At 45.7% G+C, this 53,170-nt stretch overlaps 4 protein-coding genes and 2 long non-coding RNA genes across 6 annotated transcripts; 4 read left to right on the top strand and 2 right to left on the bottom strand.

The window, feature by feature from the left end:
- The first annotated feature begins 521 nt into the window (after nucleotides 1-521).
- On the top strand, nucleotides 522-3,316 carry LOC126055951 (zinc finger protein 668). The gene is made up of 2 exons (XM_049846913.2): nucleotides 522-626; nucleotides 2,465-3,316. Exons 1-2 carry the CDS (start codon nucleotides 522-524, stop codon nucleotides 3,314-3,316), a joined length of 957 nt encoding a protein of 318 aa, XP_049702870.2.
- LOC110377951 (small ribosomal subunit protein eS4) lies at nucleotides 3,314-6,837 on the bottom strand. The gene is made up of 6 exons (XM_021337009.3): nucleotides 6,795-6,837; nucleotides 6,163-6,421; nucleotides 5,548-5,645; nucleotides 4,892-5,063; nucleotides 4,550-4,679; nucleotides 3,314-3,469 (listed from the first exon to the last, which is right to left on the bottom strand). Exons 1-6 carry the CDS (start codon nucleotides 6,795-6,797, stop codon nucleotides 3,340-3,342), a joined length of 792 nt encoding a protein of 263 aa, XP_021192684.1. The 5' UTR covers nucleotides 6,798-6,837; the 3' UTR covers nucleotides 3,314-3,339.
- Nucleotides 6,838-6,932: 95 nt separating this feature from the next.
- LOC135116693 (uncharacterized) lies at nucleotides 6,933-9,391 on the top strand. The gene is made up of 3 exons (XR_010276376.1): nucleotides 6,933-7,355; nucleotides 7,459-7,599; nucleotides 8,053-9,391. It is a non-coding gene; the product is annotated as an uncharacterized LOC135116693 (long non-coding RNA).
- Nucleotides 9,392-15,111: 5,720 nt separating this feature from the next.
- On the top strand, nucleotides 15,112-17,216 carry LOC110377948 (uncharacterized). Its single transcript, XM_021337005.3, has 2 exons — nucleotides 15,112-15,325; nucleotides 15,517-17,216. The coding sequence occupies exons 1-2, from the start codon at nucleotides 15,255-15,257 to the stop codon at nucleotides 17,192-17,194; spliced, it is 1,749 nt and encodes a 582-aa protein (XP_021192680.3). The 5' UTR covers nucleotides 15,112-15,254; the 3' UTR covers nucleotides 17,195-17,216.
- Nucleotides 17,217-18,734: 1,518 nt separating this feature from the next.
- LOC110377945 (glycogen debranching enzyme) lies at nucleotides 18,735-32,813 on the top strand. Its single transcript, XM_049847226.2, has 13 exons — nucleotides 18,735-19,867; nucleotides 22,921-23,114; nucleotides 23,182-23,276; nucleotides 24,097-24,301; nucleotides 24,368-24,716; nucleotides 24,782-25,233; nucleotides 25,857-26,000; nucleotides 26,067-26,463; nucleotides 26,532-26,664; nucleotides 28,318-28,933; nucleotides 30,311-31,364; nucleotides 31,443-31,592; nucleotides 31,675-32,813. Exons 2-13 carry the CDS (start codon nucleotides 22,927-22,929, stop codon nucleotides 32,662-32,664), a joined length of 4,773 nt encoding a protein of 1,590 aa, XP_049703183.2. The 5' UTR covers nucleotides 18,735-19,867; nucleotides 22,921-22,926; the 3' UTR covers nucleotides 32,665-32,813.
- A 1,768-nt stretch (nucleotides 32,814-34,581) lies between these two features.
- LOC135116838 (uncharacterized) lies at nucleotides 34,582-35,376 on the bottom strand. Its single transcript, XR_010276414.1, has 2 exons — nucleotides 35,076-35,376; nucleotides 34,582-35,011 (listed from the first exon to the last, which is right to left on the bottom strand). It is a non-coding gene; the product is annotated as an uncharacterized LOC135116838 (long non-coding RNA).
- Nucleotides 35,377-53,170: the final 17,794 nt, after the last annotated feature.

Here is a 53,170-nt window from a genome sequence, read left to right as displayed (position 1 = left end):
AGTGGACTGCTATAGGCTGATGATGATGATGATGATATCTTTTAAGAGTTTATTCCTTGGATTAAGGTGTTCTTTATATGTAGGTACTCAGGTAGATACCTACCATTGTGCTTAAACGGCTAAAAGCATAAAGATTTCACAGGTAAAACATTGAATCGTTCGAGATGTCATTTCACATTGAGGTAGGTTATTTTCATTACGGTATGTTTGTATGTGTGCGCTACAAGTCTAATTTAAAAAGGATAGGTTAGATAGGTACCTACATAAGTTTTTTACATAATGTAACGAATGCCTCGGCAACTTGGCTGAACTCCATTTCATTTTGAGTGTGCGCCGAGGTTCAATATATCCGTGCAGCTGCATACAGTGACAAAAGTAACCGCAGTAACAATTAGTTTGATCGGCGAGCGATTAGCGGAGGGCGTTACGGAGATTAGCAAGAGGGCTGCCGACAGGTCCCTCCCCGGGGCCGGCGCGTATATAGCGCGGCGCGAGGCGGCGCGCACGCAGCTCGCGCGGAGATGTCGCAGGTGTCGTGTCGGCGCGGAGTGCCGCGCGGGGCGCACTCGCGCGACTTCAGCTGCGACGACCTGCTCGAAGCTCTCAAGACACCGCCCACTCAGCACGTAAGTAGCGCCTCTTTTTTATTCACCGATTTACAAGACTACAAAATTCAATTACACAAGAAAAAAACTATACCAACTGTCCCGTGTAGACGAACCCTTACTTAGCCACCGACTGATGGAGCCATGTCAAAAGTTTTAATTTGTGCTTTAAGTGTTTTGTAAAGTCGGTTTCAATTATTTCCCAAAAGCAGACGATGCTTTCTGCAGCGGAGGTAATTATTCGGCGTGCACAGTCGAATCAGCTAATGATGTAGCTTCCGTTGTAAGTGCCTTTCCTTTTCAATTTACCATAAAACTTATCTGGCCCTACTTGCCTCCCTTTTTATTTTATTTTATTTGGGAAACAAACAGATATAATATAAAAATAATTACAATCTAAATTCCGGTTATCTATGTCCTTCCTAGACATCCTTGCTTAGAAGGAACTTAGTATTCGGGAAGGACTCCTGTAAAGAAAACGCAAGAATGCTTTTTGCACTTTTTCTAAAAGGAGTGCATACTGTGCTTCGTGCGGATTCTGTGCAGAAGAATTGACTACTAGTTTAGTTAGTACAAATGCGCTGTACAGGAGCATTACAACCTGCCTGCTGTTGAATTCACGAGCAATGCGGAGTAAGGGCGCAGCCAGAAATGGGCACAGGGTGGGGCAAAAATAATAGTATTTTAACGTCAGTTTAAGACTTCTCTAAAAAAATGTCAAATTATGACGTTGACATATGGTTCATTTTGCAGCCACAATTTTTTTAGACAAGTGTAAAACAGGTGTTAAAGTTTTTGTAGTAAGGCCATATTAGTTCGAGGACTTAATAGGTACAAAGTAAACATAAACAAAGAGATGGAGAAAAAAGCACCAGGTACTATTATATAGGTAACTAGATTTCCACCCGCGTCGAGTTCGATTATATCGCGTTTCCAAGAGAACTCTTCAAAAGTCCGGGATAAAAACTATCCTGTTCTTTCTCAAGGTCAACTGTATCTCTCTACAATGTAGTCTATACCTACGGTAGTTTGCTCTACAATCATATTGCAATCTTAAATCATTTGCAGACCAAGTGATTCATTTTTAAATGACAGAAAAGGATAAAACGTTTATTTCAAAGAAAAAATAGCGGAATGCCACATATGCTTCAATCGTAATCGAGTCGTGATTGGATCGCAGTCGAATGTGAATCGTATGTCGCTTAAGAAAAATTAGGAGAATCGGGCCCCAGGCTTCTCAGCGAGATCTTTCTCTCTCGTACGCATTTTGTTCGATTGCTATCCGACTAAGATTCAATGACGAGTCAATTACGATTGAAGCGTACCTATATGGGCTTTCCGCATTTTTTTTTTATTTTAAATAATTACCCTTTAATTATAAATTAAAATTTAATTTACCCCTTTCTGTGATACAATAATGAATCATATTGTCTGCAAATGATTTACGATTGCAATATGATTATAGAACGGACTACCCTGTAGAAGTGTAGACCAATCAAATGTCATTGGAATACGATCGTTCTTATATTAGTAGTAGAATGCCCGAAAGGGTCAATTCCCACTGAAAGAGCAGCGGCCGGCAGCGGCCGTAAGAGCACGGAAAATGTAAGAGCGCGGCGCGGTGCGGCGCCGCGCGGCTCGCCGCGCTCGCGCTCAATCCCTTGCAATTACGGCCGCTGCTCTTTCAGTGGGAATTGACCCTAAAACTGCTTTTGAGACTACATTGCTACATTAATACTCCAGCAGAATCAGGCCCCAGTACATTCATGTTTTTTTTATTTTAAGACTTTTTTTCCCACCTTTGCTTCCCGTTGTGTATCTGTCCCTATGGACTTATGCTGAAATGTTTAAAACTGTAGGTGTATGTAGAGCTGGACAGCGGCGGGCACGTGACGTGCGCGGGCGGCGGCGGCGCGGCGCGGCTGTGCGTGCGCGCGGGGCTCGCTCCGCGCGGAGCCGCGGCCGGCGCGCTACTGCAGGCCGGCGCACTGCTCCACGCGGGCCGCCGCCTGCGCCTGCGCGCTGCAGCCGACCTGGCGCCGCACGCCGACGTGCTGCTGTGGTTCGCGCCCGACGCGCTGGCGGCGCTCGACATGCCGCAGCTCACGCCGCAGCACGTCCGCCACGCGCACTACGCCTGCCCGCGCTGCGCCCAGGCCTTCCGCGACCCCAACCCGCTCAAGGTGCATCTGTTCCTCGCGTGCGCGGACTACGAGCCGGCGCGCTTCTGGCGCGAGGCGGCCGAGCGCTTGCGGGCGGCCGCCCGGCGCCCGACGCCGCCCGCCCCACCTCTGGGGCCCGCAGTCCCGGCGGCTCTGCTCCCGGTACCGGAGTTGGCACCGGCGCAGCTCGAAGCGTTGGCCACGGAATGGGGAAGATCGCGCGGCGGCCACGTGTGCGTGTACTGCGGCAAGCTGTACTCGCGGCGCTACGGGCTAAAGATTCACCTGCGCACGCACACGGGCTACCGGCCGCTGCGCTGCCGCCACTGTCTGCGAGCCTTCGGCGACCCCAGCAACCTCAACAAGCACGAGCGACTGCACGCCGCGCGCGGGGCCCCGGCCGCGGGGCGCGGGGGCCCGGGCGGGCGCTGCGGGGGCCCGGGCGCGGGGCCCCACACGTGCCCGGTGTGCGGACGGGCGCTGGCGCGGCGGCGGGACCTGGAGCGGCACGTGCGGACTCACGGGGGGAGCAATGAGACACGGGTGTAGAGTAAGGAGTTTATTGTCTTAGTCTACTGGCCGGCCACCTTGGCGGCGATGCGCTTGTCGCGTTCCTCGGCGATGGTGAGGCGGACACCGCGGCCGCGTGGCAGCGAGATGTACGCCTTCGTGCCCTTGCCGATGATGAACACGTTGTTTAATCTGAAAACGACATCACGTCAGCCATGTGGATAAACTACCAAAACAATGTACTATTTGTTTTATAAATCTTAACTCATTAATTGCGATCTTAAACCCTGCTCGAGATCATTAAGTATTTGTTCTTAGCGACACAAGTTTGTATGTATAAATAGTGTAAATATTTAATAAAGAAATGTATGATAACGTTTGAACGTAAAAATGTATTTTCTGAAATTGTTATTTATTGTAAAAAATATTTAAATTTATGTAAATGTAATAAAAAATTATAAATAAAATGGTGTTAGTAACTGCCACGTGGGGACTCTGGGTTCAAAACAACGTGTCACTTTCGAAGTCATACAGCGATATTTTATTTTGCATTAAAACGCTGACATTCATTCTGTTGTGCTTATAGTAAGCTTAACGATCGGCACAAAAGAATGAGATGACATCAGCACTCTTTGGCTTGTTAATGATTACTCGAAGGTTTTGTCATATTTATGGATGATGAACGAAAAACAAGTAGGTAGAACTAGAAATTATAAGGAGTGGGTGATCAACGGGAAACACGTATGGAATTTCGACAGTTTTATCACTGGGCTATAAGCTAGTATACAACTGCGACAAGCGACGATTTAACAACCGGCCGTGTTCATAAAATAATATATGCTATACATAATTATCTGTCATGCATTGCCAATGTATCAAATAGTAGAGTGTTTCAATACTTGTGGTGTGATGTGAAGACTGGACTGATGCATTTTTTTCGTTTACAGGGAATGTATATTTTTTTGAGTTTCTCGAGTATTATCGCGCTGGTGACCAGATATGTGCCTATGATGAAATTACTAAGTGTGAAAATGCAAATTGGCATTTCACACGTAGCATTAACCGTGAAGCCCGCCTTAAACTTGTGTCCGGGGTACATCTGGCAACTGTGCCGCCACAACATGCTCGCGGGCACTGAACAAAGCATACGCCAGATATGGAGGCAATCTTACGATCATTTTACAAATGTAAAACCCCTTAGTAAGTTGACTGATCATCTCTAATTAAACCATAAAGTAATGAGTGTATGTGAAGTCGGGCGTGAGGGAATACCTGGTAGCGAAGGTGTGTCCCGTGGTGTCCTTGATGTGCACGATGTCGAAGGAGCCGGGATGTCGCTCGCGGGACACGATGGTGCCCACTCGCCCCAAGTTCCTGCCGCCCGTGATCATGCACAGGTTGCCTGCCAACACACTTCTGCTATTACATCATGTTAACTTGTTATTAGGCGTAATTTTATCAATCGCGGTAACCTATTGCACATTTGAAAATCAGTCCTGTGCAAGGAATAATGCAGATGGCCCTCCTCATTATTATGTATCGTAATGTCTAAGTATTGGGCAAAGTGGGCTCAGTAATGATACTAGGGTCCAGCTGTAAGTGAAGCTTGCATACCGGACTCGAACTTGATGAAGTCCATGATCTTGGAGGAGGCGATGTCGAGCTGCACGGAGTCGTTGACCTTGATGAGCGGGTCGGGGTAGCGGATGGTGCGGCCGTCGTGGGTGACGAGGAAGGGCACGTTCTTGGGGCCCGTCGACACGCGCTTCACTTTGCACAGCTTGTACTGTAATCGCACAGTAATAAATACCATTTATGTCACAATATATATTTCTATACTGTCAACACTATTGTTCTACTTTTTTTTTCGTTTGTACTTAAAAGCGCCAAAACGGCTGAACTGAATTGAAAACTTCTTTCACTGTTGGAAAGCACACATCCTCAAGTAACATAGGCTATATTTTATCCAGGTACTGGCAGTAGTTCTCTCAGGACACTATGCAATGAAACCGTGGAAAAACAGCTATTTACTACAGCAGTACCTGATGAAAAGGGAATGATGTAAACAATCAATATAAAATTTGCTAAAGAGAGGTATATTTGCTGGCCCCCATCATTCACTGGAGGCATACCAATATTATGCATTTTTTTTTTTAAATTGTTAGATTTCTGTAAAATACTCAGGGGATGGGGAAAAAAAACAATATATTTGTTGTATGGGAGCCTGCTCAAAGACATATTTTATACCAGTAAAGAACGTAACTACTGACCTTGGCCTCTTCAGGAGTAATGCGATGAACTGTGAAGCGTCCTTTCACATCATAAATGAGACGGAATAATTCATTAGTCTTCTCAATAGAAACAACATCTGGAAAAAATAAGTAACATGAGTAACTGGAAGAAATAACAGGTGTTACTGCAGAGTGCCTAGTGCGAGTTTTGCAAGTTAAATTTTTCGATGGAAGATTGTTACACCATTGAATTATGTAGCACTTATCTTTAAATTGTTTATTTAATAAAGACTGTCATCGGTACTTGGTTGTATTACAGTTGCGGCTCACTTTTGCGAGTGTAAACATTATTAACCAGCAAAATGAATGAAGTTATAACTAAATCATGTGACGCAGCATACAACTCTTTTATTTCAATAGAGTTATAATTATATATTATTATAAACTCGGAATCAGCACTCAGTTCTTGCTATCCAATCAACTACTTCACCAATCACTTTTGTTTATTAAATATTTCTATATATTGAAAGTGTTGTGTCTCAATAGTGTCAGTAGAGCAATTGTAATTATTTCTGTTATATAGTTTCTATTTCTATGAACCATATATACAATATTGTTTAATAAAATAAAAGTATTAGATTAGACTGGACTCACCCATGAAGCCGGCGGGGTAGGTGGGGTCGGTGCGCACCTTGCCGTCCACCTTGATGAGGCGCTGCTTCACGATCTTGAGCACCTCGTTGCCCGTGAGCGCGTACTTGAGCCGGTTGCGCAGGAAGATGACCAGCGGCAGGCACTCGCGCAGCTTGTGCGGCCCGGTGGACGGCCGAGGCGCGTACACGCCGCCCAATTTGTCCAACATCCATGCTTTGGGAGCGTTTAAACGCTTCAAATGCTTTTTAGGTCCGCGAGCCTAAAATCACACAACAAAAGCGTGAACATCGATGGAAGCTAACCTGTCACAAACACACGTCTTGCAAATACTACTGATGGGCTTCTTCCTGTACCAGTACAATTCATACAATAATAATGAGAATCACTATGATATACAACATACATTTGTTTGGTACACTGTATATTTTAGTATTTTATTTTTGAAACTTTCGGATTAACACTAAATATATCGGCTTGACTTTAATCACAACATAAGTCTTGTAGATGAAAAATATTGTATGAAGAAGTCTTAGGAAGCGGTACACTCTGGTAGCACAGAAAAAACAAATCAAAAATATTTAGTAAATTCAAGATTATATCGGATTTTTGTTAAAATTACACCACGAACTCACCATGTTGGACACAAATTTTAACAAGAAAGAAACATGAAGCGAAACGTCAGATGATTTTGAAGTTAAGAGCGAAGTTCTGTCAAAATGAGAACAGATTAATTTTTTTTTTTTTTTTGGGAATTTTATGACCTGGTAACTAAGACCTTTAAGTCAAGTCTTATTTTACACGTTAAAACTTTATCACTTCACTTCACGACACTTTTAAATTGTTTTGATAGTATTTTTAATGTATTTATATATGGCTTTATAAGTGTTTTTGTCTTTTAATAACTGTTCAAGTGGCGGCGGGCGGGATGAAGAATCAAACTTAATTTTCAGTTCACACAGTTCACTAGCCAACACTAATCTGTCAAGTAAGAAGGTTTGACAGTTAAAAATAAGATGCTCCATCATGCTCCATGGTTCCTTCTTGTGATTCACAATGGGGGCACGTATTACTTGTAATAATCCCAAGTCTAGCAAGGTGTGACGGTGCAGTATTATGGCCAAAGCGCAATCTATTTAACGTAGTGATAAAGTCTCGGCTGGCTTCTTTCAGTCTATTGTACCAGGGTCTAACAGGTAATCTTTCTTGAATACTTCCATACCACTTCCCTTTGATGTTTTGGTCTTTCTTCCACATTTCTAACCATAAATTATGTACATTTTCATTAATACATTGCAGGAAATCAGTCATCGGGATTTCCATTGCATTTCTAACATCAACAGCATTATTACCATCATATGCGGTTTTATCAACTATTTCATTGCCAGAGATGCCTCGGTGAGATGGTACCCACAGGAACGCAATTTCGATATGCTTAAGGTAATACTGATAAATTATTTCTTTAATAAAATACAAAATATAATTAGACTTAAATGAAATTGAAAGGTTAGTTAAGGATTTTATCAAGCTTAGTGAATCAGAAACAATCAAAAAGTATTTACAATGATCAAGCTGACGAATATATAATAATGCCCTATAAACCGCATATGCCTCTGCAGTGAATATATTACAAGTATTGTGCAGAACAAAGCTTCGAGAGAATTTTGAATGTGAATCGTATATAGCAGCATGCACATAATCGTTCCCCTTACTGCCATCAGTATAAATAACATAATAATTCTTATTTTCTGCCAAAAACTGCAACATTTCAAAATTATTATTAATTGAATTTTGCATTACTTTAATAGGATGTGTAATACTCTGATAAGAGAAGGAGTAACATGGCCATGGGCACTGTTTTCTAACACCAGTAAAACTATTCTCTGTTTCCAGCAATATTTTGGATAATGTTGGGGAATTGCCACTCAAGAGATCCTCTCCTGTTGTTAGTCTACCAGAATTAGTATTTACAAAAGGTACAATTTTATTTTTTATTTTCTTGTTATTTGCAGCAATTAGCTTAAGACAGAATCTCCCTGCAAGTAGAATACGTCTCAAAATTAAGGGCATCAATTTAGTCTCTACTTCCATGGCCCTTATGGGAGTAGAGCACATTGCACCAGAAATTGTTCTCAAAGCTCTGTTCTGCAAGAGATCTAATTTATTTACATGAGTACTATTTATATACACTAGAGAACTATAATCGAAATGACTCCTAACTATACTTTTGTACAAAATTGACAATATTTTCGGGTCTGCCCCCCATGAAACACCTGCGAGACATTTCATTATGTTTAAGCCTTTTAGAGCATTCTTTGATATGTATTTAATATGTTCCTCGAAAGTTAATTTTCTGTCGATTACTATGCCTAAAAATTTCTTTGAATTTACTGTGTTTATAATTTCTCCATTATAAATTACTTTTGAATTTGTATTTTCATTTCCAAATATCATGACACTGCTTTTGGAGGGGTTAATTTTTAAATGCAATACATCATTATAGTAGTGGAATAGTTCAGACAGGGCTTTGTTAATATTGTCAATCGCAATTTCTACATTATAATTACTAGTGTACAGAACAATATCATCTGCAAACTGCAGAATTTCTACATTACTATTTACAAATTTACATATTTCACTTGTGTATATATTATATAGCAAAGGAGACAGTGTAGCACCCTGCATAGTACCTCTAGATGTAGATTTTGGACCATACAATGTATTATTGTGCCTTACATAGACTGTTCTATTTTTTAAGAAGTTAAATATCCATTTACACAGCTGACCAGGCACGCCCAACCTAGACATAACTTCTACAAGTATAGTCGGATCTAAACTGTCAAATGCACCTTGAACATCTAGAAATACACAAACAGTGTTTAACTTTCTATCTTTTGCATGTTTCAGGTCAAAGATTAAAGAAGTGAAGCTGTCAGCACAACTTCGTCCTCGACGAAATCCATATTGAACATGTGGAATGATGCTGTTAGATTCCATATACCAATCTAAACGATTTTTGATCATGTTTTCAAATATTTTTCCTAGACATGAGGAGAGTGATATTGGTCTATAAGAGCTGGCCAACTTTGCTGGTTTATCTGGTTTGAGTATTGGAATGACACATTGTGTTTTCCATGACTGTGGAATACGTTTACAATGCCAAAGGAGATTAAGAACATTAAGAAATATTTTTTGCGCAGATTCATCTAAATTTTAATAATACAATATGGAAAATCATCTAAACCAGGTGTAGTGTCTCTCGAGATATCAAACTCATGTTAAATTCTGACCATGTAAAAGGATGTAATAAAAATTTTGAATTTAGATTGTCATTGTTTAATTCAAAAATACTGCCTAAATTATCAGAATCTTTTAAATTACTATTATCTGATAATTTATCTAGAAATGGAGAAACAAACTCATCACTGTATGATTTGTTGCCAGTTCTTATACCTTTAAACATTTTAAGATGATTCCAAATCTTACTTATAGGTGTAGTTCTATTAAAAGTGTTACATAAGTTATCCCAACCTATTCCTCTTTGTTCCGATATAGTTCTTTTCTTAAGTGCATCTTTTCTTTTGTAATCTAAATAATTCTCCATAGTAGGCTCACTTCTATAAAGTTTTAATGCATTATAAGAGGCAATTACACTTTTTTCACAAATGTCATTCCACCAAGGAGCTGGAGGCCTGCTTTTAAAATTATTTAATTTAGTGAGTTTAGGAATTGTCATCTCTTTTAAAGTATCTAATCGAGAACAAAAATCATTATAGGTTGAAATAGGATCATACAATTTTAGGGCTAAATCATTGAATATTGTTTTGGAAATAGTTTTATACTTTATCCAATCTGCTTTTTTATATATAAATCTATCAACTGGGGGATTAATTTGATATTTATCTATTTGTAGAGTAATCTCTGTTATTGTTGGATAGTGATAACTACCCATGGCATCATCATGAACAGACCACTCGCATATTGATGCGAGGTTAGCACTAACAAAGCTAACATCAATTGCAGATGGATTTCGTCTCGGGTTATTAACAGTTGTAAAACTACCATCATTCAATATACATAAATCCAAGTCATCAATGATATTAAATAAATCCTGACCTCTGCTCTTAGTGGATAGACAACCAAATGCAATGTGATGCGCATTAAAATCACCGCTGATAAAGATGGGCTTTGGAAGATCATTAATTATATTACGCAGTCTGTTGATTCGTAGGTGTCCACTAGAAGGAGGACAGTATACACAAAGAATAGTTAAGCTACCATGCACAGTAGATAAGGACAAAGCAACAGTTTGTATGTCTTCATAAAATCTAGTGTTTAAAACTGTGTACTTTAAGTATGGCTTAATTAGTATTGCTACACCATTATGAGCGTTATTGGAATTTTGATTGTAAATATTATATCCAGGTATTCTAAAATTATGATCTTTAAACCATGTTTCGTTAAGTAAGCAAATGTCAATATTTTGTTTTTCTAAGAATTGAATTAATAAGGGTTTCTTACTATTGGCACTCTGTATGTTATACTGAGCAATACGTAGCTTAGATATTGTGTGACTTGGATCCATTACTTTAGATTTTTAAGTAAAGTTTCTTTAATACTGTTTATGGTAGTAGGCGTATTATCTCCCTTATTACCTAGTTCCACCAATGTTTGCACCAGGGCCATGAGTACATCATTGCTGGCAACTATTTGTGCTTTGATGTCCACTTTAGGGACTTCCTTAGGTTTATTTACATTATGTACAGTATTATTTACAACAGGCTTATTTACAGAAGTATGTACAGACTTATTTACAGATGTATGTACAGACTTATTTACAGTTTTATTTACATTATCAACTAGTTTCATTTTTGGAGGTGAAAGAGGTGGAAATTGTGAAATATCAGTCATTTGTTGTTTTGTCATTGTTGCACTTGCGTAAGTTATTTTATTTTTCTTTTCTAAAATTTTGTTTAATTTAATTGGACACAATCTAGATATTGCCAGATGAGGCCCACTGCAATTGACACAGCAGATCTCTGTTGGTTTGTCACATACTTTATATAAATGCTCACCTCCACAAATGGAACATCTTTGTTTACCATTGCAAATTCTAGCAGAATGGTTAAATTTGAAGCAACGGAAACATTGCTGCAATGGGGGGACATATTCAAATACTCGGTATGAAAATAAATCATATTGTACATTGTCTGGAAGAATATTTGATAGAAAAGTTATGCTAACTGTTTGTAGTGGTACTCGCTCTTGTCCAACTTTCTTTGTGAATCTTCTTACAGCTATTATTTCATAGATTGAAGACAGTTTTGTATATAATTCTTTGTTAGAGATGTTTGCTGGTACAAATCTGATTATACCTGTTTTTTCTATTTGCGCAGCCGGAATAAATGCTTTCAAATCATGTTTGTTAAGAAAGGCAGTATTATTAATAAAATTATTAGCAGTGTTATATTGCTTGAATATTACCGCTATTTTATTCGCATTAATACGCTGTATGGCCGTCACCCCTTTTATTTCGCTAGAAAATATGTGGTTAAGGTAGATAGGGCTCTTATTTCCTATTCTATCCTTATTGTTGGTGGCTTCAATGAACACTTTAAAGTCCACATAAGGTGCATTTTCTGGATATAGTCTTTTATAATCTGGTTTGAAATATGGTGTATAGTCAGTACGCTCACCGCCGCCGCCATCACCACAGCAGTCCATCGCAGTCCCTTCGCCTCCGGCCTCAGACCGGGGACGTTTATGTGAGGTGGGCGGGTTATCCCCGCCCCCCTCATTTCCCACCATTTTCACAGTTTTCCACACCTAGCACTTTTGTTTTAATTACTTTTACATAAAAAAACTAGCAAATGTTTAATAAAAACAAATTTTGAAAAAATCCTGAACCGCGCTTATTTAAAGTTCCCGCCAGAATCTCAGAACAGATTAAAAATGTTGTCTACATAGTCTGTGGATTATAAAATAAACACAATCGATATAATGCATATTAGAGTCTGTCTACTCAAAGTAGAGACTGGAAGAACGCGGGAGAAAAATTAAGCATGACCACCCCAATAATACTTGGAAAAACTTAATTTGATCCTTGAAATATTTTTTTTATTAATTATTTTTTTTATTTTGCTCCAAATCCGTAAGTTTTTCAACTGTATTTACTATTTCACCCACTCCTGCCACATTCTCCAGATTTACTGAAGTTAGAGAAAAAAACATAATACCTACTGTTTTCATTTATTTATTCTTGAACATATTAATTACATTTTTAAATATTAAATATAAAAATAAAAGACATTTAAAAATATAAAAAATAGGTTGCCACCGATAACGGGCACAGGGTCCAAGGTACCTGTGGTTAGGGTCCCAGAGACAGAAACCTCCTCACAATACGCGCCGTATTAAGGAGTACTGCCTTCTGAATCAGTCCCTTGATCCAGCCGCCCAACGAGAGCCTCCTGAGGTGTTGGTCGAGGCTCATGGCTATTAGACCATTGGCCGAAACGACAATCGGCACAATAACAGCCGTGTCGACATCCCACATGGCGACAACCTCGTGCGCTAAGTCAAAATACTTTATTTGTTTCTCTTTTTCAGCTTTCACGAGGTTCTCGTCATGGGGAACGGCGACATCGATTATCATCGCGCGGCGCGCTAATCGATCTATCACCACAATATCAGGCTTATTGGCTGCAATAGTCCTGCCGGTGATGATAGCTCGATCCGAACGTGATATGGTCCTTTTCGAGAACTGGGCGGGCGCATACTTGTAGTACGGTACCTCAAGATCTACAAGTTTGTATTGTAGAGCAAGCTGCTGGTGGATGATCTTGGCCACTTTGACTTTTTGCAAATATTCACCGTTAGCCAAACGAGAACAACCAGGGGCCCGATTCTCCTAAGTTAATAATGTCAAAATCGAATAGAAATCGAATCGCAATATGATTGCAATAGCAGTTTTAACCATTTCGGGCATTCTTCTACTAATAAAAGACCAATCGTATTCGATTGACATTTGATAGGTGTGCGATTGGTCTGCTATTTTGGTGATTTTGGTCTATAAGGTAGTTAGCTGTACAATTATTTTGCAATTGTAAATCATTTGCAGACAAAATAATTCATTATTGAATGACAGAAAAGGATAAAAACGTTTATTTCAAAGAAAAAATAGCGGAATGCCACATACGCTTCAATCGTAATCGAGTCGGGATTGGATCTCAGTCGAATCGAGTCGAACGTGAATCGTATGTTGCTTACGTAAAATTAGAAGAATCGGGCCCCAGATATAATATGTCTGATAGACTCACCCGGATGGTGACATGCCCGACATATGTCAACCGTCCCGTCTTTCATAATATACCTCCGGTAGTTATTCGTCAGGATAACTTCGTCCATAATTGCACATACAAACCCTTCGGTATCTCCAAATAGGTCACCGAAGCGTAGCCAAGCTACGGACGCATTGAAGTCTACATCGGGGCCATGAAGAGCCCCGAAGAAGCGTCCGTGTAGCTGTTTGCTCTGCCATACCTCCTTGCGATCATGGGTAGTTAGTACCACAGGTCTGCGCCAGTTCTCATTTGCCAACGATAGCGGGGTGAGTCCTCTGTCCACTGCTGCCATATCACGGTGCATACCCACGTCGCTTTTGAGAAGATATTCTCTGAGACTGCACACCTCACGGTTGTGGAGTATCTTTGTATTTAAAAAGCCTCGACCTCCACATTTCCGTGGGATGTACAGTCTCATCACCGACGATCGCGGGTGATGCATTCGTTCTGCGGTCAGCAGTGTGCGGACTCTCCTACCCAAGGCATCCAATTCAGTTTGAGTCCATTTGAGTATGCCGAAGGAGCAGGACTGGCATGACCCAACCATTATAGGCGCGAACCTTGTTGCCGCCTGATAAGGAACTTTTTAGAACTTTATTCAGGCGGCCAAAGATATTGACATGTTTCATGACAGCCACATTGATGCCACATATTTTTTGTATTAAATCAATTTAAACAATTAAAATGGTGAAAAAGTGTTGCTTTTATACTTGTGAAAGTGAATCCTATGGTGGTTGCAATATATCGTTCACACAGGTAAGGTAATAATAAAATTTTCGTAAATCAAACAACTAGGGTGCCCATGAATTCTTGTAATGAGTCAAAATATGGGTGATGGATTTTAAAACTGTTGTACTATTGTTATAGCTTCCCAAAAAATGAAGAAAGGCGACATAAACAGTCTATATGTGAAGCAAAAATACAAAAAAAACAGTCTTCACTTCGAATCTCCCTGCTTTTATACTGCTAATTCCCGCTAATTATTAAAAGCCTATATTAGTATTTTAAGGTCACAAACTGCGTAAGTTAAAATTTCAATACCTTTTGTCTCACAAAGCTTAATCTCATAGTCACCCTATTAGAAAGGGACAAACGGCCTCGGTACTAACTGTTTCACTCGGCTCGTTTTTTGGGTAAAAGTGCGCAGTCCTGTTTACTGATATTATGTCTATGCGAACAATTGACTTTGACATTTGTCGAACGTTTGACAGATATTGAGTATTGCCATGCGAAAAGTTTGTAAATAATGCCAGTGTCTACTTTCATTAGCCAGACTCTAGAATAAAATGTCAATGATAAACCATGTCCGTTTACACGCTCGTGAACGTGAATGTTGAGTTGAACGCGCGCGTGTGAACGTAGCATGAAATTATAATCTTTACCGACTTGTTTTACTACATTGTCCAAGTCTTTGAAGATATTATATAAAATTGCTAATTAATGTGATTAACTTTGTGTCAATTATCGCTTTATCTAAATTGAGTAGACATTATAAATAATAGCTAGATAATATATAAAATATCCATTGAGCTTAGAATTATAAAAATATCCAGATTTATTAGTACTCTTCTGGCTGTAACATATATACGTCTATGGGAGCTATAGTAATATTAGTAATCTGTGGAGATTTTTGAGGTTATATTCATAGCTGCAGGGATTAGGTTATGTTATCATATAAAATTATGCTTCAACAAACATTGAGGAAATTATGAATAGATTATACTATTATTTTTAAAAGTAAGACTGCCTTTGATGGATTCTTCATCAGAAAATAGTTTTGCATGGACAGATACTTCAAGTGACAGCTTCAATAGTGCCTCAATGTGAGTTTATAAAGTTTCTCTTAATAGTTAATTCTACCTCTAACTAAACTAACATGCGGTATAGTGAATCATTTCATCCGTTTAGTAATAGTTTTGTTATGTTGTGAGGGGGAAAATAGCTACATAAGTGTACCTATTTGGTATCGTACATTTAATAAATTATAAACTTGATATTATGTCGTTGTTTCCAGGGCTGGCGAAAACGAGAATGTCGAGGGTACAAATATCGAAAATAGAAAGAAGAAATCCAGAAAGTCGTCTCTTACAAATGACTTGGAGTTACAGTCGAAAGTTGAGATCAAGGAAGAAACAGAGTATTGCGTAAACAAGAGCAATGGTAAGGACAAGAAGAAAAAAATTAAGATTGAACCAGACAGTGAAAATGAAAAAGGTGAAGGTAAAAAGAAATCTACCCAGTTAGAACATAATGGACACTCTCATGAAACGTCATCATACGACGAGGCTTACCTTGATATGAAAGTGAAACAAGAAGAAGTATCATCTTCTAGCAAACATAAAAAGAAAAAAAAGAAGCGAACATCAAGTATAGATTCAACAAGTTTACCAAAGTCGAACGATAACAGTCATATAAATTCTAGTAGTGAAACATGTACTGATAATATTGCTTTGAAACAGGAAAGTGACTCAGAAATCAGCAAGTCTAAGAAAAAGAAGAAAAAATCTAAGAAAAGATATGATAGTGATAATGATGATGTTCAACAAAATATGGACATTGATGAAAGTGACAATAGAAAGGAAAAAACATATAGTAAACACAATGAAACATACACTTCAGCAGTTGATAATGATACATTACACAATGAAAGTGATGAAAGTGGCTGTGATGAGATATCTGCCATTAAATGTGATGATAGTCATTCTCTTCACACTATTTCATTCATTAACAAGAGCATAGACGACGAAATCACAGAGATTAATCATAACAGCAGCTTGATCTCTAAACTGGATAAGAAAAGTAACCCAGAGCCAGAATCCAATAAAACGTCAGTAGTAAATAAGCGAACACAGAGCATATCTGATAGAATACGCTTTGAAGATGACGAGGACACAAATATTGAGTCTAGTCAGCTGGTGCATGACGACTCTTTCAATAATAAGAAACCATCAAAACTTAAACAATTCCTTAAAGCAAATCCTAACTTAAAACTGATCACTGAAACATTCAATAATAATAAAAATCTCACCCAAGATGATGAAATCTGGATTTTAAAGTGTCCAAAAAATATTAATATAGTTGATTTTCAAGATACAACTTTAAATATCTTTGGAAAATGCAAAATTAAAGTTGGTGGCCAAGCTTATGAAGGCAGTGCAGAAGAACAATCAGGCACATTATCGCTGCTCACAATGGAACACAGCAGTTCCAAAATAAAAAATGTGCCACTTAGCGGGATCATCAATATGCGCAAGAGGATCCCTAAAGCACACTTCCAAGATGACAGCATCATGATCAACAATCAGACAAATTTTATACCATTACCAGACACAAAATGCCGTCACCCTCTTTTTGGGTCTAATTATAAGAAAGCCTTAAAAATACCTGCTGCAATAGCAGAGCGTTTAAGTGTGCAACAAAGTGAAAAATCTAGGACTGAAAAGAAGAAGAAGAAAAACAAAAAAGATAAAAGCTTATCAGAACATGTAAGTCCAGAAGAGCAGAGTGACGTTATAATGAAGCCAGACCCAGACAACTCGTTAACTAAATTGGAAAAGAAAAAAAAGAAACGAAAAATAACAGATGATGAGGACCCTGTGCCAAAAAAAATAAAACGAGTTAAACATGACCCTGAATCAGCTGAAGCATGGGAGTCTGAGAAAGCGATTGAGGAGAATCTTTTTAATTTTTGATAAATGTACATATTAAAATGTTTTTTTTTTTGTTTCATTGGTGTTAGAAAAATCTATCTGTTTTGCTTGTATCAACAAGCAAAAAGATAAATTTTTCCAGTTTTTTAAACAGACAACCTTTAACTTGCAAATGAACTTACTCTATCTATTGGTCTATATTGTTGTAAATATTCTATTTCAGTTTAAATATCTTCAGCAGAAAAATATCATCTGCGAAAACTTTAAGTAGGCACTTAACTAATGGTTAAAGTTAAAAAATAAAATGCAGCTAAAAAGCAAAAATAATAATAACTTAACCGAATCAATATATTAAAGCAGTAGGTAGGTATTACTTGTATAATATGTATTTGTCCTATCAAGATTACCTTTAGTTTAAATTATATATAAATAGATAAGTGCCTACTCAAATGGAGTATGGCTGGGGCCCGATTCTCCTACGGCCGATCTCAATACTCTACCAATAGTTAAACTCGGTTAGCTACCAGAGTTTTACTGTTACTTTTGATCTATCAATAACTGCCGTCTCAATAACAAAACTTCCGTAACGTTATCTACAGTTAAAGACAGATAGGTCCCTTCCCTCACAAAAAATGCAAAAAAAGTCAAATTCCCGCGCTCGCTCGCAGTCGCATCTGTTTTGAATTGTTTCGAGTTTTCGACTTGTGATTTGGTTGGAAATCTCACTTGTATTTATAAAGTACCTAGTGTGCAACAATTTTATAAAGGAGAACGGCAGAGTTCGTACCGCATATTTCATTTTATTGTTCAGTTATAGCATTTGTACCAATTATTAAGGCTAAGCCATTTATTTTCATGTTAGTGTTGTATTTTTAAAACGCCGGATTAATTAATTATACCAATTAAAAGATTCAATACAAATAGAAATAGCAGTAAATATTATTAACCAGTTACGTATTATACCTTAAAATGAATAATTATTGCATACTATCTTAATAATTAACAATTTAATGATATAAATTATTTTCACAATCTATATTTTTTTGTATTGGCAATTATTTTATTGACAGGTAACGAAAATCTTTCAGTCTTTAATCTAAATCTAAATGTAAATTCCGAGTCAGAAAATTCACTTTCATAGTAAATGCGACTGTATACTCTGCATTCACCAGATACTGTAGCTGCCGCAGAATCAAATACACCAGCTTCATACATCTCATTATCACTTTCATCACTGAACAAATAAATTTTATTATGAAATAAGTTGTAATTACTACGTAAACCAGCAGTAAATCGCCCGATTTCGGGAGATAGCAAATTTTTAACTGACAGTAACAAAAACAAACTAAAGTTAACGGTCAAAATGTTATTGAGACGCTCTTTATTTTTTTTCTATGGATCCACTTAACTATGGTAAGCGGTAAGCCCTCCCATATGTGGATCAAAGTAAAGGTTGATATTCCTATCTATCTTTAGTTTATTGAAACGCACAAATGCGGTTGTAGCTACTAAAGATCGGTAATGTAACAGATGGTTAAAGGTAAGTAGGTTATTGAGATCGGCCGCTAATTTTACTTAAGCGACATAAAATTAACATTCGACTGAGATTCAATTACGATTGAAGTGTTGCATTCCGCTATTTTCCTTTTAAAATAAACGTTTTTATCCTTTTCTGTCATTTAAAAATGAATCATTTTGTCTGCAAATGATGTACAATTGCAATATGATTGTAGAGCAAACTACGGTATAGACCAAAATCACCAAAATGGCATACCAATCGAATGTCGTTGGAATTCGATTGGTCTTTAGATTAGTAGCAGGATGCCCGATATGGTAAAAATTGCAATTTTATTGCGATTCAATTTTGCCATTTTTAACTTAGGAGAATCGGGCCCCAGGTACTCTCCCCTCCCTATTCGTTCATTGTCATCGTCCGGAGAGATGTCCACCAACTTCCTTCGGCTGCATTGTAAGTTTCTAAAAACCACAAAGCGATTTTGGTCTGACCGGGAATCGAACCCTTATGCACAGCATAGCAGTTTTGCTGGTGAAACCAGCAAAATATATACTGCTGGTCTAAACGACCAAGGTCCAGTGGCTACTTCAAGATAAAACTTGTCAAGAGGAGGCGGGTGCTTCAATCGCTTGATATCTATGACGTCAACTGACGTCAAATGTCATGTCCATTTTTGTTGTAAAACACTTTTAGCCATTAGCTAATTTAATAGTGTACCATCTATGCTTTCCTTTTTACTAGTCAGTGCCGATCATTGACATATATTAAATATCGTACTACATATGTATATCGATGGTGCCGATCGGTTTACTTTGTACGAAGTTTTTATACATCCATGCTTTTGCGTTTAATCAATCACGCGCGTTGACTTTTGTAGTAGACTTGATTATTTCCGGGATCCAGATTTTTTTGGCACTTCCTCTTAGTTTTGCTTGATTTGGAACGCATTGTTATCTTTCGTTCAAAATTTGAAGGTCGTTTTGAGGAGACTACTGTCAAAACAATTTGATAAGTTAATCGCTAAATTAATTAATTTAGCTGTGTAGTTAAGTAAAATGTGATTTATTATTATTATCATAAAATATAGCTATTCCTAATTGTATGTAAAATCACAAGAAATAATAAATAATATCGAAAACGAGTGGACCGGGTTTTATCATTATATTAAAACAACAGTAAGAAAGTACCTAACTGCTTAGGTAAGGATATAATTCTAATGTAATCTTTACTATGTATCCGTCTAGCTTTTTAACATCATAGTTAACTTGATTTCGCCGCGACGTGGTTCGCATGGAATAGTTACTTCGGAAGATTGTTTCCCGCGGTTTTATTTGTCTTGAGGGATCTGTTTTCCATACCCCAATAAAAATAAATATACAATCCATCTAAATCTGTGGGGCAGAGAGTAGCAAAGGGTGTGATCCAGTACTCAAAACTGTGTGATTCAAAACAAAAAATTATTGTGAATTTAATTTTAATTTATTAAGTTTTTGATTGTAGGTATAAAATAGCTAAAAATAAGGCTAAAATCATGAGGGGCTTTTTAGCAAGGTCCAATGGTTTGTCTGTAAATGAACTTGGAAGTCAGTTTTTGACTTGGTGCACCCCAACTCGGATTTAGGGTTTTACTTTATTTTAAACTTTATTCAATATCTATCATCAATAAAATATTTTTTACTTTATTTCATTGCATTGTTTTGTTTTAATTTATTTTAATTTGTCTGTTACAATAATGCTCATTTTAATTGATTTTTGTAAAGTCTTTAAATAATTTCATATTGTTTTTTGTATAATTATAATTTAATGCATGCTGTGATTTTCTATAATTAAGGAAACATAAGAAAAGTTAATATCTGTTCCTAAAACCTGTCTGTAATGTGTATTTCTTGTTGGAAATATAAATAAATAAATAAATGGCCCATAAACCACTCAAAAGTAACGGGCCATTTGTAAGAATTTTTATTTTTGTCGTAAATTGGAAAGTTTTGAGCTCCTTCCACACCCTTTGCTACACTCTGACCGTGTGTAACTGGGTTGGGGAGGTCTGATAGGCAGTCGCTCTCATAAAACACTGTCACTCAGCTGCATCCCGTTAGACTGGAAGTCAACCTGAACTTAGTTGGGGAAGGGCTAGGCAGATGATGACTTTTACAACTTGGTTCTATTACTTCTATTACTTTGACTGCATTAGGTACCTACTTTTAGGACCTTAGCTTTCTTACCTTTTCCTTACATCCCGTTTTAGGGCTCTGCTAATTGCAAACCTTTCAGCTCTCTGAAAAATTTGGTATCTAGAAGCTTCCTGTGGCCAATGGCTGCCCAGGAGCGCCCACGGTACAGGGGTAAAGACAAAAGTTGTGTAATTTAGGTAGACTTGATGTAAATATTGTGACCACCAGAGCGCAAGTACATCCAGGCACACTGATTGTTTGTGGCCGCCACGCCGAGTGAGCCTCGCGCCACCACCATGTAGAGTGTGACCTGCGACGTGCGTCGGCCTTATTGTTTCACTATCCGAGGCGATTTCATTACCCTCTCTTTGATTACATTTCACTTGGAGCGTTGCTATTTTAATAGGAATTTAGATTTACAACTGTTACTGGAGCCTAGATATTCTTTCTTCATTTCTATTTAGCTTATTTGTCGATGTTATTCACAGTATGTAAACTTGTATTTAAAATGTTTTGTTGTCTGTCAAGATTAACGTTTCGCCAGAAAGAGGTAGGTGAAAAGAACTTTAATGATAATACTTAACTATATTTATTGTAGTTATCTCTGACAAATCATTATAAAAGCCAAGTAAGTTCCCATAGAAAGAGAGGTGAGACTCAATTCGCGCGTGGAAAATGCGACACGCGACGAAATCCTGTATTGTAGCTCAGTCGTACTGTGGCAAAATCTGGAAAAGAACGGTGATGATAAACCTTCGTGTTTAATGGACACGAATGAATGCGCGTCACTATTTGTGCTCGTTTAGTTTCGGAACGACATAAAGTTTATCGAGGACTGAACCCGCGTGATCATCACTCAAATAACTCGGCCTATAGTATCGAGAGCGCGTCGCGTAGATAGAACCGTCACCTCTAAATGTCCCACTTCGGCCGCAATGGCAAAAAAGTATGTAGGTAAGAGTGTTTGTCCCTCTTCCACGGGAAAGGTTCCGAATAAATGATGAAACTATCTCCAGTAATATCACAGATTAGGCATCTTAATTATTAAGGTCCCTAATCTGTGATATTACTGGCTGGATAATTAAGGCTTAATTAATAGTACGGACTCAAGACTCAATCGTAATATCACGGGACTCGTGCATGTAACTGCTATTCTTGCTATAGGTACCTCCCTATGGGTTATTTAAAAGTCGCGGAACTTGTGTTTGTATGGATCACATTCCGTTGAGTGTTGATATTGGCAGATTGATGTTGCTACTGTGTACAAACTAAAGTTTTAACAAGGAACTTCTTCCCGAATTCTTTTTACTAATTTGTATGGTATCTACTTAATTTGTATGTAAATGCAGGTAGGTACCTACACTAAGGTCCATTGCAAGTAGATGCTAAGAAAGACAATAGAGTGTAACCAAATCTAGCGTGGGCAGTGCGGCGGAGTGTCTCCGGCGTCACGCTGATGCACCGCGCGTTTATTTAAGGGCTTGGGCGACCGCGCCTGCGCTCACACCGAATGTGCCGTCCATGGGCGAGCGCGACCACTCGACATGCCCAACATGGTGACCCGCGACAAGAGCGACTATGCTCGCAAAGTGCAAGAGAAAGCTGTCATTGAAAAGGTCCTTGTCATTTCTTTCACTCTCAGATATGGAGCCCATAGCGAGGATGTTTGAATACTTCGTGAAAAGAATTATCCGTGGCATTTATTTGAGAGCGGTATTTTCATAGACATTTAGCGGACCTGTTTAATGTTGGAAGTAACCGTAAGGAAGGCTCTCCCCATGTTACATTGGTTATAATATTAAGATAATTATGTTACCTAGATGTGTCCTGATTTCTTGCAGAGCTTTTTAGGTTTTTACTTAACTGTTTTGACAACCAAATGCTCTCTTATTACGTGTAGAGGCTAACCTCGGTCAGTTCTTTTTAGCTACTAATCGTATACAAATTGCTGAAAAGAATTGTGCAATAATTCGTCCCATGTTAGGTAAATTGAAGTAGATAAATTCATAGATAAATAGTGAACTGGGGAGAGCCTTATGAATCGTGGTGGCTTTTCGTGTAACGATGAGTTCGTGTCGTAGAGGCAGATGGCGATCGAACGCTGTGGCGGCGCGGCCGAGCGGCCCGCCAGCCGCTCGGGCAGCCCGGGGCGCGGCGGCAGCCCGGGGCGCGGCGGCAGCCCGGGCCGCGGCGGCAGCCCGGGCCCCGGCGCCGCGGCGCCCACGCGCGTGCTCACGCTGGAGCACGGCGAGCACCACGACTCCACGCTGTATCGGTACGTACCTGGCGAGCTACTCATCGCGCGTATCGCGCCACGATTAACTTTTCTTGTACTTTTACAGATTTGAAAAAGGCTGCTATTTACAATTCTGCCCCGGGCCTTCTTTACTGGGTCGAAAAGTATTTCTCTATACCAATTATGTGATGTCCGATAATCGTAAGTAGAACCTGCAGGTACCTACATTAAAAAACACTAAAACGCCAAAAAAATAATAATTTTAGGTGCATCGGCCTAGAAGTCGGTGTCTAACGGATGTCCTTAAGTTAATTTTGCCACCGACTTCTAGGCCGATGCACCTAAAATTATTAGTTTTTTGGCGTTTAAGTGTTTTTGGAAGTCGGTTTTATTTTTTTGTAAAAAGTTTTTTATTTTTAGCTTTTCAGTGATAAGAATAGTTGTCACTATCCGCATAACTGGAAAGTTCTCATCAATACGAATAATACAAGCCCAAACACGAGGTAGTTTACATATTCGGTTGTCGAGTTCCCTCGACCTTCTCTGGTCTCCATCATCAGGTCAACTCCAAACCTTCACTGTTGCAAAGGTCTCGTCAATACGAATAATATAAGCCCAAACACGAGAAAGTTAAAACACGGTTGAAAAGTAGAATAAATTATATTATTAGTACTTAAATAGAAAAAGTAGAGCAAAAAATACCTTAATAGGTATGTAAACTTTATCTTCCTGTCCTGTTCCCAATTTTATTTGGGGTCGGTGCAATACATAGGTAGGTACATATATCTTCCGCTTCCATTCCTCTATCACTCGTCGTACTGATACCTAGGTACTCACAAAAGTAGAGATTAATCGGTACCTAACTTAGGTACTGTACTTACGTATCTTCCTACTCATCAAATTGTTAGAGCCGTTTCTGCTACCTACTGAAAGGGACGGAGGTGCGGTTTTCATTTCCACGTTTGCCCAGACGAAGTTCTAAGTAGGAACGGTTTTATAAATAAAATGACAATACATGCAGAAGAGGATAAGTGCGGCGAGCAGGCGGAGTTCATCCGCAACCAGTACTACGGGCTGGAGTGGCACAGCGCCGGCGACGACGAGCCGGGCGCCGCGCCGGGCGCCGCGCTGGGCGCCGGCCTGCTCGTCACCGACACCGACGTGTGCTGCCGCCTGCGCCTCGCGCGCGCCGGCTCCTTCCACTACTACTTCGTGTACGACAGCGCGTGAGTACCGCCGCCCCCCGCCAGCGTGCCTCCCGCCCGCAGCCCCTCACCGCGCCTCTGTTGCAGCGAGTCGGCCGTGGGGCCGCAGGGCTCGGGCTGGTTCCACGTGGCGCCCACCCTGCGCGTGGGCGCGGGCGGGCGCGAGCGCGTGCCGCTGGACGGCGTCATGTGCCAGACCGTGCTCAGCAAGTGCCTGGGCCCGCTGCCGCGCTGGGAGTCCGTGCTGCGCGTGGCGCACGAGTGCGGCTACAACATGCTGCACTTCACGCCCGTGCAGGAGCTCGGCGCCTCGCACTCCAGCTACAGCATCGCCGACCAGCTGCGCCTCAACCCGCAGTTCGGCGCCGAGCCGGGCCGCGAGGCCAGCTTCGCCGACGTCGAGAACCTCGTCTCCAAGATGCGCTCCGAGTGGAAGGTGAGCCAGGCGCGCCGCCGCCCGAGCCGGCGCCCGCCAGCGCCGCTCACGATCCGCCCGCGCAGATGCTGTCCATCTGCGACATCGTGCTGAACCACACGGCCAACGAGACGGCGTGGCTGGCGGCGCACCCGGAGGCCACGTACAACTGCAGCAACTGCCCGCACCTGCGGCCGGCGGCGCTGCTGGACGCGCTGCTGGCGCGCGTGTCGGCGGGCGTGGCGCGCGGCGAGCACGAGGCGCGCGGCGTGGCGCGGCGCGTGGAGCGCGCGGAGCAGCTGGAGGCGCTGCGGGCGCTGCTGCTGGCGGCGCTGCCGGAGCTGCGGCTGCACGAGCTGTTCGCGTGCGACGTGGCGGCGCTGCTGCGCGACTTCTGCTGCCTGGCGCGCAACAAGGTGCCGGCGCCCGCGCCCGCCGCGCCGCCCGCCGCGCTGCGCCTGCTGCCCGACCCGCAGTGCCGCCGCCTGCGCGCCACCGTCGACATGGACCTGGCGCTGCAGCTCTACAACGTCTACAGGTCGCTTGCGCCGCTCCTCACTTTTTCATATCAATATACCTATACATTTGGAAAAGCTTATATTCTGATTTTAACGCTTTCAATTAAGTACCTATCCAAAAAACCAACTACCCTTCAGTTTAAAAATTTGCTTAGAATAATATTATTGAGTGTGCTCGAAGTACTTCTGGATGTTCTGGACACCTAACCGTGCAACTAGTTTAACGTGGAGCGAAAACAATAGGGTCCCTAATGATTCAAACTAGGCATATAGTTATCGGCACGGATATTGAGCCCTGACCTTCACCTGCGCAGAAGCGATTTATTGGTTTATTGCCTTATGTGTACAGTGCGCAAAGCGATCCCCACTCCTCCGCCCAGAGCTCAATATCCGTGCCGATAAGTATAACAAAATGTGAATATATCTTAAAAATGTTCGTCGATGCGGCTCTTGTAAGCTTTAACTCTGTTTTCTATTCCTTTCTTGACCATATTCATTTCAGTCATGGAGTTTATTTGTTCTGATAAACAGTGGTGTATTGGTTATTATTCTCAGTGCTTTATTCTGGAACCGTTGCAGAATCTCCACATCGAATTGCCAATCGACACCATGTGATAGGTTCGTAAAATATGTTTTATTGCAGAGCGGAGTGCTACGACGAGGAGTCGCGCCTGAAGAAATGTTGCGAGGAAATGAAGCGCAAGCTCGAGCAGCTCAACGAGGCCGCCGCCGACACCCTCAGCGAGCACCTCCGCGCCGCCGTCGACAACGTCATCGCGGGCGTGAGGTGAGTGCCGACCCTGCCGGGCCCACTGTGCAGCCCACTGCAGACACTCACCCGCCGGCCGCGCAGGTACGAGCGCCTGGAGGCCGACGGGCCGCGCGTGCAGGAGGTGTCGGCGCGGCACCCGCTGGCGCCGCGCTACTTCACGTGGGCCTGCGCCGTGGACAGCTGCTCGGCCGCCGAGGTGGAGGCGGCGCTGTACTCGGACGCGGGCTGGCACTGCATGGCGCACAACGGCTGGGTCATGGACGCCGACCCGCTGCAGGACTTCGCGGCGCGGGCCGCCGGCGCCCGCGTGTACCTGCGCCGCGAGCTCATCGCCTGGGGCGACAGCGTCAAGCTGCGCTACGGCGACAAGCCCGACGACAGCCCCTTCCTGTGGCGCCACATGCGCGAGTACGTCGAGCTCACGGCCGAGCTGTTCGACGGCGTGCGCCTCGACAACTGCCACTCCACTCCGCTGCACGTGAGTACAGGCCCGCTGCCGCCCGCTGCCGCCCCACTGCCGCCCCACTGCCACGCCGCGTGTTGCAGGTGGCGGAGTACATGCTGGACTGCGCGCGGAACGTCAAGCCGGACCTGTACGTGGTGGCCGAGCTGTTCACCAACTCCGACCACGTGGACAACATCTTCGTCAACCGGCTCGGCATCACTTCGCTCATACGAGGTATACTCGTCTTAATATTTTTACTAGCAATTTTTATTTAACATGCAATGTAGTTTTGTTCGGGTGAAATCTTACAACTCAATTTTAAGGCACTTGCCCTCAACCAATTGAGCTGGATGACAATGCATGGTTATATCAGATTTTGAATCTCCATTTTGGAACTTATTATTTAGCACAAACAGGCGGAATAAGGAATTGTACTAACGGAAAAATAATAAAAATCTAACATTGCTGTGGAAATAGCACTTAAGACTTCGAAACTTCATCTTAAGTTTTTTATTGATTTACTATTTTTGCCGTCTTACGTAAACAACAACAGCCTTACTTATAAAAATCAACTAATACTTACTTATAAAAATCTTCTAAGCATTGTTTTAAATAATTACTACCTAAAGCCTTAAGAAGTGAGAAGCCACGTTTATAAGTAAGATTTTTTCTTAAACACCCCTTAAGTATAACTTATTATTTGATTCACGTTTATAAGTAAGACTGCAACTTATCGCCAGATAGAGTAATAGATATTTGAGAAAACGGCAGCCAACTGCAGCTTGCGAAACACAGATATCTAAAGGCAGCGCCAAAACCAACTCGCTATAAAACGTAGTTTTAAAAAAGTACCAGCTTTTGTACGGGTTTAAACCATAGTCCCCAACAAAGTAAAGTGGGCCAAAAGGGTTTTTATGTCATAATCTTATTTTGCATAGCAACAGTTGGCATAATCTTCACTTCGCAGAAAATTGTGTGGCATACACTCATTTAGCATTATAAATTTACATTATTATTTACATTAAAAACTCATAATTTTGGCAAGCAGAATCATCTTTAGGCATAAATTTCATATGTCATAATACTTAAATAGTAAAATCATAATTTCGCATAAAGTTGCCAGTCAGAATTTCCTTTTGGCATACATTTCAAATAAGTAGTAGTAACTATTATATAATCTGTGGTAGAGTCATTAAAAGACCTATCATATTTCAGAAAGTTTATACTCTGAATGATCTTTTGGCATAGTTTTGGCATTTTTATTTTCCTGTAAGAAGCATGCAAACAAGCCTGTATCACGGAAGCATGCAAGCAGGCATGCGGCATGCAAGCAAAAGCATTCAACAATTGCACTCTAGGGGTAGGGCAGAAAAGACTGTAGTCTGTTTTTTAATCCCGTAGACTAAATTGACACTTGCAAAATGTCAAACTTACAAATAATGTTGCCAGCTCTTTTGTGCAGTGTTGTACCTAACGATACCGATTTGTTGAATCGTAACTTTTTATAGATAAATAGACGAATAATTTTTTCACTCAAAGTTCTAAATTTAAAATCCACATACGTAGGTACACACACACGGCTGCACGACGTGCTACAAACTGCCAAGAAAATCTAACCACGCAACGCCATGCATAATAAAACAATAGACACCATCAGTGTTGTTCCCGTACGCCTTAAAACGGCAATCTTAACCCTTTTCTCTTACGAAATGGCAAAACCTCGAATAACTTTTGACGCACACATGGGATCGATGGGGACTTTTCACATTTTATTTTTAATGGTTCACCCAAGCTTTCCACCAAAATTCAGCTTTCCAGGAATTAATGTTATTTAACCACCACTTTTATGTCTAAATTGATTGGACTATATACGACAAAATTGGGCAGAGGCGCAGAGCGCGTGGGACTCGCACGAGCAGGGCCGGCTGCTGCACCGCTTCGGCGGGCGGCCCGTGGGCGCCTTCCTGCGCGGCCCGGTGCGGCCCGCGCGGCCCCGCGTGGCGCACGCGCTGCTGCTGGACCTCACGCACGACAACCCCAGCCCGCTGCTGCGCCGCTCCGCCTTCGACGTGCTGCCCTCCGCCGCGCTCGTGGCCATGGCGTGCAGCGCCACCGGCTCCACGCGCGGCCTGGACGAGCTGGTGCCGCACGCCGTGCACGTGGTGGACGAGGCGCGCCTGTACGCGGCGTGGGGCGCGGGCGACGAGGAGCCGCGCGTGGGGCGCGGCACGGCGCTGGTGGCGGCGCGGCGCGCGCTCAACGAGCTGCACGCGGAGCTGGCGGCGCGCGGCTACTGCGAGCTGTACGTGGACCAGCTGGACGGCGACGTGGTGGCGGTGACGCGGCACGAGCCGCGCGAGCGTCGCTCGGTGGTGCTGGTGGCGTTCACGGCGTTCCGCGCGCCCGAGCCGGCCGCCGCGCCGCGCCAGCTCAAGCCGCTGCGCTTCGAGGGGCAGCTGGACGAGATCGCGCTGGAGGCCTGGCTGCGCCACAAGGATTACGAGTACGTTCCACCTGCCGCCTCTTTTCCTTCGCTCGAATGTAGTACAAATCTCATTCCCAATTGTTTTTTTTTGTTTGAAGGTAGATCTACCTGGGATAGCTACTTTTTTTTAGATACGACAGCTACCATTTCAATCAGTGTATTATTGTGCATTACAATTTCCCGATCGAACCTTTTAACCGATCTCGACGACTATTGGTATTAGAGCTTGAAGAAATAAATAACAAGCAATCATTTAAAAGTGCCGTAAGAAGTTTTTGTTTAATAAATCTCTAGAAGAATCACCATTATAATAATCATTGGAATAATATATGCAAGTATGCATATGCATGTATATAGATAATGTTATTTATTTTTTAAATCTTAAATCTTTAAATCTTCTTAAAATCTTTTAAATCGAAAAGTCGTGGAGGCCTAGTGGGTAAAGGACCAACCTCTCAAGTATGAGGGCGCGGGTTCGATCCCAGGTCAGGCAAGTACCAAAGCAAATTTTCTAAGTATGTATGTACTTTCTAAGTATATCTTAGACACCATTGGCTGTGTTTCGGATGGCACGTTAAACTGTAGGTCCCGGCTGTCATTGAACATCCTTGGCAGTCGTTACGGGTAGTCAGAAGCCAGTAAGTCTGACACCAGTCTAACCAAGGGGTATCGGGTTGCCCGGGTAAATGGGTTGAGGAGGTCAGATAGGCAGTCGCTTCTTGTAAAGCCCTGGTACTCAGCTGAATCCGGTTAGACCGGAAGCCGACCCCAACATGATTGGGAAAAAGGCTCGGAGGATGATTTATTTTTTAAATCTTTTGTATGTTAAATATATGTAATAATATTTATATACATATAACTAGCGGCACGTAACTTTAGCGCTGACCGTTATTGCGCAGAAGTAAAACTGAAGGTCCTCCGGGGGCTCGCGGGTGCAGGCGAGCGTGTGAGCTCTCCGCATTCGCTTCATGCAGCCAATCCGCACATCCCGTGTACAGTCGCGTTATAAAGTGTTTTGATATTTCTGTATTGTTGTTGTTTTTTGTTTGTTAAAGTTTGAATTTGTTTGTTAAAAGTTGTTTAAGTTTGTTGTTGTTGTATAGTGACTTAAAAGTGAATAAAGAATCTTGATCCTGTTATTTTGCTAATAAATGTATTGCGTGCGCGACAGTACACATGCGCAGCAATCCCTTCCACGTATCGCTCAGCGCTACCTATGTGTCGCTACTTATACGTCTATTTAGTATTCAATTCTGTTATTCTCTAGTTGCTAATGCATCTACCATGTTATCTCTGCATCAGCTTAAGGTTGACTGGAGAGACTGCCTATGGCATTAAGTTCGCCTTTGTAATTGTTTGATTGCATAATAAAGTTAAATAAATAAAAATGTTCAGATCAGAGGGCGGTGCGCTGCGGCCGCCCGGCGAGTTCACCCCGCACCCGCGCATCATCACCGGCCTCAGCGACTACGAGCTGTGTCTGCGCCGCGCCGTGCCGCTCGAGCAGTCGCAGCTCGTGGCCGCCGTGCGCCAGGACGGCGCCGCCACCGAGCTCAGCTTCCGCCCGCTGCTGCCCGGCTCCGTGCTGGTGCTGCGCGTCAGCCCGCGGCCCCCGCAGCGCGAGGCGCTGGCGGCGCTGGCCCGCACGCTGGAGCGGCCCGACGCGCTGGGCCTGGCGCCGGCGCTGGCCGAGCTCGAGCTGGCCGACTTCAACGCGCTGCTGTACCGCTGCGACGCCGAGGAGCGCGAGGCGGGCGGCGGCGGCGTGTACGACGTGCCCGGCCACGGCCCGCTGCCCTACGCCGGCCTGGCGGGCGTCGCCGCGCTGCTGGCCGAGCTGGCGCCCGCCGACGACCTCGGCCACCCGCTGTGCGACAACCTGCGCGCCGGCGACTGGCTGCCCGACTACACGTGGCGCCGCCTCGAGCGTCTGCCGCGTCTCGCGCCCGTCGCGGCCCGTATCCGCGAGCTGCTGCGGCCGCTGGGCGCGCTGCCGCGCTTCCTGCAGCCCGCGTACTTCGAGGCGCTGCTGTCGGCGCTGCACCGCGTGGTGTCGCGCGCGGCGCTGGCGCGGCTCGGCGCGGAGGCGCGGCGCGGCGCGTTCCCCGCGGCGCTGGCGCTGGCCAGCGTGCAGCTGCTGGGCGCGGGCGGCGCGGGGCTGCCCGCCTGCTCGCCCGCGCTGCCGCCGCCGCGCCCGCCGCGGCACAGCCTGTCGGCGGGGCTGCCGCACTTCGCGGTGGGCTACATGCGCTGCTGGGGCCGCGACACCTTCATCTCGCTGCGCGGGCTGCTGCTGCTGACGGGGCGCTACGCGGACGCGCGGGCGCACATCCTGGGCTTCGCGGCCTGTCTGCGCCACGGCCTCATCCCCAACCTGCTGGACGGCGGCCACAACGCGCGGTACAACTGCCGCGACGCCGTCTGGTGGTGGCTGCAGAGCATCAAGCAGGTCGGTCCCCTCTTCCCCGATCGTGAGATCTACGAGGAGTCGTATCGGATCAGTTGAGAACGTGGTCGTGACTTGCAGTACTGCAGTGAGGCACCGCAAGGGCTGAGCCTGCTGTCGGAGCCGGTGTCGCGCCTGTTCCCCAAGGACGACGCCGAGCCCGCGCCGCCCGGAGCCGCCGACCAGCCGCTGCACGACGTCATGCAGGAGGCGCTCGACGTGCACTTCCAGGTGAGCAGCCCCACCCCGCCCCACCCCGCCCCGCCCCGCCCCGCACTCTGCCCCGCCCGCTCTGACCGCCTCGTGTCCGCAGGGCCTCGTGTTCCGCGAGCGCAACGCCGGCCGCAGCATCGACGCGCACATGTCGGACAAGGGCTTCAACGTGCAGATCGGAGTGGACCCCGAGACGGGCTTCCCGTTCGGCGGCAACGACGCCAACTGCGGCACCTGGATGGACAAGATGGGCTCGTCCGAGGCCGCCGGCAACCGCGGCAAGCCGGCCACCCCGCGCGACGGCAGCGCCGTGGAGCTGGTGGGGCTGGCCTACAGCGTGCTGAGCTGGCTGGCGGCGCAGCACCGCGGCGGCCGCTACCCCTACCCCGGCGTGGTGCGGCGCCACCGCGACGGCGCCCTCACGTCCTGGAGCTTCGCGCAGTGGGCCGAGCGCATCCGGCACAACTTCGAGCGCTACTACTGGGTGCCGCCCGCGCCCTCCGCCGCCGACCTGCGCCCCGACCTCGTGCACCGCCGCGGCATCTACAAGGACAGCCACGGCGCCTCGCGGCCCTGGGCCGACTACCAGCTGCGCTGCAACTTCCCCATCGCCATGGCCGTGGCGCCCGAGCTCTTCGACCCCAAGCACGCGTGGCAGGCGCTGGACGCCGTCGAGCGGCACCTGCTGGGCCCGCTCGGCCTCAAGACGCTGGACCCGGCCGACTGGGCCTACCGCGGCGACTACGACAACTCCAACTCGAGCGACGACCCCAGCGTCGCACACGGCTTCAACTACCACCAGGGCCCCGAGTGGGTGTGGCCCATCGGCTTCTACCTGCGGGCGCGGCTCGCCTTCGCGCACGACTGCGGCCGCCACGCCCGCACCGTCGCCGCCTGCTACGCCGCGCTGGCGCCGCTGCTGGCCGAGCTGCGGGCCTCGCCCTGGCGCGGCCTGCCCGAGCTGTGCAACGCGGGCGGTTCCTACTGCGCCGACTCGTGCCGCACGCAGGCCTGGAGCGCCGCCACCGTGCTGGAGGCGCTGCACGAGCTGCAGGCCGCCCGCCGCGCCCGCCCGCTCGCCGCCGACTGACGCCGCCCGCGCCGCCTGCGCCACGCGGACGCGCCGCTGTACGCCGCGCCCTACGAGCCGCTGCGGCCCTCCCGCCTCGCGCGCCTGCGCCGCCTGCTGCGCCGCGCCGCCCGCGCGCCGCCTGTCCGCCTCCATCCACAACCTGTTGCTGCTGCGGCGCGCTGCCCACCGTCGTACAGCGACCGCTACTTCCGCTACGGCTGTTGCTGTGCATTGCCAGCCCGCGGCGCCGCCCGCCCCGCGCATCGTGCTGCTGCTGCATCGCCGCGCCGCGCCAGGCGCCGCGCGCCCTTGCTGCTGCCGCCGCCGCCCGCGCGCCGCCCGCCGCCACGCGCGCCCGCGCCGCGCCTGCTGCGCCTGCTGAGCGACGCGCCCTCGCCGCCGCCGCCGCCCGAGCCGCCGCCGCGGCTGCGCTGGCGCCAGGCGGCGGCCGGCACGTGGCCGCGCCTGGCGCCGGCGGGCGCGGTGCGGGCCGGCGCCGCCGCCGCCGGTGGCGGAGGCCGCGCGGCCGCAGTTCGCGCTGGAGGAGGACCAGGAGTGGGAGGCGATGCGAGCGAAGGCGTGGCGGCTGAGCGCCAACCTGGCGCCGGCGGAGGCGGACGACAAGGCGGACTCGATGGCGCTGGCGCGCAAAGTGCTGAACACGGAGCGGTACAACAACGGCGCGCAGGCGGTGCTGTACCGCGGCGGGCGGGGCGAGGGGCGGGGCGCGGGGCGGGGCGGGGGGCGGCGCCTGCGGGCCACGCTGCGGGCGATGCTGGCGCTGAGCAGCATGTTCTACGCGCTGTCGTTCCTCGCGTTCTACTTCCTGAGCCTGCCCTAGCTCGAGAGGATGCTATTGTAATTCGTGTGCCATTCAATATATATTAAGCGACCGCGGCCATCCGCATCTTTCGATAATCATAACATTATCTGTCGTTTTATTATGACAAGTATTGATGACAATACGACAATAAATACGACAACAAAACACGGACTACCATTTCTTACGAATAATTAGAACCTTTCTAAACAGTAGAGTGTTTTGTCGCATGTTTTATCACAGACAAATAAGTGAACATTTCAAACAAAATAATTGGTATAACATTTAAGACGAAGTAGAACACCTATAATTATGTTTGCTTCACCAACCTGTGAAGACGTTTTGTAGCAACTTGCTTTTTTATTAACGTGTAAGTAGCAAAGAAAAATTACACAAAAATCTATTTCGGCTAAAGTACTGGAATTTTTCAGATTATTTTTTATAAGTATCTATGTAGACTCAAGACTGAGAATGTGCACACGTGCACAGGTAGGTGAAGTTTCATTTATTGCGGCATTGTCATCAAAACTGCGTATAAATTTAATCAATTTAGAATTGTTTCGAATGTTATCTCATGTTCGTGCAAGTTTTGAAATCATGATATGATACCTTTAACAAATGTAATCGACTGCGACGGCAATAAGATTACCTATGTACTACTACCTCTAAGTTGAAATTACTATAAAATAATACCTATAAATCTTATATATTTTGCTAGATTAAAACATTTAATATATGTGATATTGTTATTTACCTTCATAGTCAATAAAATATAATGACAAAATAATGTGTGTTTCAATGACTAATAACGCGAAATTGATAGTATGTAACATTAGGTGACGTGACTGTATGACGTCAATGTAGCGACATCGCAGTGCACTCACACTACACTTGCGACCAATACTATAATATGGGTGTATATGTCACCGTAAGATTACAAACATCGTTAGATTACAATCTATCTCGAGAGATTGTAAACTGTCGAATTATTGTGAACCGTAACCTCGAACTCGAATTCTAGAATCCTTAGCTTGCTCGTTATCAATAGGTATTGAGCGCTCGGTTCATGAGCAATCTTGAGAGCATTCTTGTGTAACAAACGATTAAAACAACCATTATTATTATTTCGAAATTGTAATTATTGATTTTGACAATATTTTTTATTAGGCTACCAAACTCTTCGTCGTCACGGAACAAGTCTACTCAAACCCTTTTACACGTAGGTACTCAAAACTAACGACTGTTATTCAAAGGTTCAGAACGATAAAGATTTTTATGAGAACCACATTGTACGGAACCCTCGGTATGTGTTAAATTGCCAAAACCTAAATTACATCGTTCTATTATAATCCATTACTAATAGTAGCCTCCATAACCGCCGTAGCCACCGTAGCCGCCGAGCCCACCGTAGCCGCCGAGCCCGCCGTAGCCACCGTAGCCACCGTAGCCACCGAGCCCCCCCAGGCCGAAGCCGAGGTCGAGGTAGGGCTTAGCGAGCGCCGAGCCGCTCAGCAGCGCCGCCAGCAGCAGCAGCAACAAGCTCGCCTGCAACACGCCGCACTCGTCACTGTGCCCAGTCCTCAGATGCAATAACACAGCCAGTACTTACGTGTTTCAGCATTGTGCAGCTCGATCAGTGACTGAGTGCCGGAGCCGCGTTCCTCTACCATATATACGCCGCTAATGACCTACTCGATCACAGTAATCTCTTGCTTCATTTACTTTTATGCATTAATAACTTATTAATTATGGTTCACGAAAACCCAACCGCAGTGATGATACGCAACTCGCTACATACCTAAGATTTCCAATTATATTTTTATGACAAAGACTGGAAACCCAAATAGCAACATTTTATATTATAATAGTTATTTGTGGGATAAAAACGGCTTTTACGCTCAGATATCAGATGAAAATCATTTTCATCCCACCATCTCGGAAAGAGTAGTTTTACCCTTTGATATCTGAGCGCAAAAACCGTTTTTATCCTCTAGAGCGGCAAAGTGATTTGAATTTAGAACATCGTGTGCAATACTCCATTTGTGACAATCTTGATAAGACTATTCAAACAAATACATACTTATTAAACAAATTAAATACTGCTTAATACATAGTTATTTGTTATAAAAGAGTGCTGGTGAAGCGTCAATGTTTTTTTTTCAATGCAAATATTTATTCAATAATAAATTAAATACATAAGTTATTTTTCCCGCAACTTAAAACTTTATTTCGATCATTTTCATATTTAGGTATAATAACCCAATTGAGTCTCTGGTGATGATATCCGAACGACAATACTAGCTACCGCAGCGCCCATTGGTTCGTATCGAGTGTTCTAGAAGATACTCGCAACAAGCTAGCAGTGTTGCGTCTGGCCACCGCCAAGGACGGACGTAGTACTTCTCCCGCCGCCATTCGCATTGTGTCGAATACACACCGCTCCGCGTCATTATTTCCCTATATGTGATTTCCTGAAGATTCTCGTGTAATAATTGAACCTGCTGCTAGAAGACATTGCGGACTTATAGTGCAGTGCTGATTTCACGAGTTTTAACCAGTCCACCGGTGGATGAACCTAGATTTAGCTCGCCGGCCGGCAGCCCTTACCGCGACCACGCGCCCTGGAACGAGGCATCTTCACATCTCGCTGGTTCTAAGTGAGGTCCCTGGATTCACAAGGTACGTCACTGTGCCCAGTCCTCAGATAATGCAATAACACAGCCAGTACTTACGTGTTTCAGCATTGTGCAGCTCGATCAGTGACTGAGTGCCGGAGCCGCGTTCCTCTACCATATATACGCCGCTAATGACCTACTCGATCACAGTAATCTCTTGCTTCATTTACTTTTATGCATTAATAACTTATTAATTATGGTTCACGAAAACCCAACCGCAGTGATGATACGCAACTCGCTACATACCTAAGATTTCCAATTATATTTTTATGACAAAGACTGGAAACCCAAATAGCAACATTTTATATTATAATAGTTATTTGTGGGATAAAAACGGCTTTTACGCTCAGATATCAGATGAAAATCATTTTCATCCCACCATCTCGGAAAGAGTAGTTTTACCCTTTGATATCTGAGCGCAAAAACCGTTTTTATCCTCTAGAGCGGCAAAGTGATTTGAATTTAGAACATCGTGTGCAATACTCCATTTGTGACAATCTTGATAAGACTATTCAAACAAATACATACTTATTAAACAAATTAAATACTGCTTAATACATAGTTATTTGTTATAAAAGAGTGCTGGTGAAGCGTCAATGTTTTTTTTTCAATGCAAATATTTATTCAATAATAAATTAAATACATAAGTTATTTTTCCCGCAACTTAAAACTTTATTTCGATCATTTTCATATTTAGGTATAATAACCCAATTGAGTCTCTGGTGATGATATCCGAACGACAATACTAGCTACCGCAGCGCCCATTGGTTCGTATCGAGTGTTCTAGAAGATACTCGCAACAAGCTAGCAGTGTTGCGTCTGGCCACCGCCAAGGACGGACGTAGTACTTCTCCCGCCGCCATTCGCATTGTGTCGAATACACACCGCTCCGCGTCATTATTTCCCTATATGTGATTTCCTGAAGATTCTCGTGTAATAATTGAACCTGCTGCTAGAAGACATTGCGGACTTATAGTGCAGTGCTGATTTCACGAGTTTTAACCAGTCCACCGGTGGATGAACCTAGATTTAGCTCGCCGGCCGGCAGCCCTTACCGCGACCACGCGCCCTGGAACGAGGCATCTTCACATCTCGCTGGTTCTAAGTGAGGTCCCTGGATTCACAAGGTACGTGGGCTTTATTGCTGCAAATAGTTGTAGTGGGTATTGGTGTCTAACGGAATATCATCGGCAGGGATTTAATTGAATTACGATTTGAGTTTCACCGCCATATTGTTTTTCCCGCATTCGATTTTCAAGATTTAAAATCACCGCTCCCGCATCCCGCACTTCTCTTTTCTTTCTTCATTCCACCTTTTAAATTTGTCCCAATTAAATCCATTACTTTTTTATTATTTTTCCCCGATGAGGCTATTTACACGCCTCATCATTATTCTTTCACGCAAAATCCAATTTGGTTGGGTATGTAGATTGGTGATACCCTGGATAAACACATAGGCTACTTTTTGTCAAACCACATTGCGGGCGGAAACTAGTCGCCTTATATGAGGACAGCCGCCGTAGCCGATGATAATCGGCTAGGAGGACATGATTACCACATGTCAGCCAATTGTCGTATACTGCTGACTGAATATAGTCTATCTAGACAACTAATTTTATAGGTAGATAATATTTATTTACATATTCCCATTAGAAATAAAACGGTCTGGCTGGGGTAACGTTACGCCAGCAGGAAATGATTTTGTGAAATAATTAAAAAACTATAAGCGCAACTTTAAAAATGTGCGCAACAATTACAGAAGCCGCACAACTAATTATCTATAAGATTAAAATGAACATTTTCGACAACATCTGGCCTGGGTAACGCACACCATCAAATTAATGAACCTCATGATTTATTTACTGATGTCGAAAGTAAGCATTCATGTTGGTCACATTAGCCTTACAAGTGAATGGGCAAAAAGCAGATCAATAACCACAGAAATTGAAAAAATACAACTTTTGAAGATGCCTGTATCTGCTGGTTGCTGCTGCGATTATATTCACTCTTTTATAGTATGTAGTTACGTTAAAAATAAAAGAATATAAATAATATAAATTAAAGAATATAAATAATATAATGAATATAATTAAAAAAATTCTCATTAAATTTCATAAAAGACAGTCCCTAAAATCACCCGTCCTTCACCACTTCGTGTTAAGGAAGGAGAAATGATGGAACTTCTCATGCATGGTTCGAAGAACCGTTCTAAAAAAACATGATAAGTACATTAAGTTGGTTTAACATTAAACAATGTAAGGAGGGTGTGGGTGGTGAGTTTCGGGTGGCTCATCGTCCTTTCCTCTTCTAGGAGACAACAGGCCATGTTGTGCCCATGTCTTCGGCGCGCGTTGTTCCACGCACCCCTCAAGGAGAGTCAGCAAACCCCAATGGGGCTCAACAAGGCCAAATCCTGCCGGGGCTGCGAGATTGTTCGAAAGAGTTACCCGTGTCCTGGTATACACAGGGCTTAAGAAGGAACATGGTGGGTATAAGTCAGTATGAGACTGACACTCCCCCACGCTACACTGACAGCCAGACCAGCCAGTCATCTTCAGTAAAGTGGATGTGGTCATCTTCATCACGTATATACCAACACTTAGTGGTTTATCGGAGAATCAATCAGATTGTTTATGTTAGTTACATCACTCGCTGTCGAACCTTTCTGTATCAAATCTTAAAAAGTTACATAATTTTTTGTGTGCAATATATCGAAATTCCGTGTGTATGATAGGAGTGCAAAGCACAACAAAACCAACATTATCCTTCTTGATTCTAATAATGGCGTCCACGGCCGATTTCGGCCACGGCGACTGTTCTCATTTAAGGAGATCAGCCAGCTGCGCAGGAAATATTATAGTGCACAAGCATTTGCGCCCACAGGTGCACTCCCTATTCCTTCACTCTCATAGCCCGATGGGACGGCAATCCGACACGACCGGAAAGAGATCAGGCGCAGGACCGACATTAACGCGCTCTCCGATGCACGGGTGAATCAATCAACAACTTCCTGACTACGGGCTGCTTTGTGAAAGTTTAAGAAAACCCACAAAGCGATTTCGGCCCGACCCGGGAATCGAACCCGAGACCTCGAACACAGCAGCCGCACTTGCGACCACTAGACCAACGAGGCAGTCAAGTCAAGTCAAGTCCTTCTTGATTAGAATTGATGTGAATTAGAAGTAAGGTAATTAAAGGCGAAATTCTACCGGTGAGCTGTTAGTGAAGCACAGTATACACAGTAGTCGCAGCAGCTGAAAATGTACAAATGACAACTTTGTCAAAGCTTATATACTTACTTATAATATCTGTTTCCCGCGGCCCCGTCCCGCGTCCTGTGAGAGCTACTTACGTACCCGTAGATAATAATTTTCCAAAACGGTTGACTAGATCCAGTCCGAACTTCACCAACTTTAGTTCTTTCTTTAGAATATACATGGCCACATATCCACAACACAACCTTGATGGGTCAACCTGTGCGGCTGATTAGTAGTACCTAGGTAATTCCCTAGATCAGCAATATATTGCATAATAATATCATGTGAAAGAATACACCTAGGTACGGTATATATGTGTAGTATTTTGGCAATAACATATTGCCCACGCAGACGAAGTACCGGGCAACAGCTAGTTCTTTATAAATGTGTACTATTGAACAACTTCATACATAAAACCTCAGATCAAAAAAAGAAAGAAATATTTCTTTGAGCATAAAACTAATAAGTATTTATTATTTTTCGGATCGACATATCGAAAAGTTAATATCAAAACACTCGAATTGACACTCCCTCGTACGAATATGAGGGTTTTGTTAGAACAAAAGATGTTTGTGGAGGCAACTACAAGCCATTTCGAGACAAATTTCATTCAAAACGCGATAATTACAATATGACCTTGAGGCAAAGTTTACCTGCCCTGTACACACCGGGTGGGTGGGCGGGGCATTTTTTGACGTTTCATAAAAGATATCGTAACAAAAGTGGTGTCAAAAGAAGCGTCTCGGCGAGAACTATCCAATGGTATATAATAATAGGTAAAATAGAGCAAAACTTTAAAGTTTTGCTCGAAAAACTGTTTTTTCATAAAGAACGACATTTCATACAGAATGGTGAATAACTTGCCGAAAATGGAGCGTAAAATTCGCACTCCAAAAGCCCAAGTAGGAAGCACAGATAAAATTAAAGACAAGTATCTCAAATACATGATCATAATGAAAATATAAGTTCGACGAAACTTGAATTTTCAAAATTATAACTTTTGATAAATAACAACATGCAAAATCTGCAGTAATCTTACCTTCTAAACAACAACAGACAGAGCAAATCTAAAACCAGATCTTCTGAACTCTACGCCTATTAACCTAACTTTGTGCAACCTAACTGTGTGAAACCTAATTGTGTGCAAACTAACTTTGAGAAACCTAACTTTGTGCAACCTAACTGTGTGAAACCTAACTGTGTGTAAACTAACTTTGTGAAACCTAACTTTGTGAAACCTAACTTTGTGAAATCTAACTGTGTGAAACCTAACTGTGTGAAACCTAACTGTGTGCAAACTAACTTTGTGAAACCTAACTTTGTGCAACCTAACTGTGTGAAACCTAACTTTGTGAAACCTAACTTTGTGCAACCTAACTTTGAAACCTAACTGTGTGAAACCTAACTGTGTGCAAACTAACTTTGTGAAACCTAATTGTGTGCAAACTAACTTTGTGAAACCTAACTTTGTGCAACCTAATTGTGTGAAACCTAACTTTGTGAAACCCAACTTTGTGAAACCTAACTGTGTGCAAACTAACTTTGTTTGATTATGAAACCTAACATTCTCAACTGTAATTTTGTGCATCCCATCTTTCTGTAACCGTATTTTGTGCAACCTAACTTACTATATCCTTAACTTTGTGCAAAGTCAAAGTTAATGCCGAATTAAAAGGCAAAGTCCAAAATAAAAAGAAGTCCAAGTAAGTCGAAGTTGAGGGTAAAGTTATTGAAAGTTAAAGTCAAAGTCAAAGAAAGTCTGTCACATCAGTTAGGGTTAGGTTTGCTCAGGGTTAGGTTAGGTTTGCTCAGGGTTAGGTTAGGTTTGCTCAGGGTTAGGTTAGGTTTGCTCAGGGTTAGGTTAGGTTTGCTCAGGGTTAGGTTAGGTTTGCTCAGGGTTAGGTTAGGTTTGCTCAGGGTTAGGTTAGGTTAGGTTAGGTTAGGTTAGGTTTGCTCAGGGTTAGGTTAGGTTTGCTCAGGGTTAGGTTAGGTTTGCTCAGGGTTAGGTTAGGTTTGCTCAGGGTTAGGTTAGGTTAGGTTAGGTTAGGTTAGGTTAGGTTAGGTTAGGTTAGGTTAGGTTAGGTTAGGTTAGGTTAGGTTAGGTTAGGTTAGGTTAGGTTAGGTTAGGTTAGGTTAGGTTAGGTTAGGTTAGGTTAGGTTAGGTTAGGTTAGGTTTTTTTTTTACCAAATCCGCCACATTTATTGGCGCCTATGTAATGCTAATTCTCTTTCATACCAGTTCTCGCTGATTTTCCTCTCGTACTTTCATGCTTCATACAGTGTCTTTCTACTATCCTTCCTCATTCATTCTCGTGGGTGGGACTCCCACTTTTGTTTTTCTATTCTATTTCCTATTCTATTATTATATTTATTAAAAATTTAGTAGGGGAAATGAGTTCTCTTACTCCTTTTTTATTTTACAACTTATTATAATAATATTATAACTTCTTATATGTATACTATTTGTTTTATTTCACTTATATTCTACCATGTTACACATTCTATCTTTCTTATGACTATTTCTAATTTTCTTATGTACTACACTTACAGTTTTTTGCTACTTATTACTATGTTTCTATGTTATAATCTATATTATAAATAAAACATAGTTTTATACACTACTGTTTCTTTTTATAACGGTTTTGGCTACATTCTCGCAATACACTAAAAATTTATTTCTCGACCTGCCCGACATCACGTCTCTCACGTTGTCCCTCGTCAATACGACATCTAGTTGGCATTCTAAGTTGTATCTGTCCCGTGAGAAAATTGGACACTCTAGAATTATATGCGGGACACTCTCTTCTGCATCAAGGTCGCAGACGCACGATGGGCTCTCCTTACACTTGAAACGGTTCAAGTATTCTGAGAACCCACCGTGCCCCGTTAATACCTGTGTGAGAACGCCTGTTGGCCGCACCTGTTTCACAATACGGAAGGCGGCGATGGCGTCAGGAAGAAACATCTTCGTCACCGAGGCCGTCTCGCCCGACACATATCTCCGATTCCACTCACCAAGCGAATCCTGACGGATTTGTCGCCTGATGTATGAAATCGGACATTGGTCGTAGTCTGGCTTCCTCCGTGACGACAATGCTGCCTCCTTCGCCAGCTCGTCCGCACGCTCATTCCCCGGCAGGCCCGCGTGGGCTTTGATCCAGAACAGAGACACAGCTTTGCTCTGGTTCAAGGCTTGAGACAAATTTGCTCGCGCGCGGACCGCCAGGGGATGAAGCGAGCCATGGTTTGACAGCGTCTGCAATGCTGCCATTGAGTCGCTGTACAAACCATAGCTCGATTCCGTGCGTTTGAGGATTACGTCTGTTGCCCTGCAAATGGCCAGGAGTTCCGCCTGGTAGACCGTGCAGTACGCGGCAAGGCTAAGTTTGAGGTTCTGGACTTCGCCCTCATTATTCCATAAGGATAATGCGGCTCCGACCTTCCCCTCAATCTTGCTGCCGTCAGTGAAAATTCGCACCGTCTGCACGTTGTATGTGTCTACCTGCTGTTGATCAGCAAGGCACACGAACTCCAGGGGCATTTGCGTGGCTGGATGAGGGGCTTCTGCAAACCTCACCATACTCTCTATCTCTCTATCGCCCGGCACAAACTGGGACGACCCTCTCCTCGCCGCATACAGGGCTGCTGCCTCTTGTATGCGGAGGTCTAGAGGAAGTATCCCAGAGAGCACCAGTGCGGCATTGAGAGAGACAGTACGGTAGGATTTACAGAGCTTCTGGACGAATCCTCTCTGGACAGAGGCAAGCCGCTTCCGTATTCCCTGCTTAGCGGTAGCGGGAGCCCAGGCGGCAGCCGCGTACGTGATGATAGGTTCGATGGTTGCTGTGTAAATGGTGTGGATTATGTCTCGATGTAGTCCCCAACTGATTTTTGCGGCGCGGGAAAGCTGCTTATATATTTCGGCTGCCTTCTTGCAAACGTTTGCGGTGTGTTCGTTGAACGTGAGTTTTTCATCAATGGTGAGTCCTAAAAGCTTCATCTTCTTCACCATACCAATGTCGACCCCGGCCATGTTCAGGATTGGGGTGTCGTACTTGAGCTTATTGGTTATGAGCATCGCACAAGTCTTGTGCGGTGCAAACCTGAGCTTGTTCCTGACTCCCCACTCCCGAACATGGGCGAGGGCTGCATTGGTGATCCGTGAGACTTCAGCTGCAGTGTCCCCATCCACGACCAGGACGATGTCGTCCGCAAACGCCTGGACAAAGTTCCCACGCCGTTCCAGGTCCTGTAGTAGTGGGTCCAGAAGTAGGTTCCACAGGATTGGTCCACCGATTGACCCTTGGACACAGCCTTTGTTCGTCTCTCTTGTGCATTCCTCCCCGGCATATCGAACCCTGACTTTCCTACTGTCGAGATAGCTGTCTAGTAGCCTCCTGACATTTACCGGGCACCCTTCCTCAGCCAGTCTGACTCTAATGGCAGGCCACCAGGCGCTATCGAACGCTCCTCTATATCCAATGACACCAGGACAATTAGCTTTTCAGCCTCAACTTGTCCTGTACGTGTTTCACTAGCGTATAGAGGGCGTCCTCGGTGCTCCTCTGGGGCATAAAGCCAAACTGACGAGTACTGAGCCGCGGCACGAGCTGCCATTTAATCCGTGCTACTATCATCCTCTCCAGGACCTTCCCCAAGACCGGCAGCAGACCTATCGGTCTATACGACTTGGGGCTCTGATAATTGTCCTTGCCCGGTTTTCTTAGGACCACCACCGTTGCCTCTTTCCAGATGTCCGGGAAATGTGCCAGTTCTAGGCATTTGTTGTATAGGGCAAGGAACGCGTCCGGGTCCTGGTAGATTGCTCGACTGCAGATATCTGATGTTAATCCATCCCCTCCTGGTGCTTTTTTCGGATTGAAACCTGCCACGGCGGTCTTCAGCTCCAGTGATGTAAACGGTGGATCATGGTATTCATCATGAGTCCACACGTTTATTCGACTGGCCGCTTCCCTAATCATCCTGTGGTCTGCGTTGTCCTCTTCTTCTGTGTCCTTTGGATAGAACGTATCTGCAAGTAGGGCTGCCGATTCTCTTGGGTTTAGGAATGCACCATCGCTAGATAGGGTCAAGTCTTCCTGTCTCCTGGTGGTTCTGCCAATGATCCTGTAGATACCTTCCCACATTCCCTCTCGATCTTGCTTCCGGCAAAACTCCTTCCAACTGGCGACTTGGGCTTTCTTTTCTTCGATCTCATATTCTTCTTTTGCTTTCAGGTACGCGTCAAGGACCATCGCTCTCCGGACCTTTGCGGCATTGCGGATGCGGTTCTTCTTTCTTGTTACCTCCTTTCTCATCAAGGCGAGCTCCTCGGACCACCACGGAATTGTAAGTTTACATTTGTTTTTAACTTGTGGAATGGCTTGTTCACATGCTTCTTGAATAATTTTTCTATATATTATAACTGTCTCTTCCAATTTTTGTTTGCTATTAATTAACTTTATACTTTCAAAATTTAAGTGATTTTCTTCTTTCAGTTTCTCTAAGTTTGTCTTAAATTTTTCCCAGTCCGCTTTCCTTGTGTTGAATTTTCTTGTCGTCCTGCTTATGTTCATACCCTTTTCCCTTTTTACCTTAACATTAAAAAATATCGTGTTGTGGTCCGAGGACGTTGCACTTGTGTCGACCCGCCAGTCGTCTACCAGGTCAAAGAGGTTGAGCGAGCATGCCGTGACATCTACATGGCTTTTAAACGCTCTACCACCTCTCATGGTATCGAAAGTAGGGGTGTCGCCAGTATTCAGTACCTGAAGCTGTAACTCTTCCAGGGTCCCGGACATATCTTCACCCCTGGGGTCTTCTACCGTACTGCCCCACCAGGAACTCTTTGCGTTGGCGTCGCCACCCATCAGCAATCCACCGTTGGCCACTTCCGTTTTGATCTGGGCGATCTGGTTCAGGTATGGCCCTATCGGTTGGTCTGGCTCAAAATAGTATGAGACTACTGCGATTTCCCAGGCTTTGGTTCGGATCCCCACCACGACGATGTTGTTTGTGGTGAGTTTCGGGTGGGGGATAACATCAAGGTCATCATCAAAGACAGCTATTGCTGCCTTAACCCTCCCACTTCCTTCATCCTCGCACTGGTAGATTCTCGCACCACGGTAGCTCTTCATACTTCGCCTCGCCCCCACGTACGGCTCCTGAATCAGCGCCCATGCGATCTGCCTTTCACTGGCCTCTAACAAGAGTTCGGTGGTAGCCAGTTCCTTGCGTTGTAAGTTTGCTTGGGCCACACGGTAAGGTCTTGCTGATTGTTGGACGGGAGTGTTTCTTGGGACAACCTCAGCAGTATGCTACTGCCGTCCTTGCTATTATATCCCATTTCCTCCTAATTGCACAATCCGAACTGAAGGCATTGTGTTCTGTTTTTTCTAGCCTTGCGTGTGTGCAGTTGCAGCATATCGGTGTTGAACCCGCTAACCAATCCGGACAGTCATTTCTTAGGTGCGGTCCGCCGCAGTGACTGCACTTCTCTACGGTTTCCGTGCAGATTCGGCGGCTATGCCCGTATCCAAGACAGAGCGAACATTGGAGGAGTGGGCTCTGGTCTTCGGCCCGTATCCGCTGGAGGTCGATATAAACATATCCTCTTTCTGTCACCCGTCTCCAGATGCTGGGCGAGGTACTAAGCACGATGTGTCCTGTGTGCGGGTTTCTTGCTTTCTTCCTATATTTAACTTCTAACCTATCCGCCTCACCGTCGAGGCCGTGAAAGATACTCGGATTCTGGTTCCTGAGTGCCTTAAGGACGTCCTCATCGGTGTTAGCCAAGAGAACGTCCCTAAGGATCAGCAACGGGTCCTTGTTCTTCACTTCCTCCACGGTGAGGTCAGTTCCATTTTTCTTAAGTCTTTCCTTCACTTTGTCCCTTTCCTCTTTTGTGCCGAAACTCATTATAACTTTTCTATTCTTCGTTTTTCTAACCTTTTCCACCGTGATCCATTCTTCTTTTGCTTTCACTGCTTCCCGTATTTTAGTTATAACTTCTTCTCCAGTCTTGCTCTCATCCTCGGTGGTGACGGCTATGGAATGTAGAGCAGTCTGCCTAGGCAATGGATTTCCAGACTGACTTGCCGCTACGCTAGCATATGAGATCTTCTCAATACTGTCTTGGCTAGAGCGTAGTGCCTCTTTCAGTCTGTCCATCATTCCATTGCTTTCGGCGAGCTTCTTGCTGTGCTCTTCCATCACCTTCTTAAGGGACTGCATTTCAGTCTCCATGGTCACTGAGCAGGGGGGTGGGGAGGGGACAGCCACTGAGTCCTGCGTCCTTACCGAGGGTGCTCGCCCACCGTCAGCCTCAGCCTCCTTTACCAGAGAGAAGAGCCTCTGCACCTGAATTGTGACATCTTCTTTAATCTCTCTCTTGATGTTTTTAGAGAGTGCCATTTGCTGCATCACCTTCGTGACGCACCTCTTCGCCTCAGCGGTTCTGGGGTTTCGTACGTTGGTATGTGGCACAGGTGGGCTGTCAAGTGGTATTGTCATTACCGTTCCTCTGGTCAAGGTGGATGGTTTGGCTCCCTGTTTCGGCTCGTTAATTTTAGTTGGTGATACGGATTTTCGCTGCTCCTCCAACCCAGCCTCCCATTCGCCCACACTCCTGCGAACACTGTGTTGCGAAGGTCCTGCCTTCGGTGGGCTTCTGTTTGGCGGGTTCGACGTTGCCCTCTTTACTGGTGTCCTGATACCCATCATATTGCTGGTATGAAAAGTTTTGATTTGGTACAACGTCAAAAAAGGGGTAGTGTATAGAGTACCCCTGTCTGTATATAAAGTGTATAATAACAATTAAAGAAAAATATAAAAATAAGTAAAATAAAGAATTTAGGTGAGCAATAATTAAACACAAAATATTAAACAATGTATGTTCGCTAATTAATTTATTTTGTTTCAGATGCAATCACGTACACGGCTGTGTGGTCACCAGGCGCTCATCGATGGATCTACGCACAAGGTAAGTTAGAAAGTTCTATTTCCCGCGTTAATTTAACTCTACCTACTTCAACATGATTTTGTGACCCAGAGCGAACAGAGGTCGGGGAGGTAGAGGGATTGTCCAATAAATCTAGTGCGTCAAGCACGTCGTCTGCGAGAATGTAGCCACGTACAAGGTGTAGGTTTACTATTTTTAAAACAATAAGACAAAAGTTTTATCTTAATCAATACTTGTAGAGTCTTGCTCTGTCAATTTAATTTTGAAAATTTGGTACCAGAACCAGTTCTGGTGTCAAGGAGCTCTCAGGGACTCTAATGCGTCGAAAAAATTTTGAAATATAGAGTCGAAAATTTTTCGACTCTACGTAGAGTCAATCTCTATCCCTCACCGGGTAGGTCTCCTCGAGCCCTTTCCAACGAACCCAAACACGGCTATCCTAGCTCAAAAGGTTCCCGAGAAAATCCGGTCCAAAATTCTGGTTGCCAAAACAAGATGGCGGCCAGAATCCAGTTAACTGTGGTTTTCTCCGGAACCGTTTGTCCGAATCCTACCGTGCTTGGACTTTTCTGGATGGGCTCGCCGAGACCCAGCCGATGGGGTAGGTTTCAGGCCGAAAAATTTTCAGGTCCTGAAAACTCCTGAAAACCCACAGGTCGGATAGGGAACGTCCAGCCGATGCCCCCAAAGGAAACACGAGGTTTCTGCGACCTCCGGTTCGGGAGTTACTGGATTATGAAAATTGGTTTGACAGTTTGAGAACTGTCAAAGACAATCTTCAGACCGGCATAACTTGCCTTCCGTAAGCCGCAGAATACTCGAGTTTGGGCTTATTTTGCTTGGTTCGTCCCGCCCCGACGCGCAAGGTGGTTTCCAGGCGCCCGAAATTTTTCAGCGCCAAAACGCTTGAAACCAAGTGGATCGGGTAGAAGTTATCTCCCCAAACACCACTGTGAAATCCGCTACTCTCTGCGACCCTTGGTTCCGGAGTTATGAAGGCCCAAAGTTTTCCAAAATGGCCGCCCAACTGTCAAATGCCAACTTTAACTGGCTATAACTCCGCAACCGTTCATCACAGAGACCTGCGGTCTCGAATGTGGTGCTTGGCTTGGCTTCCTCTATCCGCCGAAAATAGTTTCAGGGCTGAAAAATTTCAGGTCCTGAAATCTCCTGAAAACGCATACAAAATATTCTAGTAATTATGCTGTTTGCATCCGTAAAAACCCGGAATTGATAGGCCCAATAGTTCTGGAGATATTAATACATTTATGTACGAACCGCGAAAACCAAAATGGCCGAAAAAATCTATTTCCGCCGTTTATGAGGTAAAAGGTGCCAACTTTGGGTTCAAATAAGACGAGATAGGGGTCCTGAACCCTATCCAGAGGTCAAAATATTTAAAAAACAATTTGTTTTTAATTAATTCAATAAAATAACAAAAAAATTGAATATCTCGAGAACCAAGGGACATAAAAATCTAGTAAAAACTGTTAAATTTATGATAATTATAGGGCTTTACAATGAAATTAATAAATTAAATTTTTTGAAAAGTTTGTCATATAAAAATTTTGAAAAACTGAAAAAATTGAAAATTTTGCTATATTTTTGAAAATAATATTGCTAAAAATATAAACTAACTGCAGTCTTGTTGTCCGGGCGTGCGCGCAGCAGGATCCGCAGAAAAAATATGGGGTACTGCCTGAAGAATTTTCAGGACAGCGGGTCAAAGTTCCAACTTTCAATATTTATTATCTTTGTAACCAGGTGAGATAAAAATCTGGTCTAAACGCTATTGTACTTATCTCACAGGGGTCCGTCTTCTGTCAAAAGGTGATGTCGCTGCGAGGTCTGGATCTTCGGCCTCGTGGTCAAAGTTGAGGTTAGAATTTTTAGTTTTTTGACAATTTCTCCGTGATGCGTGGTAGGATTTTCGCGAAGGAGGTGTTCGGAGATGCTCCTTGCTGCGCCTCACAAGATGGTATGATGAGATGTGCAGGTCACCGATCTGGATCCAAAGTTATCGGACTTTGAAAGTTTTCAAAGTCCACAGATTTTCAGTTTTTCACAAATATCTCCTCACTGCACAAAGTCCGGTTTATGGCACTTTCACCACTGGGTGCGCTGCAGTGAGACGCAACTTTTGATACCAAACACTTAACTGTAGCTCGAAAAAATACCACTTTTTTGAATTTTTTAGCGCGGAGCGTTGCAAAAACGTGGCGTTCGTGGCCGCGGACGGACGCAAACTGGGTTAGGTTAGGTTAGGTTAGGTTAGGTTAGGTTAGGTTAGGTTAGGTTAGGTTAGGTTAGGTTAGGTTAGGTTAGGTTCGGCGCAACACACGTTCGTTCAGTGTGTTGCTTGGGAGGAGCAGCGCCGTGTCCTCACAAATGAAGTAGGAGGCGATCTGTCGCTGCCGGCCGTGGTACGGAAGATGGTCGGCAGCGCAGAGTCGTGGGACGCAGTGGTGTCCTTCTGCGAGGACGTGATGTCGCAGAAGGAAGCTGCGGAACGGGAGAGGGAGATTTCAACTGCCGATCCCGCCCGCAGCAGGCGCTCCGGGCGCCGGAGGAGGGCAGACAACGCCCTTCCGCCCCCATGAACGGGTCCAGGGGCGAAGGACTTGGGGAAGTCCCCGCCCCCTATTCAACGGACCCGAGGCGGAGGCGCGCGCGGGTGTCGACGCGCGCCTCTGAGGCGTTGCACGGGGGAGTTTAACACCTCACCCCCCCGTGCCCGAGGCGAGGCCCGCAAGGCGGGCCAGCACCAGTGCGGGGCTGCGGAAGAATTTGGATTCCCGCGGCCCCGCGCCCACGTGTAAGGAGGACACAGGGGGGTTTTAGCCGGTAAGAGTCCGGCACACCCCTCCGCCTCTCCCAGGCGGAGGAAGTCCATGAGGATTTCCCCGGGAAAAAAAAAAAAAGGTTAGGTTAGGTTAGGTTAGGTTAGGTTCCCACTTCCGGCGGCTGGTGCCCAAGCTGATGGGTGCAGCGGGCGCGCTGTCAACGTTGCTTCCTAACATGGGGGGCCCGAGCGCCGCCTGTAGGCGGTTGTACGTGGGAATCGTGCGGTCCATGGCCCTATATGGGGCCCCTGTGTGGGCGATGGACCTGGCGGCCAGCACTCTAGCCATTCTGCGCAGACCGCAGAGGGCGATGGCCGTCAGAGTCGTCCGCGGGTATCGCACGATTTCCTACGAGGCGGCTTGCGTCCTGGCCGGATCCCCGCCCTGGGACCTAGAGGCTAAAGTACTCGCGTCGCTGTATCGGTGGCGCGAGGAAGAGCGGGCACGGGACTCGAGGCCGGTGCAGCGGCAGATAGCGCAGCGCCGAGCAGAGCTCCGTCAGGTCTTGGTGGCGGAATGGCGGCAGAGGCTTCTGCGCCCTACCGCCGGCCTCGCCACCGTCGAGGCGATCCGGCCAGTGCTCGACGACTGGCTCGGGAGAAGGCACGGCTCCCTGTCGTTCAGGGTGACGCAGGTGCTGTCGGGGCACGGCTGCTTCGGCAAGTACCTGTGTCGCATAGGCAGGAGCCGGACGCTCGGTGCCACCACTGCGTCCATGGCGGGAGGACACGGCGCAACACACGTTCGTTCAGTGTGTTGCTTGGGAGGAGCAGCGCCGTGTCCTCACAAATGAAGTAGGAGGCGATCTGTCGCTGCCGGCCGTGGTACGGAAGATGGTCGGCAGCGCAGAGTCGTGGGACGCAGTGGTGTCCTTCTGCGAGGACGTGATGTCGCAGAAGGAAGCTGCGGAACGGGAGAGGGAGATTTCAACTGCCGATCCCGCCCGCAGCAGGCGCTCCGGGCGCCGGAGGAGGGCAGACAACGCCCTCTTCCGCCCCCCATGAACGGGTCCAGGGGCGAAGGACTTGGGGAAGTCCCCGCCCCCTATTCAACGGACCCGAGGCGGAGGCGCGCGCGGGTGTCGACGCGCGCCTCTGAGGCGTTGCACGGGGGAGTTTAACACCTCACCCCCCCGTGCCCGAGGCGAGGCCCGCAAGGCGGGCCAGCACCAGTGCGGGGCTGCGGAAGAATTTGGATTCCCGCGGCCCCGCGCCCACGTGTAAGGAGGACACAGGGGGGTTTTAGCCGGTAAGAGTCCGGCACACCCCTCCGCCTCTCCCAGGCGGAGGAAGTCCATGAGGATTTCCCCCCGAGAAAAAAAAAAAAAAAAGGTTAGGTTAGGTTAGGTTAGGTTAGGTTAGGTTAGGTTAGGTTAGGTTAGGTTAGGTTAGGTTAGGTTAGGTTAGGTTAGGTTAGGTTAGGTTAGGTTAGGTTAGGTTAGGTTAGGTTAGGTTAGGTTAGGTTAGGTTAGGGTTAGGTTAGGTTAGGTTAGGTTAGGTTAGGTTAGGTTAGGTTAGGTTAGGTTAGGTTAGGTTAGGTTAGGTTAGGTTAGGTTAGGTTAGGTTAGGTTGGTTAGGCCAGGTTAGGCCAGGTTAGGTTAGGCCAGGTTAGGTTAGGCCAGGCCAGGTTAGGTTAGGTTAGGCCAGGCCAGGCCAGGTTAGGCCAGGCCAGGCCAGGCCAGGCCAGGCCAGGCCAGGCCAGGCCAGGCCAGGCCAGGCCAGGCCAGGCCAGGCCAGGCCAGGCCAGGCCAGGCCAGGCCAGGCCAGGCCAGGCCAGGCCAGGCCAGGCCAGGTTAGGCCAGGCCAGGCCAGGCCAGGCCAGGCCAGGCCAGGCCAGGCCAGGCCAGGCCAGGCCAGGCCAGGCCAGGCCAGGCCAGGCCAGGCCAGGCCAGGCCAGGCCAGGCCAGGCCAGGCCAGGCCAGGCCAGGCCAGGCCAGGCCAGGCCAGGCCAGGCCAGGCCAGGCCAGGCCAGGCCAGGCCAGGCCAGGCCAGGCCAGGCCAGGCCAGGCCAGGCCAGGCCAGGCCAGGCCAGGCCAGGCCAGGCCAGGCCAGGCCAGGCCAGGCCAGGCCAGGCCAGGCCAGGCCAGGCCAGGCCAGGCCAGGCCAGGCCAGGCCAGGCCAGGCCAGGCCAGGCCAGGCCAGGCCAGGCCAGGCCAGGCCAGGCCAGGCCAGGCCAGGCCAGGCCAGGCCAGGCCAGGCCAGGCCAGGCCAGGCCAGGCCAGGCCAGGCCAGGCCAGGCCAGGCCAGGCCAGGCCAGGCCAGGCCAGGCCAGGCCAGGCCAGGCCAGGCCAGGCCAGGCCAGGCCAGGCCAGGCCAGGCCAGGCCAGGCCAGGCCAGGTTAGGTTAGGCCAGGTTAGGCCAGGCCAGGCCAGGCCAGGCCAGGCCAGGCCAGGCCAGGCCAGGCCAGGCCAGGCCAGGCCAGGCCAGGCCAGGCCAGGCCAGGTTAGGCCAGGTTAGGTTAGGCCAGGTTAGGCCAGGCCAGGTTAGGCCAGGCCAGGCCAGGCCAGGTTAGGCCAGGCCAGGCCAGGCCAGGCCAGGTTAGGCCAGGTTAGGCCAGGCCAGGCCAGGCCAGGCCAGGCCAGGTTAGGCCAGGCCAGGCCAGGCCAGGCCAGGCCAGGCCAGGCCAGGCCAGGCCAGGCCAGGCCAGGCCAGGCCAGGCCAGGCCAGGCCAGGCCAGGCCAGGCCAGGCCAGGCCAGGCCAGGCCAGGCCAGGCCAGGCCAGGCCAGGCCAGGCCAGGCCAGGCCAGGCCAGGCCAGGCCAGGCCAGGCCAGGCCAGGGGCCAGGCCAGGCCAGGCCAGGCCAGGCCAGGCCAGGCCAGGCCAGGCCAGGCCAGGCCAGGCCAGGCCAGGCCAGGCCAGGCCAGGCCAGGCCAGGCCAGGCCAGGCCAGGGCCAGGCCAGGCCAGGCCAGGCCAGGCCAGGCCAGGCCAGGCCAGGCCAGGCCAGGCCAGGCCAGGCCAGGCCAGGCCAG

This window comes from Helicoverpa armigera, chromosome 4, assembly GCF_030705265.1.
Source record: "Helicoverpa armigera isolate CAAS_96S chromosome 4, ASM3070526v1, whole genome shotgun sequence".
Lineage (NCBI taxonomy): Eukaryota > Metazoa > Arthropoda > Insecta > Lepidoptera > Noctuidae > Helicoverpa > Helicoverpa armigera.
This window is presented reverse-complemented; position numbering and strand designations above follow the sequence as displayed.

Excerpts from the sequence above, each read along its gene's own strand:
- LOC126055951 (XM_049846913.2), top strand. The coding sequence starts at position 522 with ATGTCGCAGGTGTCGTGTCGGCGCGGAGTGCCGCGCGGGGCGCACTCG. Across the intron at positions 627-2,464 it reads AGACACCGCCCACTCAGCAC|GTGTATGTAGAGCTGGACAG; the intron begins GTAAGTAGCGCC and ends TTAAAACTGTAG.
- LOC110377951 (XM_021337009.3), bottom strand. Across the intron at positions 5,646-6,162 it reads CTACCCCGCCGGCTTCATGG|ATGTTGTTTCTATTGAGAAG; the intron begins GTGAGTCCAGTC and ends TATTTTTTCCAG. Across the intron at positions 3,470-4,549 it reads GGACACACCTTCGCTACCAG|ATTAAACAACGTGTTCATCA; the intron begins GTATTCCCTCAC and ends TGTCGTTTTCAG.
- LOC110377948 (XM_021337005.3), top strand. The coding sequence starts at position 15,255 with ATGGATTCTTCATCAGAAAATAGTTTTGCATGGACAGATACTTCAAGT. Across the intron at positions 15,326-15,516 it reads AGCTTCAATAGTGCCTCAAT|GGCTGGCGAAAACGAGAATG; the intron begins GTGAGTTTATAA and ends CGTTGTTTCCAG.
- LOC110377945 (XM_049847226.2), top strand. The coding sequence starts at position 22,927 with ATGGCGATCGAACGCTGTGGCGGCGCGGCCGAGCGGCCCGCCAGCCGC. Across the intron at positions 23,277-24,096 it reads TTATGTGATGTCCGATAATC|AAGAGGATAAGTGCGGCGAG; the intron begins GTAAGTAGAACC and ends CAATACATGCAG. Across the intron at positions 26,001-26,066 it reads AACGTCATCGCGGGCGTGAG|GTACGAGCGCCTGGAGGCCG; the intron begins GTGAGTGCCGAC and ends CCGGCCGCGCAG.